We start from the raw sequence: 72,089 nt of genomic DNA, 5'->3' as shown, positions 1-72,089 counted from the left end.
CTCCTGATGCTGTTCTCTCATAATAACTGCTAATTTATATTTATCCTTAATGATTTTTTAATATTTAATACGTTTCCATTCTCATGCGCAGGGCTTTTTGTAGCACTTCGTTGCACACTTTTTCTAGGTTAATGTGCATCATGTGTAGATCCTTCATTATTTTTATGTATATAATTGTCATTAATTTCCTAGCAAGATAGATTGCAAGAATTTTTAGATAATGCAAGGTTTTTATTTGGTAGACTTGCATAATTTCTTGGTTATGGTCAACAACTCTTTACCGAATTTCTCAATCTAAATCAGAGGCAAGCTTAGGAAATGTTGGGAAGTGTAAAATCTTATAAATGGTTAGCATGATATTTATCAATGAGTACAACATTATTTAGATGCATACAGATGAAATTGATAAAAATCGACAGTACTAATTTTGGAAACAATGAATAAATATGTTGGCAAAAATTTCCAAGTTCCAACAAATGTTATATAAAAGATTTTGTTATATTGGTGTAAACTAAACTATGTTAACGTGTTTGATATCGTGATATTTAAGAGATTGTAACAGACTATAAAATGGAAAGGTAACTTTGTTCAGAGAGCATATGCGTGGTGTTCATTTCACATCAATGATTGATATCTTCATGAGAATAACTTTCTTTTGTTTCGCAATGCAGCCGAAAGAACTAGCAGGCTTTTTGCTATTGCTTAATCAGCTTATCTGCAAATTCAACACTGGAGTTCAAGACATTCTGGAGGAAGTTTACCCTGCTATTGCTAGCCGCGTATTTAATATCCTCCCGAGAGATGCTTTCCCTACAGGTCCTGGAAGCAATACAGAGGTATGTGAACCCATCCTTTGTATGTAGAGAATTGCCATCACAAATATCTACAGAGTAAGCTGAAGCAACTCTTTAGTAGCTCAGCCCATCCTTGCTGTATTGTATATGGACTGCACTCTTTTCTATGGCTTGCAAGTGGAGAAGAGGGAGAGGGAAGGTTATATCCATTAGCAAATTTTGTTTTCCCAAGATACTAAGGCTAATTAATTGCTATCCATGAGAACCGTCTAAGTTGCAGTTATTTTCTAGCAGAGACCTTAATAGATGATTTTCACAAACATTACATGACCATGTCCAAGACCAAAGTTAACGTATCCGCTGTCTACTGAGAACTCCCACATGCATAGTCCAACCTGTCCCAGCTCATTTGATATTCATAAATTTTGGTTCATGCTGGATTTTCCACGAGTTTTAGTACCAATTGCTCTGTCGTTGTTTTGTCCCTTTTTCCTATGTACTGATTGTTTTACCCTTGCATGTCCCTATTTTCTGGGTACTCATCTATCTTCAACTCCTAGCAATCCCTTGCTACCTCATGTTCATGGTTATTCTCTAGAATCTTCCTTATTTGTCTTGCTTCCATTTCTATCACTAAGGATGTCTGCTGATGCGATCGAGCTTTTATCAGATACGTTGGGATTCCTTGTCTGTGGTTTCTCGCCTGTTGCATTGTTATTGTTCCTTCCTTCATTCAGATTAGATTGGTCAGCATATGCACTCATTTTTGTAAAAGGATACGATCGATGTATAGGAAATATCTTAAAGGCTTGAATTAAGCAGACCATAATCCTGGTTGGATTATTACTATCTAATGTATATCCTGGATTTTGTATTTGCATTTGGAGCAGAGGATGCTTCTTTTTATAGTTTCCTGTACTGTCCTTTCATGATGGTTGTATGTCATCTCAGGAGATCCGTGAGCTACAGGAACTTCAGAGGACATTTTACACTTTCCTTCATGTGATTGCTACACATGATCTATCATCAGTTTTTCTTTCCTCCAAAAGTAGGGCTTACTTGGATCCGATGATGCAGCTGATACTACATGCATCCTGTAATCACAAGGATATCCTTGTTCGTAAGGTTAGTTTAGCATTGGTCTACTTGTGCTATTTAGTGTTCAGGAGTTTCACAAAAATATGCTATAGCCCACTTATTGGAACTTCATTCCTTACGCTTCTTTCAGGCATGTGTACAGATATTTATAAGACTAATCAAAGACTGGTGTGCGAGTCCATATGGTGAAGAAAAGGTGAAACTGTCTTTGAGCTTCACTGCAGCAATAAAGATCGATTGTGTCTGTTAGTATGTAAAATGTCTTCTCTGTTCCAGGTGCCTGGTTTCCGAAGTTTTGTGATGGAGGCCTTTGCAACAAACTGTTGTCTGTACAGTGTCCTTGACAAATCCTTTGAGTTCCGTGATGCAAATACGGTATGTTGGTGCATTGTCTAGTCTAAACTAACATTATCAATCTTGTCTGTTATCTGTTATGGCGCAACAATATGAGCACACAGTGCTTTGATATGAATATGTTGCTGTTACTGTGAATTAGTTCATTGTCATGTGGCTGATATTGTTTCGGGATATTTGTGACCTTCCCCTTCTGGAAATAGCATTTGGTGGACCAATTAAATATCTCCTGTTTCTTCCTGCTGCAGCAATTTCTTGATCTCTCTCTCATTTTCTTGATCTGCAAAATCATACTTGATGTTTGCTATAGTAATATGATTGCAAGAATCTGATATTCCTGGGTTGCATAGTTGATCTCCCTTTTCTTTTTTCTTTAATTACCATGGCAGCTTGTTCTTTTTGGCGAGATTGTATTGGTTCAGAAGGTCATGTTTGAGAAATTTGGCAATGATTTTCTTGTTCATTTTGTATCAAAAAGCTTGCAAAGTGCTCATTGCCCTCAAGATTTAGCTGAGCAGTATTGTCAGAAAGTGCAGGTATTCTACTCTTTTCTTTGACATGCTGAATTAAATTTTAGTAAGGATGGTGACAGAACCATCTGTTCAGAAAGCACTGTTTGAAGAACTGGAGAAGTAGAGATCACAGTGTTGGGATCCTCCTGTTTTTTTGAAGGGCTGGTTATGAATAAAACCTCCATTAGTATGTACAAGCAAACAGAATGGATAATCTGCTTTTACTGACTTTTCCTTGTATTGTTCTGGCTTTTATTAGCAGGGTAGTGATATTAAAGCGCTGAAATCATTCTACCAGTCACTTATTGAAAATTTGAGACGTCAACAGAATGGAAGCTTGGTGTTTAGATAGCATTTCCTTGCGATGAGATCAATCACTTTATTGTTGCCTATTTGCTTCTTGTTGTAACCAGTTGTCCTGGTTAAATAATTTTGTCAACAGGTACGTGTCCCAATGTATATGCTATACTTGTTTAATAGCTTCATGTACTTGTTCTGCACGACTCTTTTATAATATTGTTATTTTTCATTTTACAGGGTTCTTTTCTGTACATATTATTCGTCGAGTCTCATGGACAGCGAGGTATGGCAAATAGAATGCTTACATTGGTGAACTCGAAACTCCTATTCATATTCTATGTTGTAATCTGTTTTATGCTCTCATTTCGTAGGTGTAAATTTGCGGAAGCAGTTTCTTGATATGAAAATGTTAATTTATCACAATTTTGCTGCTCACAACAGTGAAGGCTGCTGAAGGCGTTTTTGTGTAACTGTATTTATTTTTACAACGCCGCAAGGGAATTTTTTTTACAGCGCCTTTGAGTTGCTCTCTGGTCCCGTCTTCTTTTAACAGTGGAAGGATTTTCAGTTAGTTCTATGTGCTTCAGTATGCGGGTGGGTTGGGATTTTTAGAGAGGGCGGGTGGTTCCCAATGTCATTGCAGTTTTTTCTGTGGTAGCGTTTGCATGAAGTAGTGCATTTTGATTGTATTTTGGCTATAATTTTATTTGTTCAATAGTGGGAAGAATTAGGCACTTGGAAGTCAGTTTTGTTGTTTTGTACATTGTCAAATAAAGATCAGTTTTTCTGAAGTCGTGTGTGTTTTAACATGGTTTTCTGTTAGTCATTCATTGAGATGTTGAATGGTTCAATTTTACATGAGGCGGGGGTTGGTTATATGAATTTTCCTTTCGTCAGTTAAATCTCATATCATATCATCGTCATAATAAATAACATAAAAGATAGAAATATATATTAATATACATAGGTGTCTCTAGCTAAACCAAGTTTGTGTTGATATCAAGCCATTGCCAAGAAATACATCGTTTCCATAAGAGAACTTGTAATTAATTCTTTATTATTATTATGAGTGATGTTCACTTCCAAGCAAATAAAAGGATACAAGATTACAAAAGTGCTTAAACAGGGCATCAAGTCAAACAAACAGTGCTGAATTAAATAGAGTAAAGTTTTGATGGAAGCCTGGGCTCAACCACAGTAGAAAGTGGAAACTTTTTGGGTGTTGAAAGCCCAAAAATTTCCTCCATGTTGAGTTCCTCAGGAGTCCTATTATCAGGCAATGACCAGTTAAATCCATGAAGCAGATTAGCTAAACTAGCTTGAATCACCTTAAGACCCAAGCTGTATCCAGGGCACATCCTTCTCCCAGCTCCAAATGGCAAAAGCTCAAAATCATGTCCTTTGACATCGATAGACTTCTCCAGGAACCTCTCAGGCTTGAAAGCCTCAGGCTCGTCCCACAATGTTGGATCCCTTCCTATAGTCCATACGCTCACCAGGACCCTGGTTCCTTTTGGAATGTCATATCCGGCTACCTTGCAGTCTTCCCGACACTCACGTGGCACCAACATTGGTGCCACGGGGTGCAGACGCATAGTCTCTTTTGCAATTGCCTCTATGTAAGGAAGATTCGGGATGTCTTTTTCTTGTACCCATCTGTTTTGGCCTATTACTCGATCCAATTCCTCTGTAGCTTTTTTGAAAATCTCTGGCTTCTTTAACAGCTCTGAAATTGCCCATTCCACTGTCACTGCTGAACTCTCAGTTCCACCAGCCAACATGTCCTGATTTTACTCATGTCATAGAGACAGATTTTGTTATTTAGCTAAAAAAAAAGATAAAAAGAGTAGTTTTTTTCTACTAGGACAGAAAGTGGAAGTGATACCATTATCATTGATAATTATTACGAGTATATTCCTTTTTCTTGTTGGAAAACGATAGCTAAATTTTGGGTCCACACAATATCTTGTCATTGGCCATATCAACAGAGTCCTGAGTGGAGTGTTTGGTTAATGAAAATTACTTGAGTTTAATTAAGTTACGTATATTGTGGTTATACCTGAGTGAATGCTTTAACTCCATGTCTCTCCAGCTTAATCTCTAGAGTTGGATCATCAGCAAGCTGCAATAGAACATCCACCATGTCCTCAGCAACGTAGTTTTCCACTGCGTTCCTTCTCACGTTATGCTCATCAAGTACATGCTCCAGAAATTTGTCGAATTTCTTGCTCACAACTTTCATCCTCTTAACATAACCTTGCAAGTCCATGAAATCAAGCCATGGAATTGAATCTCCAATATTAAGGACTCCATTAAGTAAGAACAATTCATCCAACATCTTTTTAAATTCATCGGGTGTTACAATGGAGTTTTTGGATTCGTCCAAGTAACTTTTTCCCAATACCATTCTGCTAATAACATTTAAACTCAGAGTTGTCAAATAATCTTTCAACAGAATAGGTTTTCCCGATGTTTTCTTCAAATTATGAAGAATAGAATGAAGTTCCTCAGCGCGAATATACTCGTATGAATCGAGCCGTTTTGCGCTGAACAATTCCATCAGGCACATTCTACGTGCCTGACGCCAATAGGATCCGTACGGGGACCAAGTGATATCGGAATAGTTATAGGTGGTGTATTTTCCAGCAGCGGTTTTAGGCCTACCGACAAAGTTGATATCCATGGTTTTAAGGAACACTTTTGCCATTTCAACGGAGGAGCCTACTACAACGGGAAAAGACCCGAATTGTAGTTGCATAATGGGTCCATACTTGACCGATAGATCGTGGATGGATCGGTGAGGAAGGCTGCCAATAAGGTTTAAATTTCCGATGATTGGCCATGGTTTTGGTCCTGGAGGTAAGTTGAGTTTCCTTTGGAAAAGATATTTGGAGAGAAGCAAAACAAACAGAGTAGCAAGAAAAACTGCAGTCCAGCTACTACCTTCCATTATGTTGTTTGTAGTGGAACAGGACTGCAAGTGCTAATTATTTGGAGTGTGTTGTTTATGGCTTAGCCAGAGCTGTATTTATAGTAATGGTCTAGTAGTGTTACATGAATAATAGTCGATAGATATTTTATATATATACACATATATTGGGACAACTATTTTCTTTTAATAGATCGTTGAACATTTTTCTGTCGCTTTAATAGAGAGTATCAACAAAATTTGTGATAGAGCGATAATTATTGCTTCATACTTAACAGAAATCCTGAGTTTGAGTCTTCTTGGTATAGAGTCATTTATTTAGGAAGCATTTTACCTCAACGAAAACTTTCTTGACACTAATTTGAATTTAATCTAATTTTAATATAGATATCATATGCCGAATGAAAATGGAAAAAAAGTGTAATAATGTCCTTTGGAACTTTGTTTCAGTTGCCTTTGGTTTTCCAAGAAACTATTTATTATTTCCTCCCTACCTTCAACATGTGTTAAACAAGTAAAATTTAATAAGTAGAACGAGTGGTTTATTTTTTAGGTAACATTTGTCATTTAAAATTTAATATATGATTAATTTATATTCACAGAAATAAATCTGTTAAAAGAGTGAAGTGATCTTATTACACAGTAACTAAGTTATAAGTTTGTGCATTTCACTTTAAATTAGAAATTACGTGTACAAAAATGTCAAAGTCTTCCAATTTGGTACGTGATTGATTGCACCTTAATAGTAAAACAAAAGTATAATCGGTAAATCCTTCTGCTAGCTCAAAATAATTAACTTAGATCGAAAAATTTAACTAAAGAAGAGAAAGTTAGAAAGGAGAATGTGTATTTTTGAATAAAAAAATTATTAATTATTATAAAAGAAAATTAGTGTATGATTTAAATAGCTCTTGTATTGATTACAAATGACTAAGGTCATTCCTATTTATACTTGTGTAGGGATGATTCTTCTTTCCTACAAATATCTTCCTTAAATATCATAATAGTCAAAGCTGTCTAAATTTTTGTTAAGTACAAATATCAAAGATATTACTCTAGAAAATTATACTAAATACCTGTAACTTTAATTTTCACTCCTACCAAATTTTGTGAAGAATTGACCTGACGTTTACCTCGACTTTGACTAGTGACTCTTATTTTAATCCCTAAATGATTTTAATGACAAATGAATCGGATGGGTGATAATAAAATGAACACTTCTTGCATATTCTAAAATTTGTAAAAGTTATTTGACTTTACGTTAAACTATTATAACGAATAATAATGTAGTACAGGTTCATAGCTTTGGACCCTTAACATGTCTTTCAAGTGTGTCACCACACTGTGGAGTGCCCCAACTACCAGTACCATCCAATCACCAGAGAAACTGAAAAAAGAAAAATAGGTTCTTAAGGAAGTTCATACACTTGATATATCAATTAATGAAGAACTTGCGTGATTTACTTTCCTAATTCACAACTGATTGTGACCTATCCACAACACCATAAGACAAATATATACTTGTTTCTTCTTGACTGCCTTTGCTAGTATTGTTTGGGTTATAAGAGGAGTCTATTAAAATATTTATCAAGGATATGATAATAGGGACCATGCTGATAATCATTCTATTTACACGATGGGATATCAGACAGTCGCTTCACTAAAAACTAGAACGATAGATAGAAGAATGGCTTCAACAAAAATCCATATTCCATTTCATCATAATGAACTAAAGTAGTATGACTGACTTTCTGAAAACTAAAGTAAAAGAGTTAACTCATGATGTGAAATCTTTCCAAAAACATTCTTACATTACAGAAATATTGAAATTGATTCATTTTTCTTAACCTTGATTAACACATCCTGAGTGATACAAACATATAAGCAAATCCAGGTGACTGAGGGGCAAAAGCGAAATAAAAGTAGAGTATTAGGACTATAGCTAGAGTTTATTTAGCTAAAGTATTTGGATAAAGAAACTCTATTTCGATGGAACCATAGTATAGTAGATGCTGAATCAAACAGAGTAAAGTTTTGATGAAAGCCTTGGCTGAATCACAGCAGAAAGTGGAAACTTTTTGGGTGTTGAGAGCCCAAAGATTTCTTCCATGTTGAGTTCCTCAGGAGTCATATTATCAGGCAATGACCAGTTAAATCCATGAAGAAGATTAGCTAAACTAGCTTGAATCACCTTAAGACCCAAGCTGTATCCAGGGCACATCCTTCTCCCAGCTCCGAATGGCAAAAGCTCAAAATCGTGTCCTTTAACATCGATGGACTTCTCCAGGAACCTGTCAGGCTTGAAAGCCTCAGGCTCGTCCCACAATGTTGGATCCCTTCCTATAGTCCACACACTCACCAGGACCCTGGTTCCTTTTTTAACATCGTAGCCAGCTACCTTGCAGTCTTCCCGACACTCACGTGGCACCAACATTGGTGCCACGGGGTGCAGACGCATAGTCTCTTTTGCAATTGCCTCTATGTAAGGAAGATTCGGGATGTCTTTTTCTTGTACCCATCTGTTTTGGCCTATTACTCGATCCAATTCGTTGGTAGCTTTTTTGAAAATCTCTGGCTTCTTCAACAACTCTGAAATTGCCCATTCTACTGTCACTGCTGAACTCTCAGTTCCACCAGCCAACAAGTCCTGATTGTACATACACATTTTAATCTCGTCTCATCAACTTTAATCAAGCATAAGAAACAAATACAAATAACCTAACTAGCTATGAACTTTCTCGCTAATCATAGTTAATAACTTATTATAATGTGGTGCTAACTAGTATTAGAGCCGTAATTTTTGGTAATATAGCTACAAAATTCATTTATATTCTTTTAGTAGTCACTTTCTATTTCTAAAATAGCTACAAATGGACCACCTTAAATCGTCCGTTTTACTTGGACAGAAAGTGGATGTGATATCATTTCTACAACACTATCATTGATCCACTTCAATTATTAAGAGTATATTCATTTTCTTGTTCAAAAGTGATAAACCAAATTTTGGTCCACAATATCTTGTCTGCATCCATACTCAATAAAGTGGAGCAGAGCACTGCAGCAGGGATTCATCAGTGCAAGGTTAAATGAGAAAATTATCTTATACAAACAATGTATTTTATTTTTGAGTTTAAGTTATATATATATATGGTCATTAATAATAAGAATAAAGTGAATACCTGAGTGAATGCTTTGACTCCATGTCTCTCCAGCTTAACATCCAGAGTTGGATCATCAGCAAGCTGCAATAGAACATCCACCATGTCCTTAGCGACATAGTTTTCCACTGCGTTCCTTCTCATGTTATGCTCATCAAGTACATGCTCCAGAAATTTGTCAAATTTCTTGCTTACAACTTTCATCCTCTTAACATAACCTTGTAGGTCCATGAAATCAAGCCATGGAATTGAATCTCCAATATTAAGGACTCCATTAAGTAAGAACAATTCATCCAACATCTTTTTAAATTCATCAGGAGTCACAATCGAGTTATCGGATTCGTCCAAGTAACTTTTTCCCAATACCATTCTGCTAATAACATTTAAACTCAGAGTCGTCAAATAATCTTTCAGCAGAATCGGTTTCCCCGATGATTTGTTCAAATTATGAAGAATAGAATGAAGTTCCTCAGCCCGAATGTACTCGTATGAATCAAGCCGTTTTGCGCTGAACAATTCCATCAGGCACATTCTACGTGCCTGACGCCAATAGGATCCGTACGGGGACCATGTAATATCTGAATAATTATAGGTAGTGTACTTTCCGGCAGCAGTTTTAGGCCTGCCAACAAAGTTGATATCCATGGTTTTGAGGAAAATTTTGGCCATTTCTACAGAGGAGCCAACTACGACGGGAAAAGACCCGAATTGTAGTTGCATAATGGGTCCGTACTTGACGGAGAGATCGTGGATGGATCGGTGAGGAAGGGAACCCATAAGGTTTAAATTTCCGATGATCGGCCATGGTTTTGGGCCTGGAGGTAAGTTGAGTTTCCTCTTGCGAAGAAATTTGGAGAGAAACAAAAGAAACAGAGTAGCAAGAAACACTGCAGTTGCAGTCCAGGTAGTACCTTCCATTGTGTTGATTGGGCGTTGGATGAGAAGTGGTGTAATGGTTAATTGTGGCTTAACGAAAGCTGTATTTATAGTAATTGAGAGATGGTCGTTACTACCTGAATAATTTAATGAGTCAATATAAATTTAGTAGTCTAATTTATTAATGGGGAGAGTGGACTTGTATAGTTAGAAAAATGTCTAAAACACTTCCTCGAAATTATGTTTCAGTTGCCTTTCCTCTTCCAACAAACTTCTTCTTACTTCTTCCTTATTGCCTTCCAACAGGATGTGAAACGACTTGGAATAGTAACATACGATAAGATAGTTTTTTTTTTAAAAAAAAAAAATGCTTCTTGTTTTGGTATAATTTTAAAATTTTACTTTTGAATATGGTGATTTTTTATTTTTACTGATGATTTTCAGATTTTGGCCTCTTTCGATGAAGTCTATAGCCTATCTATATAACCTTATGTACTTGACATATTTTTAGAAAAGTTATTTGTTATTCAATTTATCTTTTAAAATATAGAAAAATAAAAAATCAAGATCAGATATTTCAAAGAGGTAAACTAAACATCTGAAATAGAGAATATTTGTGTGAATGAAAAAACAAAAGGTACCCCACAGTCCAACAATTTGAAACTCATTGGAAAAAAGTATAGATGGATGTTGAACAAATCTGATTCAAATAAAGGCAATTTTTTATTAATTGTAACAGTTGCTTAATGAGGCACTCTGAGTAAAATAATCACACAGATGTTATTATTATATTTTAAAAATGTTTAAGAAAATAAATTGTGTAGTGATAACATAAAAATTATGTCATATTTTATAAAATGATACTTCCTTTCTATCTCAATTTATGTGTTACTTTACATTTTTTGAAAGTTAAACGATTTAAATTTGATTGAAAATTTACACATGTAATCTTCAATTTTTTAAAAGAAAATTTATATATTTGTAAATTACGTAAAAGTAATATAAATTACAATTAAAATAATTCAAATATATATATGAAAATTCATGAGCAAAAATAAACTTATTTAAATTTTAAAATCTTAAAAACGCCAGATAAATTAAAATTAAAGAAATAAAATTTCAAATTCCTTTTTTCTATCTATTTTACCGCTTAATCAAGCATAATCACATCAAATAAATCGAAATCAGTAATGAACCAGGAAATGAATAAGTAATGAGTTGTAAGTTTCTATATTTTGACTTTGGATTGTTTTGTAATAAAAATGTGTAACCGGAGGTCACTAGTTTTCCAAATTTTGTACGTGATGCACCTTCTGCTAAATTTTGAGAGACTTGGAATGAAATTTAACTTGACTTTGACTAGTGACCCTTCATTCTTTAAATTTTGAGCCTGTTTGGCTCAGCTTAAAAGCTGGTCAAATTGATTTAAAAGCTGATTTTTGACTTATTTAGCTGTTTGATAATACTCAAAATAACTTATTTTAAGTTAAAAAAAACTTATTTTAAGCCAAAAATTAAAAGATAGGGTAGGGGTGCTTTTTTTTTTTTTAGTTTATAAGGTATTTTAAGTTGACCACATTTTTATCTTTTTGCCCTTAATATCTTTATACAATCTCAAAATTATCCACATAACCCTAACATCTCTTTCTTCCATTTTTCCCTTTTCACGTTTGGCGTAGCAACTTCAGCACTTTTATTCAAACGCATAACTGCTTATTTTAAAAATAAGTTTCAGCACTTTCAAAAGTAATTTTTTAAAGCTGTTTTTATCAAGCCTATCTAAACGGGCCCTTAATCATTGACACAAATCTTAGTTCTAAATAATACACAAAACAGGAACGGTGATTTTAAAATTAACAATTGTTTATGTTTCTAACAACCAGACCCTTCTTTCTTTCAGAAAAAGAAAATCATGGTACTATAATCGAGTCATATATTTCTGATTCAAAGTTATTGTAAGCGGAAAAAATTTATCTGGCATCGGGTGTTTACATTAAAATTCATTATTGTATGACTTAATGAAGTAAAACACATGTTAATTGATTAAGATTGAATAAAATGAACTGTAAATTAAAAAACATGGTGTGCATGTATTGAATTGATGTACACATCCTGTGCGGGTATAACGAATTAATATTTTAAAATGTTAGTCAATTATAAAAATTTATCTAATAAATTTATTTAACTTACTTTTTATATCAATAAAATTACTCAATTTAGATTTTTATATCATTAAAACACTCAACTTAATTTGTTATTAAAAAAACCTGACGTATCACCCATTCATTTCATCTCTTCAATTTAGTTTAAGAAGTTAAAATGTGAAAAAAGAATTTAGGAGAACTCATAAATAAATGCACATTATTTTAGCATCAATACTGTTTGGGCAATATTTAATCGAAAAACACACTTGATGCTCCGAAACATATTGTTACAATATTGAATTTGATATATTAAATCATTAAGGTAGGTTCAAATTTCATATTTTTAGACCAAGATATAGTTTTTGCTAATTAAATTTACCCCTAAAAATTTATTTGTTGAGTTTTCTTTAATTTTATTTAAATTTCTTTATTTTCAGCATAATTGTTACAGAACTTATGTCTTGGTCATGTTTTTAACTGAATTTATCCCTTACAATTTTCCGAATTTTCATCTAATTTTTAATTATTTAAAGCTCTAAAAATAATTTTTAAAAAAATTAAAGACCAACAATTTTGATAAGATCACCCTATTTTTGCCATTCTGGCGAATGACCCCCTTTTTTTTTTTTGGTAACATGTTCCATTTCAGACTGTAACAACCCAATAATCAAATATATAACAATGAAGCTTTTTTTTTTTTAATTTTCATTTCAGACTGTACCACTTTAATATTCACTTTTCCTTTAACCACTCTCAATCTGGATTTATTCTAATATAATATAGGGGGACTGCTCTAACAACCATCAAACTGTGAAAGAGAAAAGAAAAAGGTAAAAAAATAAATAGAGTCCCTTCAAAATATTAATTAAATTAATATAGCAACTTAATTTCGCAATTGATTCTGATTATGAGCTTGTTTGGTATTGCTTTGAAAAAATGCTTATTTTCACAAGCACTTTTTTAAAATAACTTTTCAGTGTTTTAGAAAGGAAAATCAATTTGTATTTAGCTAATTCATTAGAAAAATATTTTTATAAGGAAATTCTGTCTGACTAATTTAATTTTTTTAAAAATACTTTTGATAGTCAAATTAGGAACATCTATTACAAAAAAAAAAACTTAGACATTTTCTTTTATTAAATTAAAATATTTATCTTCAAATTTTCAATCAATATTATATATTTTGGAGGGCTAAAATATTTTTTGAAAAAATTCTAATCTTGCAAAAATATTGTTGTTATTTTTTTTTAATTCTGAAAAATGATACATAATATAATATATAAAAAATAATGCATAAACATAAAATAAAATATAAAATTTATTATATAAAAATGCAAAATGAAATTATTAAATGAAACTTATCCAAACATATGAGATATGTTAATTAATTAATAAGAAATATATTCGTAATATACATATATGGAAGTGATATTTTAGTTTTGCAAAAAAAAAAAAAGAAATCTGAATAAAATTTTTTATCTTCTTCACAACAAGAGAAAAATGACTTGAGCTTCTATTTAAAAGCAATTTTACAGACAAATGTGGGCACAACACAAATACAATTACATACTTGTTATTGATGACTCAGAATTATTAAAAGAAAATTGAGTGGGTGGTGTTCCATGACCATCCATGACTCTGTAAAATCAACTGCAATTTCTAAAAAGTAAAGTTGTTTTAATGGAAAGTGTAGTGGCCAAAAAAGCTGACGAACATTATTGTGGGAAGTCATGATAAATTGTAGTAGTGTTGGTTTTAGTCCAAGTCTATAATGATTACTTCTAGAATAACGTCACCACGATCACGCAGTAAGACACCATTATTTATTATGTGAATTAGATCATGAAACTAACGCGACTTCAAAAGTCAACTCATGAGATGCGTATATATTATGTGAGATATTGTAACATTCCCACAAGCTGATGCGTATATATTATGTGAGATATTGTAACATTCCCACAAGCTTTGAACCGGACACAATTGGATATTGCAATATTTATTGCACTGGCGAGAACGAAAGGTAAGGTCTTAGAAAAAAGTTAAAAGAGTACTGCACTAGTGGGAATAAAATGTACTAATGATTTGAAGAAAAAAATTAATTAAAATTATGAATTCGCAATTTAAAAGTATCTTTTAACCAAGATTTGTCATAATTATAACGATTTGTAATCGGTATAATTTTATAACGAAGGCAGGCGGTAATATAATATGACTGTGTCGGAGTCGTTATTTAGCAAAACATTTAGATAATATGTCTGTAAGTCGAGATAAGCAACAAATTTTGGAACATGATAATAATATAATGCAAATGAAGTAGTAACGGAACTCAAGTATGTGGTAGATGGACTTAAGCTAGTATTAGTGGCTAATTATTTAACTTAATTAATGTTCTTACAAAAATCTAGCCGTAGATACAAACATACATTTTGACATAACTAGACACAGCAGTCCGCCCTATTTATGGGCTTTATAAACATAGGTTATATATAATATATATATACTTATAATTACTCATATCGATACACTATTTGGAACACCCCTACATGTTACTCCAGGGCCTGAACTTGGTGCCAATAGTTCATATGGTAATACACCAGCACCACACCTATTTTTTAGATTCGTATCGGCATTTCTTTCATCTATCTCCTTCTCAATTCTCCCTATTTCCGCGGAAAATTTGTAGAATGCTTCAACAATCTCTGCATCTCCGGTCCAAGTAGACGGTTGCTGTCTTTCCCCTATGTATTCTTCATCTGGGGAATGTGTCGATAATGTGTCAACCACGGCCATGAACTTTGTTGCTTGTAACAAACTTGGTAAAGCTGAGAAGAAATATTTTTGTGGATCAGCTAGGAACACCGCATACTCGGGATCGTTCTCGTCAGGGATTAATCGACGCATGAGTGGTGGTCGGTTTGGAACGTATCCACTGTAAGGGTACTGCCCGAAATTCAGGGCAGCATGTTGCGCTGAAGCCAGCCAGATGAGGGTGGTGAGGATGGAAATGAGGTCCTCTGGAGTAGCTAACGTGGGCCACCAGTCCTCGTTGCGGAGGTCAACGTGGCCCACATTAATAGTCTCAGTATACCAAGCTTGCAGCTCCCTGTCACTGCAAACTTGGGCCGAGGATGGATAGTAGTGATCTACGTAATCGCGAACCCAGCCCTCGATTGCGCCCCATATCATAAGCCCATCTGCAGCATAAGGATAGTCCTCAATTAGAAGTTTCAGCCCATAAGGCTGTGTTGCGTCCGGTACTGCCATCCCTCTGCATTTTTAAATAAGATCAAAATTTATTTAGTTTTTTCACTTTTTATCCACAATAATAAAGACTACATACAAAAAAATATATATATATTAGAATTTGAAGGTGAATAGGTAATTAATGTGCTGGGATCCGTTAAATAACAGTGACACCGTGCCAATATAATTTTTTTCCAATGTCAGTATATAACTCAAATCCTTATTGACTATAGGGGAAATTGTACCTTCGGATAAGGTCAGCTGGAAGGCCTTCTAAATCAAAGCGCCAGTTCTTGTAGGCAGCAGCACTGATCTCCATGCAGTAGCGACCAGGAGTAAAGCAAGCCTCGATGACACCATCAGCATTGATCAAGCTCTGGCGAGCCAAGCCGTTAATTTCTAGAGTGTATCTCATATGTGGATCCAAAAGCTTATAAATAGGATGCATCGCGCTTAACTGCCTATGTGCTGCCAATATAAATGGTTCCAAGCTTGCATGTGTACGCAACCTACATGACCAAAATCAGTTAATAAAATCATCCCCACAAAACTACAAGTATTCAATAAAGATAAAATTCTGTTTTTTCTGCGTCAACTCATTTTTCATGATAATTACTTACCAGTGGTTGACGAGTTGGTGAACTCCAGCATCATTAGCACAGACGTGTGCTTTAGCGATCTGCCACATCCAGTTACCAGTGGCACAAACAGGCGGAGTGACAACACGTTTGGATCGTGAACTTGGACCAGTCTGGGGGAGGCTAAGTTCAATGGCAATGGGCTTAAGTGTGCCAACATCAGACAAGAAATAAATGGTGCGTGTTGCATATGCTTTGCGGCCATCAAGTGCATTGATCCGATCGAGAAATGGTAGATATACATCATGATGATCCAGAATGAAAAGCTTATTTGCATCCAAAGCCTGTCACATCAGGAAATGAACATTTTTGATTAGTTTGACAGTAAGTTAAAATATACTGATAACGTAAACTAATATATATTGTTCGTATAAGTGAAATCCAATTGTGTTTAATTACCTCTTGAACAGTCATGCCATTGAGATGACCAAGAATGTGCTCCTCCTTGAGGGCGGATTCTTGAGGGCCATAGATTTCAGGATCAAGCTTGCTTACTGGTGGAAAAACCTGAAGCTTTTCGATAGACACTGGGTTCACTCCTGCTATTGCTTGTCGAGCAAATTCATCATCTCGTAACCAGGCAAATTTGTCCTCTGCAATGTACACAATATTTACATTGGTTTATTAAGCATTCATCACTAGTTAAAAGAACTGCACAATAGGTATTGATCAGCAAAATTAGTCATTCATCCTATTAAGGAACAGGTTAGGGACTAATTACTTGATAGTATCTTTGGCGTGTCGTATTTGAGAAGATCTCCTTCTTTGATAGTGCTAACAACCTTAGGCAATGGAAGCTTTTTTAAGACTTCATCCTGAAGACCAAGCTTCAAAAGTAGCCCTTTGCTATAAAGGCTATCGATATCTGAAAATCCTTTGAAATCGTGATTGTTAGAAGAAATGCTGGCCATAAGAGATGGAATTAAGTTATGGAGCGTTGCTTTAAGCCTGGAGGTTGAGAATGTATTCATTTTAGACTCCTCAAATTGTTCATCTCTCGGAACGTATGTTGGATTTGGCTTCTCCACACGACTCTCCGCACTTATATCTACAAAACATTACTCATTAAGACAACAATCGTAACTGAATCACAAATTTAACTTATCTACACTGAGAGTGTAACTAATTAGCTAACCTGTGTCTGTAGGAACACGGCCAGAACGACAACGTCTAGGGTAAGCAACATTGCCTTCTCCTCCAAGTTTAGGACGAGCAAAATCAATGCCTCTATCTGGATTTCCAAGATCATTATAGATGTCATAATCATATATTCTATCAGATAATTTTCTGACGCCTTTTCCATCGCCTCTCAATTCTCTTAGCTCCCTCTCTCTTAATGATTTCAGTCCTGCTGGTGTTTCATCCGGTAAATATGGCTGCAAAAATAATTTATACCAATTTTACTTTGTTTTCGTTCACATCATATATGTATATTAAAAAGTATTACTATATACTCTACCTATGAACTCAATTATTATTACGGATTACTATAAAGTTAAAGTCGTTGCATAATTCAATACATAAGCAACATTAACATTGGGGGCCATATGAAAAGACATTTACGTGCATAAAGCATTTAACTCGTGATATGTTGCTTTTTTTAAAAAATGAACTTCGAGTTTCTTCTTTTTTTATTTCCAAATATTCTCTTTGTTCCTTTTAATTAATTAAACTATTTAACCAGTTTAGAATAATCAAATCTTTTTTTCCTAATATAGTCATAGAGTTGTTAGTTACCGTATAATTTTGGTAAAGCATAAAATTTTAAAAAAATCTTTTGATCAATTCAATTCAAATACGGTAGTAATTCAAACTAAGACTACTTTCCTATTTTCCACACGGAAAAGTATTATGTCAACTAAACTAAAAATTCAAACATTGAATTGAATAACATGAATAAATTAATTACTACTAGAGAAGTCTGTCGTCACTAATATGATGATAATTTTATTTTATTTAAAAATGAAAGTAGTAAAAAAAAATATAAGAAAGTATACCTGATTAGAGAAAAATATTCTTTTTCCAGGATGATCTTTTTTGGGTTGAACCCATGAATTGCAGGGGAAATGAACCGGACCACATGCAAACCCCTCAATTGTAATACTCTCCAGAAAGAACTCCTGCTGGTGCTTGTTCGTCACAGTGATCGCGCCTGGATTCCCGAAATTCGAGTCCACAATGAATTCTGCTGTGTAATTTACTCGCTCTGTTTTCAAGTTCGATTTCTTAGACCAGTCTTTTAACACTGCTTGGTTGCTTTTCTTCGGTCCTTTTGTATCTTCATAATAAATGAAGTAATTAGAGTCAGAAACTATATTTTAATAAGAGGCCTTTCGGATAATTGGTTAAGATGGTGACATACCTGGATCGATGTCGGTGCTGATGAGTTCTAGCGCGACATTCCTCCCGATTTTGTCGGTGAAAGCATCAAGATGCTTCACAATTGTCTCCTTTAGATCTTCCTTGTTCTTGTTCCTTACTGTAACTACAGCTCTCACTTTGAATTTCACTGCTTTTTCAGGCACAACTTTGACCAAATTTTCACTTATAGCTGCCATGGTACTCTGTCTGTACGCTTTTCTTCTACTTAAATTCCTCCTTCCTTGAAACTGCTGGTTAAACCAAAGATGATTTTCTTTGTGATAATTATTGGGATTCAAAAGTGCCATTGATGATGATTTCTCCAGCAGGGAAATACCCATAATTTCTTTAGCAAGTGCCATAATAATGTTCTCTCTTTAATTTACGTTGCTTTTTTCTCTTGCTAATGAATTTGGTAGAGAGGGAAAAAATGAAAGATTTATTAGTTAGAAAATGAATATGTTTATTTTTTTGAGCATAGTGAAATGAATGAGAAGGTATATATAGAAAGAGGTAGGAGAGTTTATGATTCACCGTCCACACGTTTTTATTTCCTTCACATGAATAGTAAGCGGTTGACTGTCGAAAAATACGATGCAATACATGAAATTATTTGTTACGGATTTAATCCTCGACTGTGTCACCTTCATTTATTTAATTATTTGCTGGGGTCCGATCTTTTAAAATAAATGTTAAAGTGGGTTTCATTTTAGTGCAAGCTTTACACATGGTGGAATTTAGTCAAACCGAGTTGTGAGTTTCACAAGAAAACACGCGCTACTTGAACCCAAGGAGAAAGCAGGAAGAAACATAATTTCTCTTTCCTCTACTATTATTTTAAAAAATATCCAACTCTTGTAAATTATATTTTATTTTGTCTCCCTTTATATTTCATACTTCTATTTCAAATTTAGATCGTCATAAATTAAATATTTTTTCGCAAAATCTGAGAATTTTATTTAATTGTCCACTCAAACATTGTTGTATCTACTCATCAATTATTATTAGTGATATATGATTAATTTGGTTTGGTTTTAAAGTTTATCGAATTAGCTTATTCGCTATCGATTTAAAGAGATGTTAAAATTGACTTATCGGTTTTTAATTGTTATCGGTTTAACAGTTAAATTTGACACAAAAAAAATGTTAAAAATTACTTAGAAACAAGGTGACAAATCAAATAAATCATGCACTTGAGTTCACAAGTTAGATCTTGCTCAAAAGCAATTACTTTTACATTGTAGAATAATCAAGTGTTTGAGACAACCAAAAATGAATGTAGAAAATTATACTCTAAGTTGAGGACTTTATATACAAATGGTATAAATATAATTATTTGATTGGTTAACCCGTCAAGAAAAAAAACTTTAAACCATTAAGAACCGATAACACGATAACAAAAAAATCAAAATTGTTATCAAAACCACTAAATCAATAACCCAATACTATAAACTGATAACTATTTTATCGATTCAGCTTATTAATTTGAGTTCAATTTTAAAAAGCCCTAATTAGTACGACATCTTCATATTGCAATACATCAATCGATAAACTCCATGTCGAAGCTTTGTTAAGAGTCTAAGTGCCAAAAAATAAAAAGTCTTGAGTATTTTTTTTCTTCTGAAGATTGGAACTATTTTACATCAAAAAGTCAAATAGAGAGAAAAGTTGCTTCATTTCCTGTAAAACATGAACAAAATTGATCCTTTTTATTTAATTAATTAATTACTTTTCTTCTTGGGGCTCTTTGTTCAAAATGACAGTCAAACGTTGGTAAATAAGAAAAGGCTGCACCAACGTTTGTATCTTGGTGAATGTGGTTTATGACATGGTTGTCTGTTAGTCATTCATTGAGATATTTAATAATCTATTGCGGGTCCATCCACTAATATAATATAATAGTGTATTCAGAAAAGCTATACTTAATAGATCTGCTATCTTGTTGAGAAGGACATAATAAAATTAAAAATTAATTCCAACGGTGAAAAGTTGTCCATGTGATTAGAAGCAGATTGAAATTTTTTAGACATAGCTTTAAATGAATTATTTTTACTAATTATAATTTGTAACTAAATATTATATGGAGGAGAGAATAAGTGAGATTGGAGATAAAGGAGAAATGTAAGAGAAGCGAAGGAGAAGAATGAGAGAAAGGTAAATTATATATATATATATATGTATCTCGTTTAAATAATTATATATTATACTAACATATGCGAGCAAGCGCAGAGAGTGGAAAAGAAGGCGAATTGTGTAAGTATATAATTGTATATTATATGTATGCATTTGTATATATAGGCGGGATTAGGAGAGGGAGGAGAAAGGCGAGAGAGAATAGAGAATGGGAGAGAGCTGAAAATTATATGTATATCGGTTAAATAATTATATTATATATATATATATATATTTGTATATTATAGAGATTTATACATATACAAACGTAATTAGTTATATAAACTCGAAATCAACTTACGTAATTAATGAATAATATTAGTAGCGAGCGATAACTATAACACATTATAATTATAATGAATAATTAAATAGTATTAATTTTCTTAAACTAATAAGAGTATTTTGAGCACCTATAATTTAAAAACAAAACATATACATACATATATATATATATTATTTTAAATTGTTGTATATTTTCCATAGTGATGATAATAATAAAGTTGATATGGTCTCAATGATGATTTGGAGTGTATGGGTGAAGCTTTAGTGGGTTCACCTAAATTTGATTTTCATTTTAGCATTTTCTCAAATTAATTTTTTGACATTATAAATAGTTATTTCTTTTGTCTTGGTTTATGTGATATTTTTTAGATTTTAATATTTAAATAAATTTATTTTAAACTAAATTTTTTATATATTTTTAAAAATATTTTAAATTATCAATTATTGTATTTTTATATTATTTTTAAATATATAATTTATGTTAAATATTTGAAAATTTAATCCGCATATTCTCAATTAAACTTAAAAAATTATTTTTAAGTTCTTTAAAATTGAAAAATATCACGTAAATTAAAACAAAAAGTACACTTGCTTTTTTAATTGCTTTGTTCTTTAGTTTTCAAAGAGTGGTGTTTTAGTATTTTTAGATTGTGGATGAACAGTTTCCATCGTACGAAAGATTCTAGTCTTCTACATATAAATTTATCGGAAATTATAATTTGTGGCAATTTATAGGATAAAAACAATTTTGTACGTGTGCGTATTTACTAGGATTATTAACCTATTCAGAAAAAATATTAGATAGTATAATTATTCGTTTCTTAGAAAGATTATGTCAACTACTTTAAACTTTAAAGTTCTGCAAAATTAAATATAATATCTTTTGTTAATTAGTGTATATATATATATATTGTCATTGCAACTGATAGTCTTGTTCTCAATATTATTCCACGTTGTTTTGGTTGTCATCTCAATGCTACACATGGCTTTCATGCCAAATTCCTCATTCCTATATATTATGTTCATCCTTTTGTCTTCTATCTTTACTTATTACCCAAAGATATATATATATATTATATTGATGGAATATTATTCTCAAAAGAAATAATATTATGTGATGAAGACGATAAATTACTACAAGTAGAAGAAGGAGACGAACAAAAAAAAAATACAATTTTGGGAATTTCTAACGAATTGGAATTTTAATTAGGAATGATGTGAACATTTTAGAAAGTAGATTCTTAAATTAAAATGGTGCTTCTTAACTGTATTTGTTGTTATTTTTAATTATTGAAACTTGCATTTTCCATAACTAAATAGATCAACAGATTTCAAATTTACATTTCTATTAATTGTTTTTTCTTCTTAGATAGTGGAGTACGAAAGTCACTTGTGAGCAGTAGTCATTGTAGGGAAGTCGTGGTGTTATTATTTTTATACTACCTTTTAATTATGAGTATTTTTTAATTGTTTCATATGCTAACTTAATTTAGCATTAAGTTTAAAAAAGAAAGACTCTTATTTAAAATTTATAATTTAAATTAAAGTGATATAATATGAGACAGTTGAGGGGATGAAAGGCAATGACATTTTTTCTTGTGTTAATTAATTAGTGTGTCAATTATTTACAAAAATACCAGCCAACAGTATCACTATTTGGTTATCTTATTCTTGGTGTCATTTCCCATTCCAATACAAAATTGTACCTTGTTAACAGTCGCTTTTTTTAATTTATGCAATTTAAAATAATGTACTATAAATAAACATATACTCAAAATGCTTTAGTCATCCAGATCATAAATAAGTGTTTCTTTTATATTGACATTTAAAAATTGATGTCTACTTAAATATTGGATGCCCATGCATTATTTGTCTAGTGTGTATATATATATATATATATATATATATATATATGGCCTTACAATTATTTATTAATGTAGTAAATACTCATATAAACTTCCAATTTAGAATAAGATTATCGAGTTAATATAAATTCACCTTATATTTAAAAATAAAAGTGATTTTTTTTCAATTTATAAGATAAAAAATACTAACAATTTAAAAATCAACCAACGGTGTTTAAAAGGAACAAATTATAGATGGTTCAATGATTCAATAGGAAAATAGGATAGTTGAAGTATCTGAGGGAAAAAAACCCAACAAATTTAGAAATTTGTTCACGTATTTGGCCTATAAACAAAAAAAAATAAAATATTATTTTAATCATAAAAACAATTAATGTTCGATAACTTCGATCCAACTTCATTTAGAGTCTCGATAGAAAAACTATAATGTGCAAATAAGTCTTGTCATTGAATTCCTCACACGGAAACTTTTTGTATAATCGCAGAATTCGTTCAAAATTATTCCAAGTCGTAGATTCAAATTTTTCGGTCCGTTAGCATATTCCAAGCCGTGACACACACATTTGATTTATCAAACTGCAAGTGCATGTGCATGGCAAAGTATATTAATAATTTATATTTTTTATGAGTATCTACACAAAGAGCTTTTACAACTCACTTGACGTGATGGATCAAAAAAGGAAGAGGACATTGTTTTATTGACCAAGTAAAAATTGAGGACAATTATGTAAGAATGACACATAATTTATTCATGTTAAATACATGTAGATTATAGAGTAATTTCTTTTTTTTTCTCCTTTTTTTAGCAAATAATGGCGTGCTGGAATTCTCTTGAAGAAAATAACTTGACTATGTTTAGGCAAAATCGATAACTCATAGTGCTACTTTTGACATTCTAATTCCTAACCAACACGGAAAGGACTTAATTCCACACTTAATATATAATTTTTGACTTTGAGTTATATACCTAAATTTTTACACGTCTCTTTTATTTGTAATATATTAAATAGTTAATTTATATGATTTTCAAAATTTTAAATTTCAAGGTTTTAAATTTCATGTTTGCTAATTTATACTAAATAGTGAACCCATCTTAAAATACACATTTATTATTACTTTTATTCTAGATAATTAACCTATTTTATTTTCAATATTATAAACTTTATATTTTGAAATTTATACTAGATAATGAACCTACCTCATTTTACACATCATTTTACTTGTGTTCATCTGATGTTTAAGATTATAAATTTCATATTTTGAATTTTATACATATAATAAACGTATTTTAATTTACACGTTTCATTTTCTTGTTATACGAGATAGTAAGTTTGTTTTATTTTTAAGATCACAAATTCTTTATATTGTGTAAGTACATAATAGATATATTTTAAACGGGATACATGCTAGATTACATGAAATCTATGTATATAAGTGATAATTAAGGAGTAAATTTTAAGAATAACAAAGATAAAAATCACATAAGCTTTCTACAACTAGAAATTTGCTATTTGTGTGCTATAATCAATTTTTTCTCTCTATGAAGCATCTGATTTGTGTAAATCACGATGATCTATATAAATCGAACGCTAATTCGTCTATGTCTATAAAAATTGTATTTGTATGTGTTCTCTGTGTTAGACTGGAGTGATGGGCGAGGTTGGGAGAGAGATGACTGAGGCGAGCAAGAGAGGAAATAGAGGTGAATTGTATATGTATGTGGTAACATAAAATTTTAATTCGTCTTCAATTAAATCGAGTTAAAATATTTGTATATTAAATATTTCTCGTTTTATACAAATACAAATTATATATTGTGTTTATATAATTTATGTTTGTGTAAAGTGGAAAGAGACAAAGAACTTAAAGGCAAAAGGGAACTGTGATCGAAAATATTTGTATTTATACGTATAAAGTAAGAGAGATGAAAGAGAAATAATTGAAAAAGAGGAGAGTCGCAAGCAAGGATCAAGGCGGGGGTACAGAACCAAATGACAAGAAAATTGTTTGTGAATTGAAATTAAATAAAGTTATAACTATAACATTTATTTTGAATTAAAAAATCGTATGTAATACTGAATTTTCCCAATAAAAGAAAAAAAAATCCCATATATATTTAAGATACTATACTACAATATATAAACCTAATTAGTAATTAGCAAAATAACATGATTATTACGATTGATAAGGACAAATGACAAATGATAAAATAAAGCGTGCATAGTCCTTGGGAATTGATGTTATCTGGAAAAGATGAAATATCAATTAAAGGTTGAATACCCAATTAAGGATTCTGCCAAGCTAGTCAGTCATAGGGAATTGATATTATCTTGAAAAACATGAAATTATCAAATTAAAGTAAGGATTCTGAAAACCGTTCTTCTTCTCCAATTGAAGGTTGCATGCCAATTCAGCATTCTTGAAAACCCTTCTTCTTCACCATCAATTTCTTAAAAATTTGTCATTTCGTTGTCATCCATTGTAAATTCGAACCTCACCATCAGAAAAGAGTCCCAAAAATTTATGAATAATAATCATACGATTATTCCGTCAAGTTTTAATTTGCTTTTTGAAGAATAATATGAAAATTAATCTCATAGAAAACAGTTCTTTAAAATAAGTTAAACATAAAGAGGACGAAGATTCTGATTTTGTTCATTATAAAAGCAAGCAATTGAGAATAAAAAATATACAAATATGAGATTCTGTCGTTACATCAGTTTTTTTTAATTTAAAAAAATATACCGAGCTAGTTTAGGAACTTGAGGAATATTAAATGAATAGCGATATTTGAATAAAAAGTTTGATGTTTCCAATTTAAAAATATGCGATGTTGGTGTAACTCCGACCACAGAATGTTTAAAAACAATAAAAAAAAATTCTCTTGTTTTAATTTGACTTGGATTCTCTAATTCCATACTTAGGGTCATAGTACGTAGGAGTTGTTAAGCATTTGACAAGTAATATGTCTATTAGCGAAAAATCCAATCAAAATGTCATATTTAATCCTACAACTATTCAAAAAAGACACGATTACACTTTCTTCGAATGCAGCCCTTAAAAAGAGAGGAAAAAAAATAAGAGAAAATTAATCTTCAGATAAATTATAATAGGGTCAGTAATTAATATAGGGTTAAAAGTACTATAATAGAATCAGTAATTAATGTCAGGTTAGAAATATTTTTTATTATAATAGGGTCAGTAATTAATATCGAGTTAAAAGTATTTTTTTATTATAATAGGGTCAATAATTAATGTCAGGTTAAAAGTACTTTTTTTCATTTCAAATTAATTGAATTGTTCAAGTATATTTTTATTTTAAAATTATTTTAACTGATTAATTTTTAAATTATTTTTTTCTATTTTACCCTTCATTAGTTAGTATTGAAATTGGGATAGTAATTTATTAGCTAGAACAAATTATGTGTAGAAACATTGATTAAGATAAAAATACCCTTGAAATTCTTCAAATCATTTTCCTATTAAATACTCGTGTGTTCCTAATTATTTATATATCTTTCTTTTTTTAGTTATTTCTAATTATTTATTTATTTTGATAAATTAAGAAAAAATATTTTAAAAAATATAAAACTTTTTAAAACACTTAGATTTTTAATTTATCCACTTCATTATTAATAAGGATAATAATAATAAATTTACTATATTAACTATTATTTTCTTAATAAGTATATCAATTAAAAATAAAATAAATAATTAAAAATCGAAAAAATAGGTTAAAAGGTATATATGTGAATAAAATAAAATAAATTATTAAAGAACTTAGTAAAATCTGAACAAGGTGACGAAGCGGGAAAATAATTGGAATAAGAAAATTAAACGAAAGAATAAAAAGACATAGACTACATTATAATTTCATGCGTTTAGACCAAACAATGACGACAAATTTACAACACTATATTAAATGAAAGTTTTCCGGCGACATTTTTGACTTAATTTTTTCGTAATAAAAAAGTCTACAATTTCATTAAATAAACAAAATGCCTTGTTCGTTACCCTTCTAATGACTTTGATATAACTTAAATCAAAGTTGAGTAATTTTTAGGATACAAAAATAGTTTAGTGACTTTCGTTATATATGCTTAGAAAAAGTTAAGATATTATTTTGCCAAATTTTTTTTCTTAAGTTAATTAATCAAATACAAGTTTACTGCTTTTTAAAATACTTTTTCAACAAAAAATTTTCAAAATAAATAAATTTTGGATGATTGACCCAAAAGGTTATTATTTGAGGTACAGGTATGCTCTAAAGTCGAAATATTATTATTATTTAATTTCATTTTTTTTTGTGGTGTGTGGGCATGGGATATTAGAAAAATCAAAAGGAAGATAAATTTCAAGCGAAACAAATTAAGGAAAAGATGATTAATGTGTTAACATTTCGCATGGGTCGGAAAGTTAAAACAGTTGGTGAGACGCAGCAATTTCGGCAGCTAAATTTGTCCTCCCACTTTATGAAAATTGACCCAACCCTAATTCTTTGTAATCGTAGTCATAAAATCCTCTTTCGTCGATACTTACGCGATTATAAAACACATTATTATAGATCTCTTTTTTCAACTCAGCGTAGTTGTTGAAATTAACATAAATTCAGTTAAACTATGGCCACGTCAATAAGGTTAACACATAATATTATTGTTTACTGTAAATCTAGATCTACACAACTTTAAAACTTTTATTAATTTATCAAAACTTATTTAAATTCTTAATATTTTTTCAATGTAAATCTTCTTATTGTAAGTTTTAATACCATGATAAAGTGAGAATAAATTATCAAATTATAAATGAATTACATATTCAAAAACTAATACTTAATTAAGTATAATTTTGTATATATACTAATTACACATAAGTTATTCCATATGAAAATATATGTATCGAAAATGCAATATAGAACACATTAATATTGCTTATACCATGAAAAAAATGTCAACCATATGCAATATAATAAAGTACGTATCAATTTATTTATTTTTATAATGAACATATATTGTGAATATCAAACTCTTCACTACTTGTAGCTTTCGTAGAGTTGGTAACCTATCTACATAGGGCAACTACTACTTTTTTCTTCCGTTTAATATCCACATAGTTCTTATGTACCAAATTTTCATATTGTATTATTTGCCTTACCCAATTACCGAGAAAGTGAAGGTTTCAATTGAATTTCTACTATTTAAAAACTATGATATTTAAATACAAAAAGAATAATTTCGTAAATAGATATGTATATAAATTGTTGAACCTTTTTAAGGTTAAAAAAACTTTTAGATATATTATTTTAACATCTTTGTGAATCACTTATCTAATTGGTAACACTAATTTAAGATAATGAAAAACTTTTAACTTTTTATAACACCAACATTTTATATAAATCATCTATACGTTTTAATAACTCTAAATATAATAATATTAAGTTAATTATCGCTGTTAATTTTTGTGTTAATAAATGTTAACACTAGTTTTATTTTTATTATCACCAAATATGTTTTCGCTATTGATGGATAATCAAATAGTGGCCAGTAACGGAAATAATGAAGAAAGACCACACATGCATTTGTCTTCTTTTTAATGGAATATGCAGCGTGGGAGAATGCACAGCTTTCTCTATATACGTGCTGGAATAGCTATTAGTACTACAATTAAAACATGGTTGATAGCGAAGTTTGAATATGACAGAATAGTAAGTACTTTTTATTTTGAAATAAAAAAATTGAATTTAATTTCAAGTATGAAATTATTTTTGTAATAAATTATTTACTTTTTAATTAAAAAATTTCTTTAATATAAATTTAAATTTAATCATGCTTCATCATAAATAACGGAAAAACAAAAAAATTAAAAGGACAATAATTGATAAAACTTCAAAATGGCCCACTGTCCTTCCATATGACTTGCGGTTCCTTAAGAAAACGGCACAAAATTGGAGGGGGCCAATTCCCCATTTAATCAAAGGGAAAGTTACATCCGGCAGGACGGCAAAATACACTATTTTTCTATATATTAATTAATATTATTTACAAAAAAAAAAATTATATATTTCGATTATTATTTTGAATCAATCATTCATCTAAGTATACTTGCACGGACAAATCACTTTTATTAACCATTTAAGTTATAATATTTTGTTTCTTTTATGTAACCATTTAAGTTATAATATTTTGTTTAAGTTTGAGCAAAAAAAAATCTTTTGCTTGGTTAAAAAATGGCAATACTTTTAGCACACTATCACAATCTAAGATCATTAAGAAAAATGATTTTTTAAAATTAATTCATGACCAAAAGTTTGAGATTATTTTGTGGCCTCGGATGAGACATGTTCGTCATTTAATCGCCAACAGAATCTCGTTCGGTTTTCATTTTCAAATAAATTCATAAATAGGGTAATGTTTATTTGTCAACATTTCTTAAATTTGGCATCATTAGTTTATGTTTCACGTGAAACTAATTTACAAGTCTAACTAGATTGATAACACGTGTCAGTATTGCTGTATCAAAAGCTTTTATGAAAAAGAAGATAAAAAGATTAAAACAATATCCCACAAAGTTGCCAGTAACTTTCTCTTTAGTTTCGAAAAGTATGTTTATTTCCCCCTTGTCATGAAAACTTGATTAAAATAGCTAGACTAGTGACTAGTGAGGCCGCTCAACCATATTATTTATATGTAAGTAAAATATTTTCATTTCAAAAGATTATTTTAATAAATATATTTACAAAGCTAAAAATAATTAAAGTGTACTCGGAGAAATGACAATTGCTTCTAATAAGGTGAGATGTTTCTTGCTTTTATTTCTTACACCCCTACATCCATATGTCACTTTGCATTTGCATGTAAGAGTTCAGACAAGTGGCCATGATACCATTTCTTTTTAACACTATAAACGGAACTTTCTTATGGTCTATTTGAATTTACTTTTGACTTATAACTTATAAGTTAAAAGCTTTAAGTAAAAAATTTTAATTTATAATTATTCATTTATTTTTATTTTTAATTTTAAAATAAGTGTTTATAAATTTTTTTTAATTTTATCCAAATACTTTAAAAATATCTAAATAAGTCAATCCAAACGGACACTTAACCACTAGGTTACTAAAGCCAACGCTCCAAGTCTCATATATGTGGAGCCCACAATGTTTAAAAAATACTTATACATATTACTTAAAAAACAAAACAACAGTTAATTTTCTATGCTTTTCTAAGGGAATTAAATAATTTTTGAAAATTGCAGGTCTAACAAATTTTATTTCAAATGTCATCAACGTTGTATCATTTAATAATTCAAGTAAAACATTATGATTATTTTATCAGTGACTAGATAGTTATAAATATAAGAAATTTCGAACAATCAGAACTTTGACTTTAGATGTTAGTTTTCGGTATAAAAAAAATTCATTTCACGGTCTATATTCATTTAAACATATAAAATACCTATAATTACCATTCTTACTAACACACATAATTTATTAAATCATCATAAACATCCACAAAATTTTGATAAAAAAAAACTGCATGCAATCAATATTTCCTCTTGTGAAAGCAAACGATGTATACTACGATGTCTTCAAGAACCTAATGAATTAGGTGAACCATGTCATATAAAAATTGTAGGTCAATGAGTTTCCTTTCAAATGCCACCAACTTTGTGTCATTTAATAATTCAAGTAAAGCATTATGACCATTTACCAAAGACTGGTGTAGTTGTGAATATGAGAAACTTCGAAAGTTCATAATTTTCACTTTAGATTTTAGTTTCGGGTATAGGAAAACTCTATTTTACGGTCCATACCTCATTTAAACTTATAAATACCTATAATTACTCATTCTCACAAGCACACGTAATTTATAAAATCATCGCAAATACCCATAAAAGATTTTGTCAAAAAACTACATGCAATCATTGTGTGCCTCTCGTGAAGTCAAACAATGTATACTACCATATCTTTAGTACGTGAGAAATTAGGTGAGTCATGACACATGAAAATTGTAGGTTAATGAGTTTTCTTTCAAATTTTACCAACTTTGTACTACCTCCGCCCTAATTACTTGTCCACTTTTCCTTTTCTAGTTGTCCCTTATTGCTTGTTCATTTTGACAATTCAAGAAAGGACAATTTTTTTTATCTATTATATCCACAATTAAATGACTAATTACTTTGAAAATGTAAAACTTTTCATCCACTTCATAATTAATAGGGGTAAAATAAAAAACTCACTACATCATTAATTATTTTCTTAATAGGTGTGTTAATTCAAAAGTGGATAAGTAAAAAGGGATTGAGGGAGTATCATTTAATAATTAAATTAAAGGAAAACATTATAACCATTTTACCAAAGACTGGTGTAGTTGTAAATATGACAAACTTCGAGCGTTCATAATTTTGGCTTTAGATATTAATTTTGGATTTAGGAAAACTTCATTTCTCGATCCATGCCTCATTTGAACTTATAAATACCGATAATTACCAATTCCTACTAACACACATAATTTATTAAATAATCACAGACACCCACAAAAAAGTTTGGTAAAAAAAATACATGCTATCAATGTGAAGCCGTTGTGAAGGCAAATAATGTATGCTACCATGTCTTTTAGTACCGAATGAATTAGGTGAGCCATGACATATGGAAATTGTAGATCAATGAGTTTTATTTCAAATGTCATCAATTTTATATCATTTTATAAGTCAAGTAAAGTATTACGACCATTTTTTAGAGTTACTGTAGTTGTAAACATGAGAAACTTTGAACATTCATAATTTTGATTTTAAATGTTAGTTGTACAGAAAAATTCTATTTCACGATCCATACCTTATTTGAACTTATAAATTCCTATAATTACCATTCTCACTAACGCACCATTATTTATTAAATGACAACTTTCACATATAGCAAATAAAAAATTCATATTTGTATGCTATAGCAAACTTTTGCATAATTGCGCTCCATATCAAACATAGAAACTGTATAGTTCGCTATACATATATAGTTGAAGTAAATTGTATAATACGAAGTGTATAAAATAAGAAAGAGAAAGACACTTGGGCAGAGAACTGTATAAAAACGAAGTGTATAAAACAAATTGTATTATTATAAGTGTATAGAACAATTATATACAATTTGAATTTGTATAAAATGAGAAAGAGAGAAAGACACAAGAGACTTGATAAGGAATATACAATTGAATCGAATTGTATAAAACGAGAAAGAGTGAAATTAGATACATTTGAAAATTATTGTATAATTATAAGTGTATAGGACTAAAATATATGTAGTTGCATGTGCATATACAATTTTCTCACGCTTTACACAAACAGAAACTCAATTTATACATTTCGCTTCTGTTTGTATAAGTGAGAAAGACGAGGGTGACGAGCGAGATTTGGGAGAGTGGCGAGTGAGATCTGGAAGAGGGGAGAGAGGGGAACAAAAATATATTGTATTTATACAATTTTCTCTGCTTTATACAATTAGAAACAATTTTTATACACTTGTGTTTGTATAAAAAGTGAGGAAGCGAGCGAGAGATTGGAGTAAAGTGACGAGCGAGATATTTGGGAGAGAGGAGCCTTGCAATTTTTTTGCAAATGTTTGCTATGGAGCACAATTAAATCAAACTCTAGCTACTCCATTTATTTTAGGTTATTAGTTTGCTATTATATATACAATTTTCCCTTTATTAAATCATCACAAACACCCACAAAATTTTTTGGCTAAAAGACTAGATGCAATCAATGTGTGCCTCCTGTGAATGCAAACAATGTATTCTACCATATCTTTCAATACGTAATGAATTAGATAAGCCATAACATATGAAAGCTGTAGGTCAATGAGTTTTCTTTCAAATGTCATCAACTTTGTATCATTTAGTAGCTCAAGTAAAACATTATGACGATTTTCTTTTAGTACGTAATTAATTAGGTGAGTTATGACATATGAAAATTGTATGTCAATTAGTTTTATTTCAAATACCACCAACTTTGTATAATCTAATAATTTAAGTAAAGAATTATGACCATTTTACCAGAGACTAGTGTAATTGTAAATATGAGAAGCTTTGAACGTTAATAATTTGGCTTTAGACGTTAGTTTCGGTATAGGAAAACTCTACTTCAGACCCATACCTCATTTGGACTTATAAATACCTATAATTATCCATTCTCACAAACACATAATTTATTAAATCGTCGTAAACACCTACAAAAATTTTTGATAAAAAAACCTCCATGCAATTATTGTGTGCCTCTTGTGAAAGCAAATAATGTATACTACCATATCTTTTAGTACGTAAAGAATTAAGTGAGTCATGAAAAGTCAACGAGTTCCTTTCAAATTTCACCAACTTTGTATCATTAAATAATGGGAAAATGTACAAGTACCTCCCTAGACTATGACCAAAATCTCAGACACGCACTTTAAGTGTTGCAAGGTCATATTATCTCCCTGAACTTTTTTTTTTGTAATTTTGTGCACCTTTTTGGCTAACGTGACATCCAAATATCTCCCACCCGCCTTAATTGTGAGGAGTCACGGAGTGTGCCACATAAAACAAAAGGTGTATAAAATTACATAAAAAAAAGTTTAGGGGGATAATAGGACCTTTGTTTAGTTAATGTATGTCTCTGGAATTTTGATCATAGTCTAGGGGGATACTTGTGCATTTTCTCTTTAATAATTCAAGTAAAGTATTATGACCAATTTACCAGAGACTAGTAATTGTAAGTATCAAAAATTTCGAACGTTCACAATTTTGACTTTAAATGTTAATTTAAAGTATAGAAAAACTCCATTTCATGGTCCATACCTCATTTGAACTTACAAATACTGATAATTATCCATTCTCACTAACACACATAATTTATCAAATCATCACAAACACCCACAAAAAATTTTGGTCAAATAACTACATGCAATCAATGTATGCCTCTTGTGGAGGCAAACAATGCATATTGTCATTTTTTTAATACGTAATGAATTAGGTGAGTCATGACATATCAAAATAATTGTTAGTTTACTATACTTTTCTAAGGGAATGAAACAATTTTTCAAAATAATTTCCTTAAATGGGCAATTATGTTTTCTAATCTATCTCCTAAAAATTTGACCTTATATTATTATATACCTTATACTCATCTTTTTTATTCTCTATTATTATATTATATTTATTTTCAATATTGAAATTTCTCCTAAAAAATGATTTATTGTTGCTTCAAGTGAAAAAATAAATAAAATTGCTTGAGTGTCTTTTTCAATATCTTAAGAAGTGCAACAAGCAAACATTATATTGACCGACAACAATACATTTTTAATATTATTATATCAACTTATCAAATTCGTGAGCCAGGTTATATTATACTAAATTTGTTAACAATTTTTCTTAAACGTTTGTCATTGTTGAAATTCTTAGTTAGTAAGTATATGAATATTCTCGTTTTAGTTATTATTAATGGAAATACATAATCAAATAAAAAGACTTGATTTTTTTCTTAATACATATATTGTTTGTAAAATAATGTTAACAATTCATGTAACTATGTGTTCAATTAAAAAAAAATATCAAAATTAAAATTGATAAAATCTTGTCTAAGATTAACAATGTGAGGCTGAACGTGTTAACTATATTATCAATTGAAAAGAAATTATTAAAATATATAAATCAAGAAAAAAAATTTAATAACTTCACATCTAAAAGTGCTAGAAAATATAAATTTCAAGTAAATAAATACATGATTATTAATTTTTTAAAAAGAAAAATTTAAAAAAATATTAAAGCACCTCTAATAAATTTGACTTTAGGCCCTCAATTACTATAAATACTACTCATTGTTCTTTTAGGAACACAGAAAAAAGAACAACATTCTGCCTTATGTCATACGCCATTTCTCTTCTTAGGATTATTTTAATTAATTATTATTTATTCATGCTTTGTTATTTTATATTCTCATGAATAATTTACTAATGTTAATTAACTTGTTAATTCATGTATCTTATATTTAAGATAGAAAAGACTTGTTTAATTCAAGGGAGACATTCCACTGTTTGAAATAATTTCTTAAATAATATTTACGACTTAAGTATTAATTTTATGCACATTATTAATAAATCATCGAAGTATATTTGTTTCTAAAAAATAAGGGAAAAGGGTCATATATGCCCCTAAACTATTCAAAAAGGTCTAGATATACATTCCGTTTAAAGTTTGGTTCACTAATGCCCTCGCCATCCAACTTTTGGTCCAAATATGCCCTTATGAACGTTAGTTGCCATGTTGGACATATCAAACTCATTTTTTTATTTCTTTAAATGTCACATGGAATTGTCATGTCATTTTGACCTTATCACATAACATTTATATGAAAATGGAAATATATTCGGACTCATAAACACCTAATCCGACACATAAATCAACCCCTTCTAAATAAATTATCCGACCAATTTTCAACAACTTTATTTAATTTTTATTTTTCGATAAATTTCGAAAATGAGTAATTGATTAATTTAAAAAATAGAAAAATATGAAAAAAATATAAAATTAACGCCAAAAAATCATAAATAATTATTTGTGAATTTTTGGTGTTAAATTTTTTATTTTTTTCATATTTTTTCTATTTTTTATTAATCAATTACTCATTTTTGGGATTTACCGCAATAATAAAAATTAAATAAAATTGTTAAAAATGGGTCGGATAGTGAATTTAAAAGGATCTGATTTATGGGTCGGATTAGATGTTTATGAATCCGAATATCTTTCCAATTCATATAAATGTTATGTGGTAAGACCAAAATGACATGTCAATTCAACATTTCATTTAAAAAAACGAAAAATGAGTTGGATATGTCCAACATGACAACTAACGCTCATAAGGGCATATTTGGACCAAAAGTTGGACGGCGAGGGCATGAGTGAACCAAACTTTAACGAAAGGTATATCATGACCTTTTGGAATAGTTTAGGAGCATATTTGACCCTTTTCCCAAAAAACAGAGGCTAGGACTAGCTAGAGGACACTATATTTATGTAAAAGTCTATTGATAGCCACCAAAAAGATAGTGCTACCACGTTTTTTATTTGTGTAGTTTTAAACCACTAGATTATAGATATTATTAAAGGAATGTAAAGAGGCCTAAATTTGTTAATGTTAAAGTAGTTGTTGAGAAAGTTTGATATTTTATGGTTTTACGTGATCCATTTTTTACCATATTTTGCTGATACAATGGCTATTAGTCATTACGGTAATGATAGAAGAATATTTTATTGATTGAATTATATATCTCGTGGAGTTAGCTATTCCACTTCTATATATAGCATATATATAAGTATAAATGGTGAGATTAAATATTGCGGGGCAACTATCGAACGAAAATTGTTTAAAATTAACTACTTGTTGTATTGACGTGACCCTGGCAATAGAAATGCATAAGATAATAATTCTCAGATAGCCATTTTTGGACTTGTCAAATTGAATATATAGCTTACTTTTGACACTATTCATGTAACATTTTTAATTGTGTAACTTGGAAATTCATAAAACTATTATGAGATGATTTGTATATGAAAAGTGATTATGTTCTCAACGAATTTTCATACACTAATTAGTTTTTCAAAAAGAAATCAGTTGGAAAAGTTGCTAGTCCGATCCGTACCATTTTTGTAAGTTGTGTTTTTCAAAATTTAACAGTGGGCTTCAAGCCCAAACCTAAAAATCCAGTGCACACCTTCTGAAATGGGACCATAAGCAACTGATATCCCAAATTTTCTTAGGTCTTATTTATTTTTTAAACTTGTGTAAATGTTGTCTTTATTACCAAATTATCTTTCTGTAAATGTTAAATTTATCTAATGTTTGTTCTTAGAAATATTCATTCCTACAAATGAATCATTAGATTTTTGTCTACAAATGATTTAATTGCACCGTTTCCCTTCAAATAATAGAATGGTTGAATCCTTAATTTTATTGTTCAGATAATTTTATCTTCTTTGAACATAAGTTATGATACAATTTTTTTTTTAGAAGCAAAAAATAAATTAATAACCATCATAAAATAGATCAGGTAAAAGTGAAAATGACGTGTGTCACGTTTTATAGTTAATTATTGCATATTCCATTTGGTGTTAATCTGATTGTTAGATATTAAAATCTTGTGTAATATTCTTGTCGACTACTATTATTTGTCTTCTTGTTCTAGGGATAACTATTCTAGATCATCAATTTTAACACATTCGATTCTGACGAAAGCGCTCATAACGAACCCACTAACTAAAAGCAAAAATATATGTTTGCATGATATCATGAACATTGCAAATAATGTATCAATTCCCACTAAAAAAAAAATAAACAAATTAATATATTTATAATTTGATAAGCAAAGCAAAACATCTTAATTTCAACAAACATATAGGTGCAATCTAAAAAATTAAAACATACGTAAATTTTATCCCTATCTTACGAAAATAGATAGATTATTTTTGAAAGATGCTTTTATCAAATAAGACGACGATTTGGAAAAGTAGCGGAGGTAAGGCCCATCATTGGAATAGCAAAAGAGCTCTGCAATACAAGGTTTCGATGAAATGTATCAACTGCTTCGTTCCCTTCCAATATGTCATTTACCGCTGACCAATAAAATTCTTTTATTTTTTTGGCCATATTTGAATAGTGCAATTTCAGCCGCTTTAATATTCTGACTCGTCGGAAGATCCTCAACAGAAGGAATCTTCGCCGGGGCTTCTTCCCTCCTGCTCCTAGCTGAACTACCGGTAACTTCTTTCGCCGGAATGATAATTTAGGACGGGCCTGACTGAATATGGATGTGGAATTGGCATGGCTTATACTTTTGGTAAGGCTATTTTGATCAAAATAAGCCATTATTTGTTTTTGATTGAATAATTTTGATAGAATTTACAACTAATATATATATATAAGGAGATAGAAGAGTTGACCAAGTGTTGTGTAATGCAAATTACTTCTGCTCAACTAAGGGGTGTTTGGTTGGAGGATAGACAGAATCATAAAATCTCATACTATAAGATGCAATATATATATAATTTAATTGGGATACATGTATAAAAAATTAATCTTAGAATAAGATAATGACTATAATATTTTGTTGGAGATATCGAACATTATTCACACTAAATTATTCATAAATATATGTAATGTAGGAATTAAATAATTTAATAATAATAAATAAGATTTGTACAAGTGGTTGATCACCTTTATCATTAATCAAAATAACAAATAAATATTTACAAATCGCTATGAGAAACAGTCTATTTTACACCCATTAGTTATTAGGCACATATGGTTACTACTAATTAAGGATAATTAATGGATGGAAATGGTAGCCCTCTTGTTAGCCTCATTTTAGGCCGTTAGGCTCCGTAGACTCTAAAGTCTCAATTAGCTCATGCTCTAACCTACGATTTATTTGTTGATCAAAAATTGAAAATAAATAACAACTGAAAAACTAAATGAGATAAACTGTGAATATCTCATTTCCTTTGAAAGGAGTTAACTTCATTGCAACAAATTTTTATCCACAAACAGCTTTGTTATGACAAAAATTATTTTAAAATAGAGTACTTTTTTTAAAAGAAGCTCAAAATTATTACTCTTTTTGTTTCACAAAAAATAACATGGTTTGACTTGACACAGAATTTAAAAATATAAAGAAACTTTTGTATCTTGTGGTTTTAAATTAAAGTTAGGTTAAATGTACAAAATTACTCTTTCATCTTGTGATCTTAAATATGCCATGTGGAAAACTGAAATTAAAATGTTACCAAAACGAAAGCATTCATTCTTTTTTAGACAGACTAAAAAGAAAAGAAAGTCATTCTTTTTGAAACGGAGATATTCTTTTTGAAATTAAGATGTTACCAAATTAAAATTGTCCTTCGATGATTTTTGCATTACTTTAAGTGCTTGAAAAGGAAGATTAGTCGATTATATCTCACCTCTTAAAAAATATTAACTTGAAAAAATATGTTTTATGCGGGCTCGAATTTAAATTTAAAAATATTTTAAATAGTGGACAAGATGTTTTGAATAAATACAAGAACTGTATTAGAAGACGTGGTAAAATAGATAATAGTATCTCAGTAGGTAGAATAGACGTCGAATTTTAGCACGTCCTTTTATTAAAGAAAATATATCAAATTTAATGGCGTGTTTGGTATGAATAAAATGTTCTCCATAAAAATATATTTCCTAGAATATTTTCTTCTTTCTTTTTTCTTTTTAGAAAGGGAAATTTTTCAAAATGTAAATATTTTAGCATTTAAAAGGGCTCATTAGCAACACTTTCAATATTTAGTAAAAATGTCATATTTTAGTTTGTTATATATCTTTTTTATTTTTCCCTATATAGTTATTTTATTCTTCAAAATTCTTGTATGTATTCATTTCAATATGTATTTTATTTGTATTTCTATTTATTTTAGTTTTTATTTTGAATTTTGTATAATAATATATAAAATACAAAAAATTAGTATGATGAAAAAGTGAATGAAATATAAAATTGAAAAGAAATAATTGAATATTTGGTGTACTCATTCTTAAATAAAACACATAACTAGTTGACATACCTTTAGAATAAATATAAATTAAAAAAAAATGTCAAATTCAGAAACAATGCAACATAATTTTTGAATGAATATAACTATTAATTGTAAAAATATATACTGACTAAAACAGTATTAAAATTCAATATATACTTCCAAATTTATTAATACAAAAAACAATAAAACTATGAAATACAAAAATAAATACTAACTGTGGTACATTGACATAACTATAAAAAAAACAGAATATAAAATAAATTAAATAAATGAAATACGATTCCAAATCTATGAATACAAAATACAATAAAACAATGAAATACAAAAATACATACTGACTAAAACAACAACAAAAACTCAATATACACTTCCAAATTTATGAATACAAAAAACATCAAAATTATGAAATATACACAAACATAACTAACTCAAAAAAAAAATAGAACACAAAATACAATAAATATATAAAATACAAAAATAAATACTAACTATAACATAATAAAAATTTCATATATACTTCCAAACGCATTGTAACATTAATTTTTTTGAATCTTAAAAATTACTAAACAAATTAAATTAAACATGCAAGACACAAAACATGCAAAAAAAAAAAAAAAAAAAACTCTTCTCAATAAGTCTTCTTCAACTTCATGGTTATTAATTTGTGTGGGATTTTGCACATCGACAGATTCAGGCATTTTTCCCCGTCGTATATCCTCCTTAGATTTAGAAGCGGAACCTATATTGTTGTTTAATTTTTGAGTGAAAAAAAAATTAAATGATGGAAAATCGGAAGAACTTTGATTATTTTGTCTAATACCTCTAGTAACTCTCTTGAAAACGTCCATTGAAGAGAGAATTATGTAGTCTCAAATCCTAAAAAATGTTTTAAGAACAACAACAAAATAAAAAAAATTAAAAAAATACTAAAATCAGTATGTAAATAAATAAGGCATCTGAAAAGAAAATACCCAAATCAATGTTAATCTTCAAATCAAATTTTGCAACGAAATTAAATGAGAATAACAGAAAATATTAATATATTGAATCGAAAATCTGTGGAATTGATTTGGAAGAATGTTACATAGAGAAATTGAAAAGAAGAATAAGAAAAGAGAGAGAAATCTGGGAATTTGATTAGGAAGAAAATAAGAGAGAGAAATTAATAAGCTTAAGAAAAGAGAGAGAAATTAAAATTACATTAATATCTTTCCAATTACATAGATATAGGAAATTGTGTAATATATGAGAGAGAGAGAAATGTGTAAATAATGAGAGAGAAAATATCAATAATATCAAAACAATTATTTATTTTTAAAATTATGACATTTTTGACATGTTTACTAATATTATTAAAGTATGGATATTATCACTAAATAAGTTAATATTTTTGACTAGTTAGCTAAATTTTCCTAGGGAAAGATATTAGTCTGTTATTATTATTATCATATTTTATGCATAAGGGCGCATAAACAAAAAATATTATACCAAATTATTTGTATATGTGAGTGAGGGCGTGGAGTAAAGTGCGAGGTTGGTGTGGCAATGAGAATAACACGCCATTTATGTAACTTGATTTTTTCTAATTTTATAATGAGATCAAATGTCATTTTTCTTAATTTTAAAGAATTTTAATTTTTAAAAAAGAAGAATTACAATACTTTTTTACTTACCTAACACAAACTTCAAAAATATTTTAAGAATATTGTTACCATCCATAACTTGAAAATGACCAATACCAAGAGAATCTAATTAATTGACGGGATGAAAGTGCTTGGTCTAGCAATTGAAGCATTAAATGGAAAAATGTTTGTTTGTTTGTATTTTATCAATGTTATTTTATCTTTTGAATATTTTAATTTTTATAATTTTTTATTAAAAATTAAAAGAATATCAATTTATTTTAAAAATAAAAAAAAGCATAATTTTTTTTAAATTTTTAGTTAAATTCTAGTCAAATTTTCTGACCAAATATATTAAAAATTTTCTAAAATAAAAAGTTCTAACTTCGAAAAACATGTTTTCAAAATATCACCTAAAATAAAGAAATAATATTCATGCTAAAAATACTTGAAAGTTGGACCTCAGTACATTTCCAGAAAAGAGTCGCAAATTTCAAACTTGATCAGAATAGCAATGTCGTGGATTTGAGTTACCAAGGGATCAAATAAGTATTTGCAAATAACTTATTTTTATCGTTATGAAATAGCGGTAAGGTTTACGTATATTTTATCAGACCTTCTTTGTGTCATTTCATTGAAAATGTTATTATAATAATAAAAAATCTATTTTTAAAATATGAAAAGAAAAAGTAATGGAGAGGAGCCTCCTCCTATTTTGTTAACTAAAACTCTTTTTAAATAATTTAACAAGCATTTTAATTACTATAACTAAAGCTACTCCTTAATTAGAGCATCTAATATCAATCTTCCCACATATTTATTGGTTTCAATTTGTAAATTTAATCGGTTAACATCCCTACCCCTCCCCTCCCCTCTACTCTCCTTAAATCCGTATAAATAAGAAAATCATTTTGTGATCGTTTAGAAAATTGATTTAAAAATTATAGTCTGAAAATTGAATTAAGGAACATATGAGGGGGTAACAGTGTAACACTAGTGGTGAAATAATAGTTCAAATTTTTAATTGATGTATGAAAAGCAAGTTAATTAGAGTATTAATATTACTTTTCATAGTATTTTGATTAATTCTCTTTCATTTAATTTGATCAAACAAAGATGGAGAATATTTTGGGAAAAACTGAGGGAAGTACTGTGATTGTAATATTAATTGGATGTTATTAAATTTTGTTTTAAAAAATTTAACATATCAAATAAAATTTGAATTTTCTGTCTGTTTGAAATTAACGCGTATTAAAAATTGTGGGAAATAGATATTTCATACAAGAATTAAAGAATGGTTTTCAATTTAATATCTAATTATATTTAAGATGGTTGTTAAATTAATCTCATTTTAACCTTTAAAAGTTATATTAGATAAGTGTTACTTATCTAAACATGTACATGAGGAAAATGAAGAGAAAGTATAATAGATAGAAGTCAAATCCCGTAAGATACTTATTTAGTTGATGATATTAAATAATATTTACATAGATTATGTATGATACAATGCGTAATAATACATATATATATGTACTCACTTTTCTAATATAGTAGTAGATAGAAAAGAAAGAAAAAAAAGTGATTTACTAAATTATTGTAAAAAAAGGGATAAATGGTGAACATTTCTGCAATCTCTTGTCAATTTTCTCTCTACATACATGTACCATAATTAAGTAGGTGTTGTGGATTAATCAGATAATTGTTACCTAATTATTAAGATTGATTATTATTTCTTGGTGGTATCTACAACTTATGTCCTTCAGCAATTTGATCCTTATCATATATATATATATAACAAAGCTAAATATAAATAAGGCAATGTGACATTCTCTATAACCTAGCTTGTATATTTAACTCGATAAAGATTGCAAATTATTCATCCACTATCATAAATAAATTATAAAAAACATCTTCATTGATTTCAACAAAAATCATAAATAAATAACAATGTAATTGGTGAATGCAATATGATAATTTATACGTAATTTGAAATAAAATAAATAAAATTTCAAGCTTGAGTTTTAAATAGGACGCTGATTAGGAAAAGTAGTGAAAGGGAGGCTCATCATGGCCATGGGAATAGCAAAAGAGGTATCTACTACCAATCGTCGTTGCTCGAATGTATCACTTCCTTTCAATATGTCATTTACCGCTAACCAATAAAATTCTTTTATTTTCTTTATACTCAAATACCGAAATTTCTTCCCCTTCAATCCATCTCCTCGGGAAATCGAAAATTTCTTCTTCCCTCCGACTTCTGGCTGGACTACCGAGAACTTCTTCCGCCGGAATGATATTTTGCGGCGAGCCTGACTGAATATGGATGTGGAATTGGCATGACTCTTACTTTTGTTAACGCTATTTTGGTTCGAATTAGCCATTATTTATTGTGTTATAAATATCACTACTTTTTTTTGTTCGAATAATTCCGTTTGCTGAAATAAGGTATATATAAGGAAGGATTAAGGAGGTCGATGGTCATGATATAGAGAGTTGAATACATGAGCTCCATTATCCCAATTACTTCTGCTCAACTAACAAGTGGATACGATATTATTTGATTGAGATAATCCTAACACTAGATAATATTATATTTTATTATTGATATGAAATAATATTTACATTAGATTATATAATATAAAGATTATTTATCATGATTTTATTTAAATTAAAGATCTATGCGATCGGCCTAATTTCTATTTCTACGATATCTAAATTAAGAATCTATGCAATCGACCTAATTTCTATTTCTACAGAAATAGTATCAAGAGAATCTAATTAATTAATGCGATTTTTCCTGATAGTGTTATCTACCGTCCCTATCTAACACATTCTACTTGAAAAGGCTAATACCGAGAGAATCTAATTAATTAATGGGATGAAAGTACTTGGTCTAGTAATTAAATTTCAAAGTTGATCATATTTGTTTTGTGATTTTAGTACATGGTCTAGTCATTAAATATTTTAGTTACTAAACTTTAAGTTGATCATATTTGTTTAGTGATGGTAATTAATTTTTTATGAAATTGTAAAAATAAAAAAACTTTCAAATGTAGGTATCTTATATTTGTTCATATATTTTTCATAACCTTACAAAGTAAGTAAATAACTGTCTGTTTACAACAAATTTTAAACATATGGAAGATAAACAAACCATACAACTAAAATATGAAGAAACGTAATTTTATTGATTAAGATAGCGGGTACAATTCTGTTAATCCCTTGATTCTATTCTCTTAGGATTTATTCATGATTCGAGAGCTGTTAGTGGCGTATTTCTCGAACTAGGATGATTTAGATTTGACCTCTCTATGTGAATAATCCATCAATTTGTAGAGTATTTGAGATCTTGATCTCTTTATGGAATTTCCAAAATGCTTTTAAGGGAATTTAGTATCCTTTATATAGGCATAAACTAGGGTTTAGGGTTGAGTAGCCTCCAAAAATCCTAGTTTGAGTTGAACACAATTTGTAGAGTCCCAACTCGAATTGAACACATCTTGTAGAGTCTCACAAAATTTTAATGTCTACATTGTCGTCTAACATTTATAATAACTATAAATTCTTAGATTATGATCGAATGATTTCTCATAAGATTTTTATTTTGTTATTCATATACCATTAATATTTTTTAGAAAAAAATCATAAATTACAAGAAAAATATAAAGAATGACATTAGCTTTTCTGATATTATATTCTTGCCTCCTATCTGACTGTAATTGCCTGCCCATTTGATTGTTATAGTTGAATACTTCAAATAGTAAGATTTAATTATTGTCCCAAAAAATAAAAGTAATCGGTGAAAATTTCTGCCCTGTTATCAGTTTTTCCTCTTAACATGTTACCATATGTTGGTCTTCTAGATTTATTAAATTGTGATCGCACATTTTCTCAAGATTGATTGTTAATTCTTGTGGTGTCTACTTGTTCCCTTGTTCAATTTAATGCTTTAACACATTTTATACTTAATAATTCATATTCAATTGGGCGTGCTTATCTTTCTTTTTTCTTTTTTTTTTGGTATTTACATGGTGTACTGCCTCATTCCAAAGGAAATGCTTCCTACCAAAACTTTTTCATACCCAGAACTTTGTTAGACCTCTGATTAAAAAAAAAGCAGTTCAGTCACTACCATCACATCAAGTCTTGATAAATTGCGAGGATCATTTCAAATTGGTGATTGTAATAGTGACATTTCATCGAATTATATAATTATATCATAATCTTTTTATATTTAATTAAACTTTAATTAGTACGATTTAAACTATCTCACATGCATCAAGAGAGACCAAGGTGGCAGTTTGACCATCCTTGATGTTCGTACAGGTAATTGGGGTGGATATATTTTCAATATATAAAAGAAAAAAAGTAGTTCAAGTACGTTTGTGCATGAAGATTGCAAACAATTGAACTGGCTCTACAATATGAATTTATATATATATTAAAGCAAATCAAAGTTAAACATGTCAATTGATTTCAGCGAAAACCAGAAATAACAAATAAACAATATTGTAATCCCGCAAATAAAGTCGGAAGAGAATAGTACGTAAGGAAGAAATAAAATAAATAATATTTTCAGCTAAGCATTTAAATACCAAGACGATTTGGAAAAGTAGCAAAGGGAAGTCCCATCATGGGAAGAGCAAAAGAGGTATTTGATACAAGACGTTGATCGAATGTATCACTTGCTTCCAATATGTCATTTACCGCCAACCAGTAACATTCTTTTATTTTCTTCATACTCAAGTAGTGCAAATTCTTCCCCTTCAATCCATCTCGTCGGGAAATCAAGAATTTCTTCTTCCCTCCGGCTTCCTGCTGGACTACCGATAACTTCTTCCGTCGGAATGACATTTTGCGGCGTGCCTGACTGAATATGGATGTGGAATTGGCATGACTTTTACTTTTCTTGACGCTATTTTGGTCCGAACAAGCCATTACTGTCTTACGAGTTTTACTTCTTTTATGTTCGAATAATTTTGTTTATTGAACTGACATATTTATAAGGAAATCATATGAGTAGCGAAGAGTTGAACGTGAGACGCATAATGCCCTATTACTAATAAGTGATTTGGTTTGAGGATACGGAGAATCATGAAATTATCGCATATAAGATACCATATTATTATATTTGATTGGGATATATAAAAAAACAATCCAACACAATTCTCCAAAGGTTCGAACGAACTCATTAGTTTTTTCGTAAATCCGCATTAAAAAATTTAAAAGAATTATGTACATTAACTTGTAAAACTCCAAATAAATTGATTAAGAATCCCAAGCTACTAATCATGGCTCTGCCTTTAGATGATGTTATATATATTTTGTTGATGGTACTAACCAATATTTACATTAAATTATACACTAAAAAATTTTATTAGTGTGTAGTCACTTTTATATATATCTATATATATATACACACACGTTACGATCGGATCTATTCATTAAAAAGAATCGATTCAATACATTTCTTATGTACCCATAGTTACTATATCCGTTTTTTAAAACAGTTACTTAGACTTTATTCGAGTGTCGGTCCCTTTTTTAACATGATTAGTTAGACTTTATCTAAGTTGAGTGTCAATCGAAAGAACCTCTGTCTATTTGTTTTCATTGTGTTTATTATATTAGATATGTTATTATATTATTATAATAAAATGTAAAATAAAAACATACGATGAAGGAATTAAATTATTTAAAGATAACAAGTGAGACTTGCTTAGCACCTTCATTTTCCATTTATTAGTCAATACTTTGAGTTACGCTAAAAAGATAGAGAATGTACACTTTAAAAAACTTTGGCCCATGGCAATTTTTATTAAATTAGATCAAGTGGTCGCGTCTACTTTTTTCCCACGATTTGTTTGTAATTACTTCTCCATTAGAGTAGGACTTTGATTTTAATTTTGATTTCTAGGCATATTTAAAACTATTAATGGACGGAAAAGGTAGACTTCTTGCCTCCTCTTAGGCCGTAGGCTCCATAGACTCTATTAAGTCTTAATTAGCCTATTTATTAACCATACCACTTATTTAGCTAGGATCAAGTATCAATCAATATTTTACATTGTTGATATATGGATTAGAAATTCAATATATATATATATATATATATATATATATATATAATCAGAGATCTTTTAAAAAATAATAAAGTTCCTGAGAAGCAAGGCTTCATAGCTCTTTATAGCCTTGCTTGCTGTAAATACAAACTAATCGGAACACTGAATACTCAAATTGATGAAAATACAACGTAATGACGTGGCTTGGTTAAAATATTATTTGAAGTTCAGTTTTTATTTTTTCAACTATCTCATACCAAGAAGGTAGCTCTTTGACTCTCGATGATTTTGGTAGTGCTTGAATTGAATAAATACCCAATAAATAAAAGAAAGAAAAAATTAGTTCAACTATATATAGAGCTGTCAATATGGGCTAGCCCATCCAATTCGAGCTAATCTATTCAGACTTCGATATTTTACGGGTTAGGCTGGACTAGCCCATATTTTGTGTAGGCCGGAAAACGGCTGATCCAACCCACAAGTACGTGGGTACAGGCTTGCGGGCCAGATCACTTTTTAAAAAATTATATTAGTTAAATTATAAATTATAATTTAAAAATATTATCATAAATATCGACAAAATAATGTTAATGTTACTACTTTTTAATCAAATCAATAAATAAAATTATCTTTGTAATATTTATTAAATATTTTTCAAATAAAAGTATAAATATCAAAATAGAAATATTAACCTAATTGTTTGGAGTTTGGAGTCTCTTTAATTTTAAAATTTAATATAATATTATATTTTTTAATTAACTTTTATGGCCCCACTGTCGACCCTATCGATATTTCTCAAGCCTCACAAATCAGCAGGCTTATTTAGGCCGAGCTAAAAAGTCTTTTTTCTCAAATGGGCTCCAAAAATCGTAGTCGAACCCTATTAAATCGTAGGTTAGGTTAGGTCAGGCCGACCCAACAAGTCTAGTCCATATTAACGACTCTAAGTATATATATATATGATTTGATTAAAGAGAACAAATAATTCATATTTTTGTTAAAGCAAATGAAAGAGAGACCATTAGTTAATTAATAAAGTTTCAAATAGCACGAGGATTTGGTGAAAGCAAAGCGAAGGAAAAGCCCATCATGGGAATAGCAAAAGAGGTCTCCGTTGCAAGCTGTCGCTGGAATGAATCTTCTCCTTTTCGTTCCAATATGTCATTTACCGCTGACCAGTAAAATTCTTTTATTTTATTCATCCCTAACTTATGTCCCTTCAAACCATCTAGTCGGAAAATCTTCATCGGAGAGAATTTCCGCCGCTGCTTCTTCCTTCCACCTTCTACCGGTAACTTCTTCCGTCTGAATGACATTTTCCGGCGGGCCTGACTGAGTATGGATGTGGAATTACTTTTCTTCACGCTATTTTGATCCAAATTAGCCATTATTCTGTTATAAGTATTGCTACTACTTTTTGTTCCAATAATTATGTTTGTCGAACTAACGTATTTATATAAGGAGATCATATGAGTTGAATACATGAGCTCCATTAATAATATTTACATTTATAATTATCTCCTACAAGATATGAATATTATTTGATTGACATATATTAATATATAATCTCAACACAAGTTAATATTAAATTATATATATAATACAACATGGAATAATCTATATATTTATCACTTAATAAAAGTCTTTAGTATACATCGGATCGGATGATAGAGTCACAAGTGGAGAACATGAAAATTGATTTGGTGAGGTGAAGAAGACCAATTAAAATGAAATATATAATAAAGTAATAAGTTAGAGATAAATATTCCCTTTTAGAGTAGTATATTAATTAGTTTATGGTTTTAGGTATTAACTGTCAATTACAATAATCCCTCACATCAATGATAATATTATACTATGTATAAACAATTTCAATATTATTAATCTACTCATAATTTTTTCTAAGCCAAATAATCCCTAAGGTCCTTCTTCCCAACTACTTTAAACAAACATTCCGCTTATCCAAGAAAAAATAAATATAGGGGTTGTATTATTACATAAGGGTTACAAAATACATATTTTATCCAAATATACTGTTTGAATCACATTTTTACACTCAAATTATTTATGAATCTTAACAAGAAACTCAACACACTTGGTCAAGTTGTCACAGAAAATGAAAAATAATTTGGCAATGATTATGTATTTTCCTCATAATTTATTTATATTCTCCTGATTAAAATAATAGTTATCCTCCGTATCAAAAAATATCCCTAAATTTAAAAAGAATCGGTACAACGAAGAATTCATTTTTAATTAAACTAGTAGATTTTTTCGGATAATGTTATTCCTTACTTGAAAAGGACCAATACCAAGAATCAAAGATAATCTAATTAAATAATGGGATGAAAGAGTGCTTAGCTTGGTCTAGGAATTAAAATAATTTTATTTATTAAATTTTATAAACTAACTTCGGAAAACATGTTCTTAAAATATCACCTAAATTATCGGCCCAAAAGCATTGTCTTTCAAATTTATCTTTAAAAATTTACAAATTGAATTTCAGTTGAAGAATTATTTTTCATGCTAAAACTTAAAAGTACTATGACATCTGTATATTTCCACAGAGAGTTACAAACTACAGGTTGAATAATGTAAGTAAAGCTTGTTTGCTTAAGGTTACATGGAATTTTTTTTATCATAATAATTTTCTCATTATTTGGTTAAAATTAAAATTTAATTAATAATATTATATTTAAATCAGCATTAAAAATTAACTCATAAGGTGAGAATAAATATAAAGAAATCATTACATTCCTCTAATATATTGTTGATGTAGAAACTTAACACCTTGCACGCCTAGAGCTGCTAATTGAATTGCTAATAATTTAATTTAGGAGTCTAACATCGAATAAACTAATAATAGGAAGGAGTCTTACTCTAGCTAATAGATTGATATTATGATAAGAAATAAACTAATATTAGGTCGAATTCAAAATATCTCTAATAAAATGAAGATTGTCTAAGATCATATATGATCATCATATACATATGAAGTATCAATCAACGTTATACATAGTTGGTTTGAATTGAAAACTCAATATATATGATCATACATTTTTGAATTAAAATACTAAAAATGAAGAAGTTTATGAGCCTCACGTGATACCCAAGCTAGTAATGAAAAAAAAAAACATGTCATACAACTTCTTATTAAGGATATAATTAAATAATAAAAGTGTGATCTCTATAACGCTTAAGCTTTTAAATGAGATGATCACACACTTCAACATGGTATCAGAGCAGACAAAAGTCTTGAGATCGAATTTCACCAATCCCACATTATCGAATCTGATCGCCACCCATATTTGGCTCATAAAATCTCTCTAACATGACTCTTGACGCAGCTTGGTTAAAATATGATTTGAGGTTAGTTTTAACTTTTGAAACTACTATACATCTTTGACCATTCGTCTCTGTTGATGTTGGTAGTTCCCCAATAAATAAAAAGAAAAAAACTATATAGTTCAAGTATTTGCATGTATGATCTCATAAAGAGTGCACATAATTCATCAAGTGGCACTACAAAAGTAAATAAATAATGATATTATAATTAATATTTTAACCAAATAAAAGAAAAACATCTTACTGAATATAAAAAAAAAAATCATAAATAACAAATAAACAATAAAGTCTTAGATTTTTCAGACTAGATTTGAAATAGCACGATGATTAGTGAAAGTAAGAGCCATCATTGGAATAGCAAAAGAGGTATCTACTACAAGTCGTTGCTCCAATGCATCATTTCCTTCCAATATATTGTTTACTGCCAACCAATAACATTCTTTTATTTTTTTCATACCTAAGTACTCAAATTTCTGCCCCTTCAATCCCTCTCGCCGGGAAATCTTCACCGGAGAGAATTTCCGCCGCTGCTTCTTCCCTCCAGCTTCTACCGGTAACTTCTTCCTTCGGAACGACAGTTTGCGGCGAGTCTGACTGAATATGGATTTGAAATTGACATTGCTTTTACTTTTATTGAGGCTATTTTCGTCCGAATAAGTCATTATTGTGTTATAGTAAGTATTAGTACTAGACTACTTTTTTTGTTCCAATAATTCTGTTTGTTGAACTAACATATATATATACATATATAAAAGGAGATCATGTGAGTTAGAATACATGAGCTCCATTACGCAAAATACCTAACAAATGATTTGGTTTGAGGACGGGGAGAATCATACAAGATATGAAATAATCTCAAACACAAGATGATATATTATTTGTTGACAGTACTAAATAATATTTGCATTAAATTATCTATGGTTGAGTCACACTAAAAAGTAAGTGCAGAACATGACTATTTATGAGATGAATAAAACCAATTAAAATGAGATAAATATTCCTTTTTAGAGTAATTAATTACTTTTATCAATAAGAATTTTTGGGTATTAACTTTTAAATTAACGCAAAAGGTAGCCCTCTTGTTAGGTCGTTAGGCTCCATAGTCCATGGACTCGAATAAGTCTTAATTAGCTAACTTTACAACTTATTTATATAGCTCCAATTTAACTTTTTAAAAAATTATCCCGAGGATAAAATGTTTGAATAAATATAAGAACTATGTTAGGGGTGGTAAAATAGTATCTAAAGTAGGAAGAATAGATATCGTCGGTCGAAGCAAATTAAAACACATCCTTGAATATTTTCTTCTTCTCTTTGTCCGAAAATGTAACTTATTTTTTCTTTTATATTTGGCACATAATTAGAAAATATTATTAGGCAAATTACAGAAATCACATACTTTTAAGGTAGAATTTGATGCGCAAGATATATTAATCTGATGCACGAGATACATTAATATGATGTGCGAGGTATACTTTACGCATGATACACTAATATGATACGTGAGATACATTAATTTGATGAGCGAGATACACTAATCTGATATGTGAGATATACTAATCTGATGCGCGAGGTATATTTATACATGATACACTAATATGATGTGCGAGATACATTAATGTTATGCGCAAGATACATTAACGTGATGCGCGAAATACATTAATGTGATGTGCAAATGAGAGATTTTGAAAATTTGTAAAACTTATAGGGGATAATGACAATAAGTAAATTAAAAAATGGAATTTTCATGATTAATCCTTATTTATATTTAATACCAAAATATTTATATTTAGGGGTGCGCGCTCACATAAGTTTTAGGAACATTTATAAAGAGCATTAATTATAGGGAAATTTTTCAAAATGTCAATATTTTAGCATTTAAGAGGACTCATTAGCAACAACTTCAATATTTAGTAAAAATGTCATTTTAGTTTGTTATGTATGTTTTTATTATTTATTTTTATTTAAAGAATATAATTATTTAATAAGAGAAAATTAAGGGGGGAATATTTCAAAAAAAGGCAAGCATCCTTAATTTTCTCATCAGTTACATTTTCAAATAAAATTTAAATTTTGTTTTTTTTTCTCCAGAATTTTTACCTTTTTAAAATTATATTCATTCCACAATATATTCTATTTATATTTATTATAGTTTTTTATTAGTTTGTATTCATTCCAATAGGTATGCCGAATTTATCTATATAGTCATTTAAAAAATATATTTGTATTTTCATATATTCTTTCCCTATATAGTTATTTTTTTCTTCAAAAATCCTATATGTATTCATTTCAATATGTATTTTATTTGTATTTTTATTTATTCTAGTTTTTATTTAGAATTTTATATAATAATATTTAAAATACAAAAAATTAGTATGATGAAAAAGTGAATGAAATATAAAATTGAAAGAAATAATTGAATATTTGGTGTACTCATTCTTAAATAAAATACATAACTAGTTGACATACCTTTAGAATAAATACAAATTAGAAAAAAATGTCAAATTCAGTTGACATACCTTTATTAGTTTGTATTCATTCCAATATGTATGTCAAATAAAATATAGTTATTTAAGAAATACATTTGTATTTGTATATATTTTTCACTGTGTATTTATTTTTCTTTTCAAGATCTTGTTTCCTTTTCAAAGTCGTATTCATTCCAATATGTCTATTATTTGTATTTGTATTCGAATACAAATAAACTAATAGAAAGTTGTTCTTCTTATAAATAAAATACATAACTAGTTGACATGGATGAATACAAATTATGGACAAATACAAGATTCATAAACCATGCAACATGAAATTTTTAATAAATACAAATATTGATAGTATACATAGTGATTTGAATACAAATTAAGAAAGCATACCAAATTCTAAAAAAGAACAATAAATACAAAACAAACCAATAGAAAATTGTTCGCGATCTTCGTCGTCTTTTTCAAGATCCTCACGAGTAGACAAAGATTCTACATTTGCGTTCTAAATTTGAAGAAGGTTTTGCACACCAATGAGTCTTGTAAATGTTCTTACCCTCTTTCTTTCCTTATTTTAGCAGCGGATCATACATTATACACTATTTGTTAAGTAATAAATAAATTAAAGGATGAAAAATCACCAGAAATTGGTTGATTAAGATGAATACCTCTAGTAAGCCTCTTGGATTCAGCCATTGGAGAGTAAATCATAACGGAAATTGAAAAATACAAACAACATTTTTTTAATATTTAAACAAAAATAAAATTAGAAAAGAAATCTGAAAATAGGATAAAGATTAGAGATACCTTAATCAAAGGGATTCTTGTTGATTCAATTTTGGATTAAAAAAACAACCAAAATATATGGCAAAAAAATATTTGCAACTTGAATGTTGGAGGAAAATCAGAAAAGATAACCATGAGAGAGAGAAAAAAATTAAATGGGAGAGAGAATTAACAATTTGAAAAGATAAATATGAGAGAGAATAATTTTTCTTTTAAAAAAAAAGATATATAGAATTAATTGAAAAAGAGAGATAAAATAGGAAGAAAATTGGGACACATAAATTTTTTAAAATAATGACATTTTTGACATTATTGCTAATATTTATAAAGTATGGATATTTTTACTAAATATGTTATTTATTTTGACTAGTTTACTAATTTTTCCTTAATTATATCTAAAAAATATATTTAGCGACAGAACTATTGTCATTAATTAAATACCGCTAAATATTATTTTTGCCATAATGCTCATGAAATAAATATTGTCCAAGATCATTCAATATTTACATAGCCGGTATACAACTCAATATATAACCAGAGGTTTTGATTTTGAGTACTAAAAATAAAAATAAAAATGTCCTCAACAAAATATTTTTAACTCTTTATGAGCTTTAGCGGGTTCATCCTTTCAACCAAAAATTATATTATTTTATATGAATAAAATAAGTTTTTAGTTATATTTAATGGATGTCGAATTTCCTTCAGCTATTTTATGTGTCTATTTCTTTGAATTTTGAATCCTCTTACAGAAAATTCTGACTCCACCTCCGTCTTTAGTAGCCTCGCATATGTAAATATGATCTAACCGAAGTAATTAATACTCAATCCGAGCCGATGATGAAAAAAAGACTGTTTCCTTCTGGTCGTCTCTTTCTTTTGTCACCCTGCTTTTGAACTTAGCTTGGAATTAATGAAATGACATTTGACGCCGCTTGGTTAAAACATAATTTGAGCTTTAGTTTTAACTCCTTATATAATTCATCATGTGGCATTACAATAAATAATAAATAAACAACGATATATATAATTCATTTTTCTTGAACCAAGTTAAATAAAAACATTTTAATTAATTTCAATAAAAACTGAAAATAATTAATAAACAATAGAATAATTTCACAAATGGAGTTGCTTTTTAAATTGTACGCTGATTTGGAAAAGTAGCAAAGGGAAGGCCCATCATGGGAATAGCAAAAGAGGTATTTGATACAAGACGTTGATCGAATGTATCACTTGCTTCCAATATGTCATTTACCGCCAACCAGTAACATTCTTTTATTTTTTTCATACTCAAATAGTGCAATGTCTTCCCCTTCAATCCATCTCGTCGGGAAATCAAGAATTTCTTCTTCCCTCCGGCTTCCTGCTGGACTACCGATAACTTCTTCCGTCGGAATGACATTTTGCGGCGTGCCTGACTGAATATGGATGTGGAATTGGCATGACTTTTACTTTTCTTAACGCTATTTTGGTCCGAACCAGCCATTACTGTCTTATAAGTATTCGTATTCTATTACTTTTTTGTTGGAATAATTATGTTTGTAGAACTACTTTTATGTTCCAATAATTCTGTTTCTTTAACTAACATATTTATAAGGAGATCATATAGAGATGGAAGAGCAAAACAAGAAACTATCTCCTCTAAGATACGATATTATTTGATTTGAGGATAAAGAGATATGATACTATTTGATTGAGGTATATAGATAAATAATCTCCAACACGAGTCAATATAATATATATAAATAATAAAATAAAATATTTTGTTTCAATTGAAAGCTTACAAAACAACCTTTTATTTCTATTTGTGGTACACACAGCATATCTGTTTGTAAAATCATCTTATCTTTTTTTCTTAATTCGCATTCACCTTCCCTTCTCCCAACCTCCCCACTCTTATTGCCAACAAACACACATATATCTTCTTTCTTATTACTATCACGACTGATTGAGGGACTCGAAAGCACTTTTCTCATGTTTATGATTTCAAAAATACCATACTTTTAAGAGAGAAATGAATTTCTTTGTCAAATTTATAGGTACGTACAATGAAAATTCACAAACAATGTTTTGTTGAATGAGATCCAAACAAGCGACAAATTAAAACATAAATATATGAGTCAAAACATAAATCTCACATGTTGTGTGATTCTGCTATTCGCATTACTGAAAGTCAAACTTACATATATTGTTTGGTTAAATACCATCAACCATATATAACCATTAGCATTCTGGCAGCCAGTGTTATTTAACTCTGATGCTAATTATTGTATTTTTTTTTCTTGTTTCTCTAAATTTGTTTACGGTATCTTTTGTCATTTGTTTGATGTTGCCTGTATTTACGTGTTTGATACCGTAAAGCCAAGTATTTCAATAGTGTTGGTGTGATATTTTAATATTGATAAAAATATCACATTATATATCATGTTATGTCTATTGATGGACATAATATTTGTACCTCTTTACTCTCATCAATCGTGAAAGAAAATGGTCATTAATTTTTAGCAACTTATATAACCACCAACTCTTGATTTTATTCATTATTCTATATTTATGTCTTATAACTTATGTAACATTTGAGTCAAGCATCACGAATCTGTTGCACAGCTAAGCATCAGCAGAGGAGGATAGCCAACGCAGTGCAATTGGACTCCTCACACTGTGAATTCCATGAGACCACTCAATGTTGATTCAAGATCCTTCACTCTCTCCGATCTAAAACTGATCTCATATGTCAAACTATATTTTTCCTCACTGAAATTGAGCTTACTCGGAGTCACTTTCACCTCCACGGATGAAGGTGCATTTACCTTTACCTTATACACAACATTTGCATTCCTCACAAGTTTTGAAATCCGATCGGTGTAAACATGATATAAATTTCTCTTTGTGAAAGAGACTCCGGACGCTCCTTGTCCTAAGCCGTCTCACTCATGAAAACAACTGAGAATGATGGATAATTCAAATAGCAAAACTATGTTCACTGAAGAAGTATCTTTCGTGAATGGTGAGATTCTGGAGGGGCCATAACGAATGGCACATAGGAAACCTATGTAATCACTGGACTCAATGTCATAAACCAGACCCGGAACGCGGCTGAGCTGGTCAGCCTGCCCGGATGTAAGGCGGGCAGCACGATCATAAGAATATAAGATATTGGGAGAGTGTTGAGAGAAAGAATCGGTGAATAGAGGAGAACCAATGATGGTGAGGCTTGTGGTATATGGACACGTGGACTATGAAAGTTTTAAGACCCTCTGAAATTGCCAATGAGTTGACTAAGAGGAAGATAAAGAGAAGGCTTTATTGTGCCACGTTATAGATAGTTGTTGGTTTATTTTCACTCCTTTTGGCAATGCCCAAATAACCATGCAAGTTTTGGGCCCATTTCTGATATTTATTATAGGAAAAATAACTTAAATACACAATTATAAATTTTATATTCTCTAATTTTTCTTTTTTTTTTTAAATATTACGTAATTTCCTTTTTTTATTATAAACAAGAATATTTACATATCTGATAGGCATTAGGTATTAACCCACATTATAGGAGTATTTTACATATTGGAATTGGAGTGTCGTGAATCATGCCAATGATGCTTCTGCTAGCTATTTCACTACTCAAAAGCTATTTGTGATTATCATCCTAATTGACTCTCGTTAGTGGAATAATTAGTGGCGGAGTAAGAAATTTCACCAATAATAAAATTGTTAACTTTTTTTTAGCTTATTCTAGACTCTTAAAATCACTAGGCTACAACAACCTGTTATATTAAAGGAGTTCAAAATATGTAAGCACATCTTATTTCGTTTTACTTGTATATACGTTATATTTTTTTCTAATAAATTGGACATTCTAATAACCATGTGAAATTTCACTCAGTATGTGATGAATTAAAAACTACATTAATTAGTTTATATTTAGTGATATATATATATATATATATATATATATAAATATATATATATATATTGTTATATATTTATTGATTTGATATAAATATCAAATATAGTTCAATAATTAATTTGATTTATGCTTGAAAATTTCACTTTGAAATGATAAAACATTTTTCTATTAAATATAACTTCACTTTTTGAGCTAATATTTGAAATTTTCGATCGAAGATGAAAGTCGTTTACTACCGATCGCAGAAAGTTAGATTTATTTTCTCTTGTGTTGTTGAGTGGTTTTGAAGCACCAAATTGGAAGCAAAGGAAACTGATGACCACAATCATGAACCAATAGGATTTAGCCATAAACTAGGGACGAGAGCAGGTGTCAAATTATGCAGTGCAATAACGAAATTATTTTATTTGTCATTGCGGCATGTGTATATTCCTTACGCGAGTCTTTTAACCATTAAACATTTCTGATTATATAATAGTTTGCGATGAGATTTTGCAAAGGCAAAATAATGAAAAATCACTTAAGATTAATTTAATAAATATTGTTATAAAAAATTGAATTACTGATTTTTTATTTAAAAATATTTATTAACTGGATTTACATATAGGAAATAATAATTCCCAGAGTAAAAGAATTTCCGACTCCCTATTTTAATAAACTTTTAACATCACGAGAGTACATATTGAAATTTAAGAAGAATGTTTGGACAATATAGTAATAAGATAATAGACATTACTATTTATCATCACTAGGTTCATCTCAATTCATGCATATCCCAGGTGTTTTGGGCTTTATTTTATTAAGTATTTGTATATATAAAAAATAGAAAATTCATATGTAAAAATTAAAAACTAAAAAATGAAAATAAATCCAGAAATATGAAGATAGTGAAATAATTAAGGTTTACCCAGATTAATCTTAATATCATTCTCATTTAAAAGAACTACTACTAGGTACAAAGAGGTTTCAAAGGGTTTATTCAAGACTTGACTTGTACTAAATCAGAATAAAACAGAGACATATTCAATTAGGATCACACATATATTAAACAGAAAAAATGAAATCAATAATACGAATGGCGTTTAAATTTAAGGGCACAAAACCAAATATTCCATTCTCTAATTCATTCTACTTATCATATGATTTGAAAGATAACGTCTCTACTCATACCAACAACACCATCCGTGTCCGTGACTCGACACTTCTCTTTCCCTACGTCTCTTCTACTACTATTTCATCCACTGGGTTGAATCGCCACTTCTATAGCATTCTCATTGAGTCTAACTTTGTGTGAAATCATGACTAATTTCACGATGGAAGAGTACGAGTTCCTCAAAGAGCTAGGAATTGGTCCCCAAAATCTCGGTTGTTATGTTAATGGCACCTGGAAAGCTACTGGCCCCGTCATTTCCACTGTTAATCCTGCTAGCAACCAGGTTTCTTCTCAATTTCACTTATCCTCTCTAATTTTCCCAACTTTTTGTTTGGTAGGGTTGTTGATCTTCACTGATTATAAGTGGCAAACTGATCGCTTTCGTTTCATTAAATTAATTTATGTATGATTCAAACTGTATAATCTATACAGATCATTGCCGAAGTTTACGAAGCTTCTGCTCGAGATTATGAGGAAGGCATGTCAGCTTGCGCTGAAGCAGCTAAGATTTGGGTGCAGGTATGCTCGCTACTCACTCAAATCATAAATCTATCTTTCCCCGTTGCATAATTGGTGGCATTTAGTTTGGGGATCAATTTATCTGCATTTTGTTGTAGGTTCCTGCACCAAAAAGAGGAGAGATTGTTAGACAGATAGGTGATGCACTCCGGGCGAACCTTCAGCAATTTGGTCGACTTGTTTCACTTGAAATGGGAAAGATACTCCCAGAAGGAATTGGGGAGGTTCAAGTATGTAATGTCACACTTTGATATAGAGTTTCTAAAAATTATTGATCAACAGCTTTACAATTGGACACTTTTTTTTGGCTTAAATCTGCAGGAAGTCATTGATATGTGTGATTTTGCTGTGGGATTGAGTCGACAACTGAATGGATCCATTATTCCTTCTGAACGTGAGTTCGCTTCCTTACTATGCTGCTTTCAGAATAGCCAAATTTGCACTTTTAACCAGTTTTTTTTTTGCAATTGTAATTTCTTGTTTTTAGTTTAAAATACTTTCTGGTTATCTGATAAGTTCCTGGTTGAAAGGATGATTAGCTTTTTCTGACTATTGTGATACAAGTGTTCTTTAAGAGTAGAAGATTTACAGTCGTATGTTATTGGAGATGTTTATTTTCTGATTATTTTTCTTATCCTAACTTCCTTTTGTTAACAATATTTATTTGTTGACAGGCCCTAACCACATGATGTTGGAGGTGTGCTGACATTTGTGCTCTAAAATTAGGAATTTCTCAAACCCTGGTTATGTTAGTTTTTGATCTTTCCATGTTATTTTTTTGCACAGACGTGGAATCCGCTCGGGATAGTTGGTGTAATCACGGCTTTCAACTTCCCATGTGCTGTACTTGGTAAGCCATTGAGATTTTTGATATGAGATATCTCTCCTATGGACAGTAGTAACATACCAATGGATCATCATGAAACCTTGAGCTGAATATGGTCAATTTACAAGAATAATGTCCAATACAACAGAACTACCTATCATCATTCAAGAATTGAGTCCCTGAATTTTTCTCTCCTCTTCCTTTGATATTTATAATTTTGTTGGTACACAACTTCGCTCTATTCTGATAAAACTGTGCTTTTACATGATGCCTATGTGTCTTCCACAAGAAGTCAAAACTCTTCCTATCTGAATGCATTCGTGCTTGTTAATTGCTTTTTGCCTCAAATGTTGGAGTATATCTCTTGCTATGTTCAGATTGTATTTTTTGTGTTGCTGTCTTTCCACAAAAGTATTTTGGTCTTAAAATAGAAAATTAGTAGAAAGATTCTGGGGTTTGTATCTGGAGCCGAGGGTCCGTCGGAAATAGCCTCTCTACCTCCATGGAGTAGTGGTAAGGTCTGCGTACATTCTACCATGTCCAGACCTCACTTGTGGGATTTCACTAGGTATGTTGTTGTTGTTTTATTTGGAGAACTTTTGCTTACACATACCAAGCAATTTCCACTTTGCTTTAAATGCTTTGACCCGATTTTCCAAGTAAACACTTGATAAGTATAAGTATTCACCTTATTTTGTTCTAAATATATTTGTCATGTTCTATCCAGGATGGAATGCATGTATTGCACTGGTCTGTGGCAATTGTGTTGTCTGGTAAGTCCATCACTTTATTTCGAAGGTGTAATGTGAATTTGTCCATAGTAGAAATGATTGAAATGGCTTTTCCAAATGATAGTTGAGCTAGATGGCTGAGCAGCTTTTCAGATTGATAAATTGAGCTATCAGCTTATATATACTTATAGCTGAGCTAAAATTGAGTGGGTATTATTGCCACACTATAGTTTGAACATCATCAATGCAGATTTATGTTGGAAGTAATTACTGTTTCTCTTTCAAAGAAGAAGTATTGAATCTCTCTTACCTTAAAACCATGCCAACCTGATAATATAAGCATTCATGTGTTGCAGCTGAAATTTTAATTAAGTTATATTACTGTACTAGCTCTAAAACAGAATTTCTTCCGCATCCAAATCAGTTAAACAAAACAGAGTTTCAATTCCTGTCTTATTAACCGTACGAGGTTAAGTAAGCACAACTGAATTGGGAGGGATAGAGCAGATTCTCTTTAGGGTTATGCTAATACCTAATCACTCAACTCTCTACTCAATCTCCAAAAGAAAATTTGCTCTTCGAGTATGTTTGATACCTCAATGCTTGAAATAAAACTCAAGTTCAGTATTTGGGTGTTCTAATCTTGGGATTTTATTCCATGTTCACAGGAAAGGTGCTCCAACAACACCATTGGTAACAATTGCGATGACAAAAATTGTGGCTAGTGTATTGGAGAAAAACAATCTACCTGGTTCAATTTTTACTGCCTTCTGCGGTGGAGCTGCTGTTGGTCAAGCAATAGCAATGGACACACGAATTCCTCTAGTTTCGTTCACTGGGAGTTCAAAGGTGACTTTTCTGTCCTTAACCTAACATGTATGTCTGTTTTTATCATCAAGGGGTCTCCATTGCCACTAATACTGTGTCGGTATTTGCTTATTACTTTGACTTGGATTTACCCTTTTAAATATTTTCCAATCTCTCCGCCACTAGGCATAAAACATAGACTGTCTGGTGTGTTGGTTCATCTCTAGGAAGCTTCCGTTGCTATCTTTGATTTGATCTTAAAAAGTAATAATTTGATTTTTCTAATTTTTCTATATTTGTTGGATTAACTTGATGTAGTCTCTCCAAAAATCACGATCTAAGTACAAAAATATCTCTTTTTTTTTGCTTACTTCACATTCCTACCCTGACTTTACATTGTCTGTCTAGTTGAATCAAAGAACCTTAACCGGACTTCAAAAGACATGTTATGGAGTCAATTTTGAAATTAAATGGATATGCAAGTCTTGAGTTTAATCTGCTAGTCAAAATTAAACTAAGTGGTTTGGCTTTCAGTCCTTCTGGGTGCAAGTGAAAATAAAAGCATTTCTTTTCTAGGATAAGCAAATAAGTTCGATTTGAGAAAAACACCCAACGTGACAGCAACCATATACATGTGCATACAACCTAAAATCTCAACCTTATCAATTTATTATTCTATTACTCTGATAAAGCTTGTCTTCTAGTTTTGTTAAAAGTACATATAGATAGAAATACAAACTTGCTCTAACGAATTTCTGTGGGTTTATTTCTTTTGTGCCAATAGGTTGGTCTTGCAGTTCAGCAAACAGTATGTCAGAGATTTGGTAAATGTCTACTAGAATTAAGTGGAAATAATGCCATTATAATAATGGATGATGCGGACATTAAACTTGCTGTTCGCTCGGTTTTATTTGCTGCTGTTGGTACGGCTGGTCAGCGCTGTACAACATGCCGGAGACTGGTACTGTGTTAATTGTTTTAAGTCCGTTCACTTTGCTGCTTAAAGCTTTCACTTCCAAAATTTATTACTGTTTTTCTTCATAAATCTTTTCTGTGTGAAGCTTGTGCACGAATCAATATATGACAAGGTACTTGAACCACTAGTTGATGTTTACAAGCAAGTTAAGATAGGGGATCCTTTAGAAAAAGGAACCTTACTTGGGCCATTGCATACTCGTACTTCTAGGGAAAACTTCGAGAAGGGAATCCACAATATCAAGTCCCAGGTATGTCCAGTTTCTTGAGACTTTTATTTCCAAATTATTTCTAAATTGACATTGATTTTGCCTCTCCTCCTAGTCTTGCCCTACCCCTTGTTATATGTTGATGGTGAGGACAGTTGTACAACATGGATAAGATTTGTCTAACAAGTTGATTTGTTAAAGTTTCACAGTTTTATCCCCCCTAAGCATATCTCTAGTAATCAGGTCATATAATATTTTTGAAAAGAAAAGGAGACATAATTTGTCAACTCAGCTGGAATTGAATTTTTTCCTTTTCCAATAGAAAGTGAAGTGTTATTAGAACTTTGTTTCTTAAAATGAATATTTTGCAGGGTGGAAAGATCCTTACAGGTGGCTCAGTCGTAGAATCTGAGGGTAATTTTGTGCGTCCAACAATTGTTGAAATTTCTTCAAAAGCTGAAATTGTGAAGGAAGAATTGTTTGCTCCAGTTCTTTATGTAATGAAGTTTAAGGTATTCCCTTGCAAAGGCACTGAATTTTCGAGATGACCAATGTGGTAGTCTCCCGTATTTGGTGGAACTTCTCTTGATTCCGTTTTTCATTCTAAACATTCTGCTTGCAGACTTTTGAAGAAGCAGTTGAAATCAACAACTCTGTCCCTCAAGGTTTAAGTAGTTCCATCTTCACCCGAAACCCAGAAAATATATTTAAGTGGATTGGGTAAGCAATCTATTATGTTCTTGAGAATGTGGTTTAGACGAGTTTCCCTTTTCATTAAATAACCCTGGTTCTGACATGGATTAATGTGATGCAGACCTCAAGGAAGTGATTGTGGCATCGTCAATGTGAATATCCCAACAAATGGAGCTGAAATTGGCGGTGCTTTTGGAGGTGAGAAAGGTACTGGTGGTGGCCGTGAGGCAGGAAGTGATTCTTGGAAACAATATATGAGACGCTCAACTTGGTAACTACAGAGACATTTCATCCCTTTCTCATTTAATTCAGTATCTTATAATTCATTTAGCTCAATGTCTAAATCTGATAACATTTTATGCTGACCTACTTGTGTTATTCCCCACCACTGCAGTACAATCAACTATGGGAGTGAACTACCATTGGCTCAAGGAATCAATTTTGGCTAGTGAAATTGGTGAGTCATTGCATTACAATATGATGAATTAAGTATCTCGCATCATTTCAAATTTCCCGTGTTCTAATGAATGCAATTGTTGTTTCAGGTGCAGATACACCTGTTTCGCTCTTGAATTCATCCTGTAAGGTGCTTATGATTGCCCCAGAATCACTTAAATAATGTACCTTCCTTGCAACTCAATTAAAATAATGTTATTCTGTACCTAGTGTTCTCAATGATCAGGACCAGGTTGCCTAATCTATGAGTCTACTTGGCTGTTTTACTTTATTTGAAGAGTTGTTAACCTAATCTCTCATAACTAAAACAGAACACTTGAATTATTGGCACTAATAGTCAACTACCTAATCACCTAATCTTATGTAAACCACTAGTAGGTTCATGTTAGTCGATCATTTTGATATGTTACATCAAATAATGCAAATGATTATATTGTCCACATAAGGTCCTCTGGAAACTTCACCACATGTATTAACAAATTTGGTTCATATTTTAAAAATCAAACTGGTAGTTGTAAAAGTTGGAATTATATTTGATTTGAGATATTAGCTGATTTTATAATAAAAAATTAAATTCTGAAAACCTCTTAAATGTACTATTTTCAAAATCTACTAGTTTATTGGATACTCACTATCTTACACCAATACACCAAAATCTTAGGCAAACTAGAAAAATATCAATTTTCCGTTTCAAACAATATCAAATTTTGCAAAAAATTTACCCGTTACATTAACCTCTATGATCCTCTTATTTTTTTAATATTACCAAAACTCGAACTTGAAAACACTAGTTACACTATAGATGAATGACGTCCATCTTAACAAATCTTTGGTGGTACATCCTTATCACAAAGTCTTTGATCAATATATTCATCACTAACACGCAAATGGCCATCCCTCTCCTTTACACTAGAACTAGCATGTCAAACAGAAACAACAATATCTTAGGCCCACAGATATTACCACTTTCTACTGGACATCCCATAAACTTCATCAATGCCCATTCTCCCCAATCTCAAACTCTGTATTATCACGTACAAAGGGGAAGTCACAAGCATTGTCCTTTTCCCAATTTTGGATTCTTGGTACCTAATTTATAGTTTCCATGTTATCTATCACAAGCCATAAAAGCCAGAAACTTCCTCTTTCAAAACATCTTATCTTTAATTGGGGAGGAACTCGTACTTCACACTTTTTTCAGCTAAATTTGAAACACTTACAGTAACATAACTGTTCCTACTTCTTACACGTGAACTTGCAATTCACTATACATTATTTTCAGATTTATTTTTCACTTTAACCATCAGATATCCGAAATACACAAGATAGAACTATGAAAATGGACATCGTAAATTGTACAAAAACACGAAGAGAATCATAATAGAAGCATTTCAATCAAAACATGAGTATCTAATATATATTTACAGATGCATATAAAGAGTGGAGGTGGAGCTAATCAAAATTGTAAAATTAGTTGAGCACACATAATTCACACGCCAATCACATGAACATGATTTCCATTCCATTTCATCAGGGTCGATCGCCAAACGGTTCTAGTTCTATTGTGTTTACATTTTTAAGGCAAATTAAGCATTATTAGAGTTATTTTTTCTACTTAATTTATTTCTTTTTTTTTCATTGCGGGGATTTGAGAGTTGAAATTAAACCTAAAGTCGTCACCTTCCTTCGGAATCAGGATCTATTTCCATGGCAATCATTCGGAATCAGGATCCATTTCCATGGCATGATAAGCAGCAGAATCGACCACCAAAGAAAGTGTAGGAATACAACTTTCAGCTCGAACTAAAACGTTAGTCTGCATCTCAGTGCTGTTCCTCGTCGGACTACAGGGCATCGACCTGAGCGATTTAGGAGATTCCAAGCTCCTCCTAAGAAGCTGCCTCATTGCAGCGATCAAGTGAATTGTCGGATCTGGAGGAGGAGTGGACGAACTGAACTTCTTACAGAAATTGAGATGACGAGTTAAGGCTTCTTCCGCGTTAATCAACCTCTCACATCGCATCATCTCATCCTTCACTGCTTCCGCACACAGTCCGCATATCCATTTTCCTTGATACCGCTCGCGGATCGTCTCTATGTAAGCCAGAGTACATTCCTCCGTCAATCCACAACAATCGCATTTCGCGAAATCCACCTCGATCGTCGGTGCCGCTAGTTTTCCTCCCTCCGCAGCGTTCATCACTACCGCCGACTCACTGATTACACTCGTCGACATCGTTAATCGTCAAACTGAAAAACATACAAAAAAAAACGTCATTATCTTCTCAATGATAAGAATTACAAAGAAAAAAACCAAAAATATAAAAGAATTACCTGCAGAAGCAGAGATCGAAACAGAGATAAAAATATACGAAAATACAAAACTACAAAGTTTTTTTTAGTGATGATCTGATTCCTTCTACTTCTACTTTTCTCGAAGAAGAAGAAGAAGATCAGTAGAAGCAGAAATCGTATTTTTTTTTCTTCTAATTATCTTTCTTTCTCCCACTCGCCTTCTTCGTCCTTTGTTTCTTCAGGAACAAAAAAAGTATCCATGAAAGACATGACAAAACTCAAACAACTTCTCAATCAGTCTCTGAAAATTCCAATTCGATAACGAAGAATTTACTTATCACAGAGAATGCATAAATTGATAGAAACTGACAAAAAGTATATAATCTTCTTTTTCTCTCCCACGAAAATTCTTTTTCTTTTTTTTTCTGAGCCTTTTTCAGGAAGAGTGAGAAATAAGGGAGGATTGGGAGTCTAAAAAGAAACTCTCTCAATGATTGAGTGAGGGTTTGAAGAATCCACGTCAGCAATTGTGCTGGCAATTAAATTTAGGCCGTGTATTTATAGATTTCCAGCTAGGCGTTACTTATTGTCTGTATGGAAATAAATCTCATTTCAAATATTATTGAAATTTCAATATTCAGAAAAAATTTTCTTACCTTTATTTTAAAAAGTTTTCTGACGAATAAGAATCCAACACGTGTGGACCACCGATGTGGAAGGCCAATCTGTAAATGGGAAAATATTAATAAATAAAAAAATCCTAATGTGAAATAACGTGGCAATGTAAATATGTGATGTCATTTAAACTTAGACCTAATCTTGGGTTCACACTTCATAAATATTTTTTAGGTTGTACACGTTTTTGTGCTTGTAAATCATTTTCTTGTTGTTGTAATTGAATATGATACAGTATTTGAAATTTTTATTTGATAAATTGTATGAAAGATAATGTATAAGTAGTTATTGTTATCTCGAAGAAATTATTTGTGATTAGATTATTTCAAAATTTTATCATTATCGTATTAAATTAATTTGATATATTGATCCAATCTCAATTTGGAGGGGGAAAGGGTCATATTTCCTTTCTAAAAATAAGGAAATAATGTATTTTTATGACTCTATGATCAACTTCCATTGTTAAGCACTATATCAATGTGTTACCGAAAAATTATTTGTTTCCTTTTTTTCCTCATGGGTGTTTTATTACTTGTTTTGGTTTTTATTTCTTTAGATTTATATTCTATAAGGTTCATCTAAAAAGTTTCTTGTAGGATTTAATTTTTTGAAATTTTAATCAATATTAAAAGAGATTTTATCATTTCGTTGCAATTTTTAATAACGTGATTTGTTTTCCTTAGAGGTAGAGTATATTCTAATAAATACAATTTTTTAAAATAAATAAATAAAAAGGTCAAATCATAGTACTTCTTTTTGCTTACTTGAGAAGGAAAAGAAAGAAGTAAATTAAAAAAAAAAAAGAGACAATGGAAAAGAAAAGTAATCTTAAAATTGATGATTTTGTTTCCAATTTTACGCCAATTACCTTATGCACCTTGCTTGACCCGAATCCAATTTTGCTTTCTCCAATAAGAACATAATCATTACCATACAACTTTATTATAGCAAATTTTCTATAAACTTTACTTCATTCATTTACTTCAATTTTAATTTGTATTCCTTTTCTATCAAATTAAAGTATCAAAATAAAAATGTAGACGTACTATAATAAATTTTTTTTTTTTAAAAAAAAAAAGCAAGTGTGATAGAACGAAATTTGAAATAATTTGAGTCTTTTAAATTATCTTTTTTTTTTAGAAAATAGTGACCCAATTAAACGATATCAATCTATTATAAATGTGTGTTTTTGGAGAGGGAAAGGATTAGTGGTAATAACTTATTGAGAAGATACGCACATATATTATTTTTCAACGAATAAACATATCGATTTAAAAAAGAGAAAAAGGATAACAAGGAATACACTTCCATTTGCTTTTTCGTAGGAAAAGGAATATGCTTCCACCACAAACATAATTGATAGCAAATTTTCCATATTAGAATCTACGGTATGTCTGAAAACAAATAGAAGTGAAGAAAATAAACACAAAAGAGAAGGGAAAAGGAATTCTTTTGGGTAGGGGTAGGGTTGTTAAACAATTGCAAGGTGTATTCGGATTATTTACTTGAATTTTTTATTTTTATTTTCATTTTATGTTTGATATTCACTTTAAAATTTGATTCTGATATTCGGAGAATAGTGTAAAAGCTCTTTTCATGAAAGATCATAGACTATTCCATTTAGAAGGTTTAAACCTAAAATCTTCTATTTAGAATAAAAGAGTAAATATTGCCCTCACTATTTTAACACTTGAAAATAAAGCAAAACATTGTATTTCTATAATTTGTAATTATTATTATTTTTGCGCTTTGCAATTTATTACTTTAACTTTTCTGTTATATTATTTAGACTCTTCAAAATTATTATTACATTTAATTCTAAATAATATGTTATTTCAAAAAATTTAACACACATCCAACATTATTTTTAGAAAACTTGAACGAACATATAACTTTTTTTCAAATCAGGCAATAATCAAGTCATTGATTGAACAATATATTCCAACAAAGCTAGTGCTAGTCTGGAAGCGGAAAGCTGATTTATTAGGTGGCCGCCGTTAAATCATGCGCCAATAATGCCAACTGCTCGCCGGAATTAGAATTTAGTCTGACTTGTTATAAAAAAAATATTTTTTTTCGTCTCAAACTCAAGCGTTTTAATTTAATTGGATATAAAATTTAAAAAAATTAAATCTTAATAAAATATTTGTATAGTTTTTTAAATTTTGTGCCCCTTAAACTTTTCCATTAAAATTAAAAAAATTTAGAAAAAAACTCTTCTTTAGATTAGATTAAAAGAAAAAGGAAGAAAGAACTAGTTCAACTTCCCTCATATAATATTTTTTATAATAAGGTTCCCTCCCTCCTTTAATTTGGTCGTGGTGGATGACTGGGTGTCCAGCTGGAGTTGTAAATAATTGGATAGAAAAAAGAGTGGAATTTACGCTACAAAAGTTGACCACTTAGGCAATATTGTTATTTTTATAAGCCAAGAGAAAAATTGGAATGTGACATACAATATAATAATACCCTGAATGATAATGACCATTAGACGACTCACATTCATATATCTTATATTTTTATTTTACTTGTAGTGCATGGACCAAGTAAACAAACTAAACTCATCTATCTTTTCTTCATTTTTATATTTGTTTGAATGGGGTTGTGGCAGGAATAATTGTGAAAACGACCCCCACATTATTATTATTATTATTAACAATAATAATTGGAAAAAAAGAAAATTGCCAAAATAAAAAAAGGAACTCACCAAACCTACACGTCGAACAATGAGCTACAAGCCTACGATGGTCAATGCCTTTAGAATTATAGAAAGTAATGCGGCAGAAAAAGAAAAAATTATTATAATATAGTTAGATAAGAATTAAAATCACGCGTGAATTCATTTATATTATCAATTTTATATCTGAATAAAAAATTAATAGAAGAGTAAAGTGCGTTTATCATATCTATACTCTCATCATACTTACTTGTGTAATTACGATAAATTTATGATTGTTGTAAAATTAAACACTTGTTTAGTAATCTAACGAGAGTTAGTTAACCCTCGAGATATTAGATGTTTAATGATCTAACGAGAGTTAGTTAACCCTCAAGATATCAGATGATCACATCTATAGATACAATGTAGAAATTCTTTATCCTTATTTAACTAGAAGTATGAGATTCAATCGTTAGATATAGAATCACATTTGGTAAAGAGTGCTAGAACTCCCACAGCAACCTTTCTTACGTCGTAAAACTAGATTAGTCAGATTAATAATCTATTAATTAAATACCATATCATAATTAATCAAAATAAATAAATAAAATTTGAAAACATCCATCTCATCTTTAATAGTTACGTAGGTCATACGAAAGGGAATGCTCTTATAAGACATTTTATGCATCCGTTCATTCACAATATGGCTATGAGTTTTAAGAGTGGGACATATAAATTACTCCCCTTTTTCATGTTTCACGCTTCTTTTGTCAATTTCATTTGATAGAAAAAATAGATATATGTCCATCATACAAATATAATTTTTTTATGCAACTATTTATCATATAGGAAATCAAATCAAGCACCACAGACAAAATATCTCAAGAGGGCCTATACCTATACTATATATATGTTCTCCTAGTTAGTTAATTTTCACTTCAAATGTCTTGTGTTTCAAGGCTCAACTTACAATTTATATTATATGTACTATATATATTGGATCATACTACAAATGATATTAAAGAAACAACTAGCTAAATATAGAAGTTATAAATTAAAGAATATAAGTGTCTAAATCCATATATAGGCTGCTTCTTCCAATTATTATTAGATGAGGACAAATATAGCTAACATGGGATCTGATTTTTCTTTATTTGTGGATCAGTGACTCTATTCATTGACACCAATTTTTATTTTGTACACATAATTGAGGGTTTTGTTTATAGGAAGATTTAAAAAAAAAACGAAGAAATTATTTAAAGTGTGTGATCATTTCATCTAGAAACTTTATGCTATTAGAAAGAGCATATTTTTATTATATGATTATATTCTCGACACGCCCTTTAATGTGTGGGACTGATTCTTTTTGCATGGGCTAAGCACGGAAAATTCTTTTTGATCTGGATGGCGGTGAGATTCGATCTCTAAACAATTGTCTGCTCTGATATAAGTGTGTGATCATCTCATCTAAAAGCTTAGGCTATTAGAGAGATCACATTTTTAATATTTAATTATATTCTCGACAGAAATAAGCAAGTTACTGATTAATTATATAGACAAAAAATCATCGTTAGTAAGTGGATAAATTAATTTATCTCTTAATAAAAAGTTCATTTGAGTTTCTCGAAGTGATTATGGAGGTGAATTATTATAGAACTCTTTTATGCGGTCTCTTAGTTAGATTGATCTAATGTTTGGTCGTTTAACTAATATTGGGCACCCATATTAATTATTATGTCATCCACGCTTCAAATTAGTTACTTCGCCAATGCCAAGTGGGAATTAGTTTATTTTGTTAAAAGATGAGAAGAAAATATTCTTTACATTGAGTTTAAGACTAGTCATAGGTTTTATTCTTGTTTTGATGCTTATTCTTTCAAAGTTTAATCTAAAATTAAAAATTTAATACCTCAAATAACTATATAAACTCCTGGTAAGCATGAATGAGAATGAGACTATTTGGTTGATGCACTACTATTTTATACATATTTAAGTGTGCAATTTCTTAATATGTAACTACTTGATGAACAGTATAGTTTTTATTCATTTAAAAATTATATGCAAAGCATGTCATGGTTGTCAATTGTCATGAGTGACCTCATACGATCATACAGAAACTTTTTTTAAAAAAAATAGTTAGCACATAAGATGAGGAACTTGCGCTTTAACTTCGTGATTATTCAATCTTATACGATATATAGAGTAGAGTGAATTCAGAATTTCTATTAAGAAAATTAAAAATAAAATGATAGAAAGAAAAGTTAAGAAGTTTCAACATTTTTAATATACATAAAATTAAAAGAGTTATATATACTATGTAGAATTTTAACGAATAAAATTTATATTAATTTCTTATAATGTTCTATCTCCGTCGTGATATATACACATGTTAAAAACTCAGTATAACTTTTTAAGAAATGTTGTATGTAATATTTCTTTCTTTTGAAACTTGTGTCTACCTATATACATATATATATATAATCATAAAATGAAGACATTAATTTTTTTGTTTAAGAATGTCATCTTTAGTCATTGGAGTCCATCAAAGTTGTTTTGATGAGGTGAGCTAATATATATATATATATATAT

The 72,089-nt window shown here is 30.0% G+C and overlaps 6 protein-coding genes and 1 long non-coding RNA gene across 9 annotated transcripts in view; 2 read left to right on the top strand and 5 right to left on the bottom strand.

Annotated features, from left to right (window-relative positions):
- Positions 1-3,849, top strand: part of LOC101251762 (exportin-T) — a 9,122-nt gene extending 5,273 nt beyond the window's left edge. Inside the window, exons 8-15 of one of the 2 annotated variants that reach the window (XM_010320168.4) lie at positions 672-836; positions 1,746-1,919; positions 2,023-2,088; positions 2,169-2,267; positions 2,636-2,782; positions 3,018-3,200; positions 3,296-3,341; positions 3,430-3,849. In XM_010320168.4, the coding sequence (XP_010318470.1) occupies positions 672-836; positions 1,746-1,919; positions 2,023-2,088; positions 2,169-2,267; positions 2,636-2,782; positions 3,018-3,110 (744 nt within the window). In that variant the 3' untranslated portion in view covers positions 3,111-3,200; positions 3,296-3,341; positions 3,430-3,849. The remainder of the gene's footprint in view (positions 1-671; positions 837-1,745; positions 1,920-2,022; positions 2,089-2,168; positions 2,268-2,635; positions 2,783-3,017; positions 3,201-3,295; positions 3,342-3,429) is intronic. The other variant, XM_004235498.5, reaches the window with a different exon arrangement.
- A 234-nt stretch (positions 3,850-4,083) lies between these two features.
- Positions 4,084-6,155, bottom strand: LOC101252066 (trimethyltridecatetraene synthase-like). The gene is made up of 2 exons (XM_004235499.5): positions 5,118-6,155; positions 4,084-4,842 (listed from the first exon to the last, which is right to left on the bottom strand). Exons 1-2 carry the CDS (start codon positions 6,006-6,008, stop codon positions 4,213-4,215), a joined length of 1,521 nt encoding a protein of 506 aa, XP_004235547.1. The 5' UTR covers positions 6,009-6,155; the 3' UTR covers positions 4,084-4,212.
- A 1,524-nt stretch (positions 6,156-7,679) lies between these two features.
- LOC101252373 (trimethyltridecatetraene synthase) lies at positions 7,680-10,474 on the bottom strand. Its single transcript, XM_004235500.5, has 2 exons — positions 9,167-10,474; positions 7,680-8,634 (listed from the first exon to the last, which is right to left on the bottom strand). Exons 1-2 carry the CDS (start codon positions 10,061-10,063, stop codon positions 8,005-8,007), a joined length of 1,527 nt encoding a protein of 508 aa, XP_004235548.1. The 5' UTR covers positions 10,064-10,474; the 3' UTR covers positions 7,680-8,004.
- A 4,026-nt stretch (positions 10,475-14,500) lies between these two features.
- loxD (linoleate 13S-lipoxygenase 3-1, chloroplastic) lies at positions 14,501-18,835 on the bottom strand. The gene is given in 8 exon segments (NM_001320292.1): positions 14,501-15,433; positions 15,654-15,917; positions 16,029-16,330; positions 16,446-16,639; positions 16,768-17,094; positions 17,182-17,422; positions 18,044-18,324; positions 18,409-18,835. Coding segments are annotated over 8 exon segments (2,727 nt in total). The 5' UTR covers positions 18,770-18,835; the 3' UTR covers positions 14,501-14,676.
- An 18,240-nt stretch (positions 18,836-37,075) lies between these two features.
- On the bottom strand, positions 37,076-42,366 carry LOC138347381 (uncharacterized). Its single transcript, XR_011220261.1, has 2 exons — positions 40,124-42,366; positions 37,076-40,042 (listed from the first exon to the last, which is right to left on the bottom strand). It is a non-coding gene; the product is annotated as an uncharacterized lncRNA (long non-coding RNA).
- A 16,204-nt stretch (positions 42,367-58,570) lies between these two features.
- On the top strand, positions 58,571-64,112 carry LOC101252968 (aldehyde dehydrogenase family 7 member B4). Of its 2 annotated transcripts, none has more exons than XM_010320171.4 (15): positions 58,571-58,938; positions 59,088-59,174; positions 59,273-59,404; positions 59,496-59,568; positions 59,849-59,871; positions 59,961-60,024; positions 60,728-60,773; positions 61,400-61,580; positions 62,323-62,499; positions 62,600-62,764; positions 63,094-63,234; positions 63,345-63,442; positions 63,537-63,686; positions 63,810-63,872; positions 63,967-64,112. In XM_010320171.4, exons 1-14 carry the CDS (start codon positions 58,801-58,803, stop codon positions 63,862-63,864), a joined length of 1,530 nt encoding a protein of 509 aa, XP_010318473.2. In that variant the 5' UTR covers positions 58,571-58,800; the 3' UTR covers positions 63,865-63,872; positions 63,967-64,112. The 2 variants fall into 2 exon arrangements, with proteins under 2 accessions (XP_010318473.2, XP_004235550.2); XM_004235502.5 differs by having other exon boundaries at positions 63,961-64,112.
- A 1,148-nt stretch (positions 64,113-65,260) lies between these two features.
- Positions 65,261-66,804, bottom strand: LOC101253267 (uncharacterized). Its single transcript, XM_004235503.5, has 2 exons — positions 66,206-66,804; positions 65,261-66,121 (listed from the first exon to the last, which is right to left on the bottom strand). Exon 2 carries the CDS (start codon positions 66,105-66,107, stop codon positions 65,586-65,588), a length of 522 nt encoding a protein of 173 aa, XP_004235551.1. The 5' UTR covers positions 66,108-66,121; positions 66,206-66,804; the 3' UTR covers positions 65,261-65,585.
- Positions 66,805-72,089: the final 5,285 nt, after the last annotated feature.

Source organism: Solanum lycopersicum, chromosome 3 (genome assembly GCF_036512215.1).
Source record: "Solanum lycopersicum chromosome 3, SLM_r2.1".
In the NCBI taxonomy this organism is placed as follows: domain Eukaryota; kingdom Viridiplantae; phylum Streptophyta; class Magnoliopsida; order Solanales; family Solanaceae; genus Solanum; species Solanum lycopersicum.
This window is presented reverse-complemented; position numbering and strand designations above follow the sequence as displayed.

Excerpts from the sequence above, each read along its gene's own strand:
- LOC101252968 (XM_010320171.4), top strand. The coding sequence starts at position 58,801 with ATGACTAATTTCACGATGGAAGAGTACGAGTTCCTCAAAGAGCTAGGA. Across the intron at positions 63,235-63,344 it reads TTTATGTAATGAAGTTTAAG|ACTTTTGAAGAAGCAGTTGA; the intron begins GTATTCCCTTGC and ends TTCTGCTTGCAG. Across the intron at positions 63,443-63,536 it reads AATATATTTAAGTGGATTGG|ACCTCAAGGAAGTGATTGTG; the intron begins GTAAGCAATCTA and ends AATGTGATGCAG.
- LOC101252373 (XM_004235500.5), bottom strand. The coding sequence starts at position 10,063 with ATGGAAGGTACTACCTGGACTGCAACTGCAGTGTTTCTTGCTACTCTG. Across the intron at positions 8,635-9,166 it reads GAGTCAAAGCATTCACTCAG|GACTTGTTGGCTGGTGGAAC; the intron begins GTATTCACTTTA and ends ATGTACAATCAG.
- LOC101253267 (XM_004235503.5), bottom strand. The coding sequence starts at position 66,107 with ATGTCGACGAGTGTAATCAGTGAGTCGGCGGTAGTGATGAACGCTGCG.
- LOC101252066 (XM_004235499.5), bottom strand. The coding sequence starts at position 6,008 with ATGGAAGGTAGTAGCTGGACTGCAGTTTTTCTTGCTACTCTGTTTGTT. Across the intron at positions 4,843-5,117 it reads GAGTTAAAGCATTCACTCAG|GACATGTTGGCTGGTGGAAC; the intron begins GTATAACCACAA and ends GAGTAAAATCAG.